The 72,089-nt window shown below is 36.8% G+C and overlaps 2 protein-coding genes and 1 long non-coding RNA gene across 3 annotated transcripts; all 3 read left to right on the top strand.

The window, feature by feature from the left end:
* The first annotated feature begins 28,257 nt into the window (after positions 1 to 28,257).
* Positions 28,258 to 30,544, top strand: LOC104224310 (uncharacterized). Its single transcript, XR_710322.2, has 3 exons — positions 28,258 to 28,386; positions 30,289 to 30,405; positions 30,507 to 30,544. It is a non-coding gene; the product is annotated as an uncharacterized lncRNA (long non-coding RNA).
* Positions 30,545 to 35,772: 5,228 nt separating this feature from the next.
* On the top strand, positions 35,773 to 40,712 carry LOC104224302 (ATP-citrate synthase alpha chain protein 2). Its single transcript, XM_009775926.2, has 12 exons — positions 35,773 to 36,140; positions 36,723 to 36,899; positions 36,983 to 37,144; positions 37,253 to 37,333; positions 37,715 to 37,766; positions 38,074 to 38,188; positions 38,340 to 38,421; positions 39,038 to 39,133; positions 39,270 to 39,371; positions 39,468 to 39,584; positions 39,677 to 39,793; positions 40,484 to 40,712. Exons 1-12 carry the CDS (start codon positions 36,042 to 36,044, stop codon positions 40,553 to 40,555), a joined length of 1,272 nt encoding a protein of 423 aa, XP_009774228.1. The 5' UTR covers positions 35,773 to 36,041; the 3' UTR covers positions 40,556 to 40,712.
* A 26,278-nt stretch (positions 40,713 to 66,990) lies between these two features.
* Positions 66,991 to 68,328, top strand: LOC104245145 (peroxidase 5-like). The gene is made up of 2 exons (XM_009800712.1): positions 66,991 to 67,346; positions 67,455 to 68,328. The coding sequence occupies exons 1-2, from the start codon at positions 67,119 to 67,121 to the stop codon at positions 68,229 to 68,231; spliced, it is 1,005 nt and encodes a 334-aa protein (XP_009799014.1). The 5' UTR covers positions 66,991 to 67,118; the 3' UTR covers positions 68,232 to 68,328.
* Positions 68,329 to 72,089: the final 3,761 nt, after the last annotated feature.

Genomic DNA, 72,089 nt, shown 5'->3' with positions numbered 1-72,089 from the left:
AATATGGTTTTTTTTTGACATTTTTATACTACTCTTTATTCAACTAACAACATCTAACCTTAATCCACAACCAAACAATCGAAATACACTAACCATGCATTTTCTTGACATTTCAGAATACTCTATACCTGACTAACAATGTCATAGGACTTAACTAATAGCCAACTTCATGCCATGTTCCCTATATTAACAATTCAATCATAACTATACTTTAATGAAAATTTAGAATGGAAAACATTATTACAAAGTTTTATATGAATTTCAAATAAAGACAATTAACTCATAACTATCAAATTGAATTCACTACTAGTTAACTAACATGAAACAAAAAAATGAAATTTAAACTAATGAACTTGGACAAATGAAAAATAGAATTTTGCAATTCAAGCTTCATTGATTTGTCATGCTGAATCTTTTTTCCAACATAGAATTTAAGAGATAAGTACCTGGAAATGAAGGTAGAAGAAGTAAGTTTTCAGCAGTTGCAGCAGTAACAAAATCAGCAGAATAGCAGTATTTAGCAAGTCTGAACCAGACCCGTTAACCCAGATGAACAGTGACAGTAACTTGAGGGAAAATTTCAGATTTCAAACTGAACAATATCCACAAACAAACAACGGACAGATTCTAGAACAACATTTTTTTTTAGATTTTTCAGTTTCTTTCCTATTTCAAATTCAGCTTCCTGATTTTCTGTTTCTGTATTTGTATCCGTGTCAGATTGTGTGTGTGTGTGTGTGAGTGTTCTCTTTTGGTTTCTTTTCTGTTTCTTTTTCCTCTTCAAAATCTAAATTTGTCTCTCCTCACACTCTCTTTTTTCTTCCCTTAAAATATGATCTAAATCTGATTTTTCCTTTGAACTCCTGATTTTCTCTCTTTCCTTTCTTTTCTGTCTGAAAAAGGCTCTCCTCTTCAAATCTGATTTTTTCTCTCTCAAATCTCCTGAAGTCTCTCTTTAAATCAGTCCAGCTCCCTGTATTTATACAGGGCTGGTCCTATACTCTTTTAGTGCTTCTAGGACCCTTTTCTCCTTTTAAAATCAAAAAGTTTCCATTAAAACTACTTTTGAATACTTTAAATCCTATTGAGTGCTATTATCCTGTTTTTCAGCAGCCCATTACCCTTTGTTTCCCACTATCCTATTAAATTAAAACCATTAACAAACCACTTTCAGCCCACTATTATGTCACATTACCCTTACTGTTTTATCCCAGAAAATGTCCCAGATTTCCTACTGTAATTACTGTTATTACTGCCTTAAATTCAGAATCTAACAATACAGATTTTAAAATCTGTTTAAGCAGCTATAACCAATCCTAAAGTTTTGGACTGAATCCTAACTAAGAATGTAACCTTCTAACACAATTACATCTAATCAACATTTGTAAAATTACACTGAATTCAGAACTAACATCATAACAACATATCAATGAAATCATTATAACAATTCAGACTGGACTTAAACATTGAATCAAGATCAAACATACACAGGAGCATTGTCAATATACTGACAATGCCCTGTTCAGAAAACAATATATACACACCATTGACAAACTTTCTGAATTATTAAACGAGAATCAATTAATTGGGAAGAACTAATTGACTGAGTTCAATGACAATAAACAATTCCAAACAGATAAACAGGGTATTACAAACAGCATTAATGGCAATAAGAATTTACAAAACAACTAATCGACGAACTTAATCGAGTCGATTACACATATTATGAACATTCATAAACAACAGAAACAATAGTATAATTCTGATCAAATAGACGAGTATGAGACAGTATAACAGAATTGACTAGAAAATCATGAAAAATTAAACAGACTAATGAAACAAACATAGAATACATGTAGAATACACATAAGAAACAGAAAAAATACCTTTGAATCCTTCAATTTTATTCCGACTCGGACTCAACTTGGATTCGGACTTTGTTTGAAATCAAACAGACCTTAGTCGAAGTATTTTCCACTGAAAATACTTCGACTAAGGTCGATTAAACCTCAATCTTTATCTAATTTGGGCAAAAATCCAAAAGTCTGGTATTTCTAGGGTTTTTGAAGGTTCGATTTGGGACTTAACCATTTTTTGTCAGATTGGGGGGGGGGGGGGACCAAATACAAAACACGGGTGAGGGTAGCCTAGGGGTCATTTGGTGTCAGTTTAGAACAGATCTGAGTTTGTTCTTGTTTGGTCCGAATCTTCAAAAGAAGATTCGAGAAGCTCGGAACTGATTCGAGCCAAACAAACTTCAGATCCATAACGAGGCATGCTAGGGGGTACTATGGTGTTATTTTGGAAGCCATTGGAAAGGTTTGAGTTTTCAGACCCACCTTCGATTTAGTATTCGAAGAGTTGGGGTCTGATTCGAAGGAAACTAAGGTCAGATTTGTGTAGAGGATGTTCAGGGGGTTCTAGGGTGTTATTTTGGTGATCAGCGGCGTTGATGCCGCCGGGTTTCAGGTGGTGGGATTCTAGGGCGGCTAGGGTTAGGGGTGGGGTTTAGGGACGATGATGAACAGTGAGAGGAGGGGGGGTGTTTAGTTAGGGGCCGGGGTAGGGGCTTGAGCCTTATATAGTGGTGGGGTGGATTGATCTCATCCGTTGGATCAATTAAGATGCACGGTTGAGATCAATCCACTTATCCAAACGACATCGTTTGATTTAAGTTGGGGAAAGGGGTCAACCCGGGGTTGAAATGGATCGGGTTTGGGTGAATTTTTAAGACCGTGGGATCAAGATGGATGAACGGTTCAGATCTAGTTGCCCTTAAACGTCGTCGTTTCATTTATGCAGAAGCTGAACTGGACCGTTTGATTGCAATGAATCAACGACTCAGATTTGAGGTATCTCATGCGGCGTCGTTTAGGCTTGTTCGAATTGGACCGGACAGGGGGATGTTGGATTGGGCTGTAGGGGGGTAATTTGATTTGGGCCTGAATTTTAATCCAGGTCCAATTTTTATTTTACAACTTATATATTCTTTTTTTTATTCTATTTTATTATTTATCATTAAAAAATCCTAACAAAAATTATAAAATAATTTTTAACCTTACACAAAAATATTAATCACTTCATAACAACTATTCAACATACAGATAAAACATTAATCACACAGTGGAATATAAAAAAAAATAGAACGAAATGCATATTTTGGTGATTTTATTTAAATTATCTTTCAAATACATAATTAAATCCTATATGCATGCAACATGTATTTTATTTTAATTTTCATTTTATTATGACAAAGTAAACATTTACGGACATAACACAAATATTTAACACCACGCAAATTCAAGAATTACACAGTAAAAGAAATTTATTTTATTTTTTGATTTATTTTGGAGTAGTTTTCGTAAGGCAAAAATCACGTGCTCACAGCTGCCCCTCTTTGTGCGGAAACTCGAAGAGTTTTCGTGCAAAGATAAAGTGAGCGGATACGAGCGATTTTTGCCCGTTCAAATACTCCGTGGGAAGCATTTTTTGAAAGATTTGACCGAACCTCTGCTTCAAAGGTTTCCTACATATCCTTGGCTATAAAGGAATCAGGTCAATGTAGTTCGGGAAGTTTTGGGTAGCTGGGACTACCTTGGGGCTGTGATGTTATTGCTGCTTCGTGCTGTTTTTACTGCTTGCTGGCCTCCTTATTACACCTTACTTCAAAGGAAATACAAAAAAAACTAAACTAGACTATGGTACATGAATGATAAAAATCTTATCTAGATCATGCCCTTGCGTTTCTTGTTGTCTTGGTGACTCTTGGGCATTTGGCTTATTCCGTATTCCTTTTCATTGTGTCTCGTATTTTCTTTTGGGACTTTTGTTGTTTCTTGCTGGGGATTTTGTTGGACTTCTCTACTTTATTGATTCTAAATGTGCTCCTTTATCATATGAGCGGGCTTTTGATTTCAAAACTTCAATTGCATTCCCTCGTTCTCCAGGTGGGTGCCTTGACTGCTTCTTTTCTTTCTTCATCCTCGTTCTCCAGGTGGACGCCTGACTTCTTTTTAAATTCTTTATCCTCATTCTCCAGGTGGACGCCTGACTTCTTCTTTAATTCTTCATCCTCATTCTCCAGGTGGACGCCTGACTTCTTTAATTCTTATCCTCATACTCCAGGTGGACGCCTGACTTCTTTAATTCTTATCCTCATTCTCCAGGTGGACGCCTGACTTCTTCTTTTCTCATCCTCATTCTCCAGGTGGACGCTTGACTTCTTTAATTCTCATCCTCATTCTCCAGGTGGACGCCTGACTTCTTTAATTCTCATCCTTATTCTGCAGGTGGATGCCTGATTTCTTCAATTCTTCATCCTCATTCTCCAGGTGGACGCCTGACTTCTTTAATTCTTCATCCTCATTCTCTAGGTGGACGCCTGACTTCTTTAATTCTTATCCTCATTCTCCAGGTGGACGCCTGACTTATTCTTTTCTTCATCCTCATTCTCCAGGTGGACGCCTGACTTCTTTAATTCTTCATCCTCATTCTCCAGGTGGACGCCTGACTTCTTTAATTCTTATCCCCATTCTCCAGGTGGACGCCTGACTTCTTCAATTCTTCATCCTCATTCTCCAGGTGGACGCCTGACTTCTTCTTTTCTTCATCCTCATTCTTCAGGTGGACGCCTGACTTCTTCTTTTCTCATCCTCATTCTCCAGGTGGACGCCTGACTTCTTTAATTCTCATCCTTATTCTCCAGGTGGACGCCTGATTTCTTTAATTCTTCATCCTCATCCTCCAGGTGGACGCCTGACTTCTTCTTTTCTCATCCTCATTCTCCAGGTGGACGCCTGACTTCTTCAATTCTTCATCCTCATTCTCCAGGTGGACGCCTGACTTCTTTAATTCTTCATCCTCATTCTCCAGGTGGACGCCTGACTTCTTCTTTTCTTATCCTCATTCTCCAGGTGGACGCCTGACTTCTTTAATTCTTCATCCTCATTCTCCAGGTGGACGCCTGACTTCTTTAATTCTTATCCTCATTCTCCAGGTGGACGCCTGACTTCTTTAATTCTTATCCTCATTCTCCAGGTGGACGCCTGATTTCTTTAATTCTTCATCCTCATTCTCCAGGTGGACGCCTGACTTCTTCTTTTCTCATCCTCATTCTCCAGGTGGACGCCTGACTTCTTCAATTCTTCATCCTCATTCTCCAGGTGGACGCCTGACTTCTTTAATTCTTATCCTCATTCTCCAGGTGGACGCCTGACTTCTTTAATTCTTCATCCTCATTCTCCAGGTGGACGCCTGACTTCTTCTTTTCTCATCCTCATTCTCCAGGTGGACGCCTGATTTCTTCAATTCTTCATCCTCATTCTCCAGGTGGACGCCTGACTTCTTTAATTCTTCATCCTCATTCTCCAGGTGGACGCCTGACTTCTTTAATTCTTATCCTTCATTCTCCAGGTGGACGCCTGACTTCTTTAATTCTTATCCTCATTCTCCAGGTGGACGCCTGACTTCTTCTTTTCTTCATCCTCATTCTCCAGGTGGACGCCTGACTTCTTCTTTTCTCATCCTCATTCTCCAGGTGGACGTCTGACTTCTTTAATTCTCATCCTCGTTCTCCAGGTGGACGCCTGATTTCTTTATTTCTTCATCCTCATTCTCCAGGTAGACGCCTGACTTCTTCTTTTCTCCTATCCTCTACCAAGTGTTTCCTGGCACCAATGTTGTTTTTGCCCCTGTTTTAAATCAAAGAAAACTTCGTTAGTTTAAAGCAGGGTGGTTAACTGGGGTATTCCTGCCGATGGTGGGGCTTCTTCTTCGTCTTGTTTTATTGCCTTGAATGGTTGAAAAAGACTGTTTTGTCTTTGTGATTGATCCTTGACTATAGGATTCCCCTCTGTATGTTTTCCTTCAAACCCTTTTAGCTGTAATCATATGTCCCTCCTGACATTGCTGGATCCACTTTTGATTTCACTTTTCTTACACCCATATCCTATTATTTTATCTCCCGCCTTTCATGGCCGTATTATGTATCATGTAACCTTGAATCTTGGTAGTATACTTTGACATTCCTTCTTATTTGTTTGGAATAAAACTTATCTCAAAGCTTTAGAAAAGTAAGATTATTAGTGACGAAACACGCTGATTTCGACAATTATAGAATGAAAAGAAAAATCTGAATTTGGATGACTGTTTGGAAAAGGAATAAACTTATCTGATTGGAGTCACTGGCGCCAATGATCAGGGTATGCATTTTGGATTAATCAACCTAGTCTTTTAATCAATCTCCTTTCAATTGCCTCATTTTTTTGGTTTTCCCCAAAATTTCCGTAATTCTGAGTCCTTTATTTTTCATTTTGCAGACCTGTTGGACTTGCAGTATCTCAAAGAGTTTTCACCGATAAACCCTCCTTATTTGTTCATTTCTTACTTCTTTTTCGCCTTATGGTGCCTGCGAAGGTTTTCACCAATAAGACTCTCTCATTTTACTTTTCTCTCAACTTCCGTCGCCTTATGGTGCCCGTGTGGGTTTTCACCTATAAGACTCTCTCATTTTTACTTTCTTTTCTTGTTTGTACCAGAGTGTTATGAACCATCTTCATTTGCTTGTCTCAGCATTTTTCTAAGATTGATCGAAAGGTCTTTTTGGTATGGGGTTAGAAATGGAAAAGGTATTAAAAGCTAAATAGCTTTGGTATGGGTTTAAAATTACAACTCTTGGAATCTTTTCTTATTTCCAATACAATTCCTGCCCCAGTTTCTTGATTGGGGTCTCTTAATGTTTCTTTTCGTGCACATTGTGTATGTTGTGCACCCTATGACCGAGCCGTGAGGCGCCTACGTATATCCTTCTTTGAGGAATCAGGTCAAACGTAGTTCACTAAATAATAGTGATTTTTTTTTCATTGATTCCAAGAGAGGGTAGGAAAGAAACAAGTATGGCTCAAAGGGGAAACAAAGGGTATAGTGTTTGGATAGCAGAATAAATTGCCTTTGTCATTCCAATCTTTGAAATAACGCTAAATACAAACATTCAAAAAGTTATGCGTAATATCTCTTTACCGCGTCAGAATTGATCGCCATGTCTATGCATTCGCCTTAAATATTTGTTAAGCATAGTGCACCATTCGACAATACTCTGGTCACAATGAATGGTCCTTGCCAATTCGGGGCAAATTTGCCTTTCGCCTCAACCTGATGTGGAAGAGTACGTTTCAGCACATGCTGACCCACTTCAAACTTCCGTGGACGCACATTTTTGTTGTATGCTCTTTCTATTCTTCTTTGATATAATTGACCATGACATACTGCGGCCAATCATTTTTCATCAATCAAGTTTAACTGTTCCAGACGGGTTTTGACCCATTCATCATCATCAATCTTTGCTTCGGCGATGATCCGAAGGGAAGGAATCTCAACTTCTGCAGGAATTACTGCTTCAGTGCCATATACCAACAAATAAGGAGTTGCTCCTACTGAAGTGCGAACAGTAGTGCGGTATCCCAATAATGCAAATGGTAATTTTTCATGCCATTGTTTTGAACCTTCTACCATTTTCCGAAGTATCTTCTTTATGTTTTTGTTGGCTGCCTCTACTGCTCCATTCGCCTTGGGCCGATATGGGGTAGAGTTGCGATGTGTAATCTGAAATTGTTGACATACTTCCTTCATTAAGTTGCTGTTAAGATTAGCACCGTTATCTGTGATGATCACCTTTGGGACTCCGAATCGACATATGATATTTGAGTGGACAAAATCGACCACAGCTTTCTTGGTCACTAATTTAAATGTTTTGGCCTCAACCCATTTGGTAAAATAATCAATGGCTACCAGAATGAACCTGTGCCCATTGGATGTTGCCGGCTCAATTGGTCCAATCACATTCATGCCCCAAGCAACGAAGGGCCATGGTGCCGACATTGTGTGCAATTCAGATGGTGGAGAATGAATCAAATTTCCGTGTATTTGGCATTGATGACACTTGCGCATAAGACTGATACAATCTCGCTCCATGGTAAGCCAATAGTAACCAGCACAGAGGATCTTCTTTACTAATACATATCCACTCATGTGGGGTCCGCAAACTCCCGAATGTATTTCAGACATGACAACTGTAGCTTGTCTGGCATCTATGCATCTTAATAATCCAAGATCTGGTGTTCTTTTATACAAAATTCCTCCGCTTAAGAAGAATCCATTTGTCAATCATCTAATGGTCCTCTTTTGGTCTCCTGTGGCTTGTGCGGGATATATCCCCATCCTGATATACTCCTTGATGTCGTGGAACCATGGTTCACCATCAAATTCTTCTTCGACCATATTGCAATAAGCGTGCTGATCGTGGACTTGAATATGTATCGGATCTACATAAACTTTATCCGGATGATGCAACATTGATGCCAGGGTAGCTAATGCATCGGCAACCTCATTATGGATTCTTGGAATATGTTGGAACTCCACTGATTGAAACCGCTGACAAAGATCATGTAGACATTGTCGGTATGGTATGAGCTTCAAGTCTCGAGTTTCCCATTCTCCTTGAATTTGATGTACCAAAAGATCCGAATCTCCCATGACTAAGATTTCTCGGATACCCATGTCTGCGGCTAGCCTTAACCCCAAAATGCAAGCTTCATATTCAGCCATATTATTGGTGCAATAAAATCGCAATTGAGCCGTAACAGGATAGTGATGCCCTGTTTCAGAAATGATTACGGCTCCTATCCCGACTCCTTTCATGTTAGCGGCTCCATCAAAGAAAAGTTTCCAGCCAGGTTTTTCAATTCGCTCCACCTCGTCGATATGCATTGTTTCTTCATCAGGAAAATAGGTTTTCAACGGCTCGTATTCCTCATCGACCGGGTTTTCGGCTAAATGATCGGCCAGTGCTTGAGCCTTCATTGCAGTTCGAGTCACATAGATGATGTCAAATTCTGTGAGCAATATCTGCCACTTTGCAAGTCTTCCCGTTGGCATAGGCTTTTGAAAAATGTATTTCAATGGATCCAACCGAGAAATGAGGTAAGTAGTGTAGGATGACAAATAGTGTTTCAATTTTTGAGCTACCCATGTTAGGGCGCAACATGTCTTTTCCAGATGAGTATACTTAACCTCATAAGCTGTGAACTTCTTGCTAAGGTAGTAGATGGCCTGTTCTTTTCTGCCAGTGAGGTCATGCTGCCCCAATACACAACCAAATGAATTTTCCAAAACCGTCAAGTAAAGAATCAAAGGTCTTCCTAGCTCTGGCGTGACCAACACAGGTGGGTTCGACAAATACCCTTTTATTTTATCGAACGCTTCTTGACACTCATCGTTCCATTTGACCGCAACATCCTTTTTCAACAATTTGAAAATTGGCTCACAAGTTGTTGTGAGCTGAGCAATAAACCTGCTGATATAATTTAACCTTCCCAACAAACTCATTACTTCAGTTTTGTTCCTGGGAGGTGGCAATTCTTGGATGGCTTTGATTTTTGATGGGTCTAGCTCGATGCCTCGTCGACTGACTATGAATCCTAGCAACTTTCCAGATGGAACTCCAAATGCACATTTGGCAGGGTTAAGCTTGAGGTTGTACCTGCGAAGTCTTAAGAAGAACTTCCTCAAATCCCCAACGTGGTCGGCCTGATGCTTTGATTTTATGATCACATCGTCCACGTATACCTCAATCTCCTTGTGTATCATATCATGAAACACTGTGGTCATTGCTCTCATATAGGTTGCTCCGGCGTTCTTTAAACCGAATGGCATTACCCGGTAGCAATAAGTTCCCCATGGTGTGATGAATGCCGTCTTTTCTGCGTCCTCTTCATCCATTAGAATTTGATGATACCCGACATAACAATCCACGAAAGATCATATATCATGCTTGGCACAATTGTCGATCAAAATATGGATATTGGGTAATGGGAAATTATCCTTCGGACTTGCTTTGTTGAGATTGCGGTAGTCGACGCATACTCTAATTTTGCCGTCTTTCTTTGGTACAGGAACGATATTAGCTAACCAAACAGGATATCGAGTGACTCGAATGACCTTTGCTTCCAACTGTTTGGTGATTTCTTCCTTAATTCTCACACTCATATCAGGCTTGAATTTTCTCAGCCTCTGCTTGACAGGAGGCACCGTTGGATCGGTGGGCAATTTGTGAACCACTAAATCAGTGCTCAGGCCCGGCATGTCGTCATATGACCATGCAAAAACATCTTTGAATTCTATGAGTGCTTTAATTAACTCTTCTCGGATCTTTGGTTCGAGATGGACACTTATTTTGGTTTCCCGGACATTACTCGTGTCCCCTATATTGATGTCTTCGGTATCACTCAAGTTAGGTTTGATTTTTTCCTCAAAGTGAATTAACTCTTTACTAATCTCTTCAAAAACCTCATCTTCATCATATTCTGATTCATAATCACAATATATTTCTTGAATTATTACTTCGGAACCAGATTGATTTTTAAGACTGGGCTGAGGATTCCTCATGCATGCCATATCACTAGAGCCAGCGTAAAAAGAACTGTACAGAAAAAAAAACTATCAGGAATGATAATAAAAAGGAAACTGCTTTTTATTGGATGATGAAAGATAACAAGGTTTGCACACTTCAAACAAACTGTAAGATAAGCTTTGGGATTACAACCCTGAAGTAACCCAAACAAACTTGAAAGAAAATCAAAATAAACTACCAAGACTCCTTTCGAATGGGGAGAGGAGTGGCTTTCCAATTATTAAGCTTTGTTTCTGGCCCAACGAATTGAACTTCTGCGTCGCTACACCCTTCTCCATTTTCCAACATATTCACATCATCAAACAATTTCTCGAATCTTTCAATTAATTCTTCCTCAGGATTGACCCAGGATTTAGGAATTGTTGTTATCGGGCGGTTTTTAACACCGGTCCTGACAAAAGACTTTGACAGACGTGGGACTGGTTTTGGAAGAACCCATGCTTGGTGTTTCAACTTCCTGGCCTTTATTACGTCATTTACAGTGGGTGTGAACCCCAAACCGAATGTTCCCCAGTTCTCGGGGAGAGATACTGGTTGTATAATTCCTTGCAAAGATAAGCCCAGACCTTTGCCGGGTATAAAGTCATTCTTTAACATTTCATAAGCTACCATGACTGATGCAGATGATATCTTTGGATTCAGAAGGTATTTCCCCTCTGGAATTTTCTCTACCGACACTGTGTCGGACACTTGGTATACCCATGGTCCCTGGTCATTTTCTGTTCCCTCGACTGGTACAATGGTACTGCTGCGAGCATTTAAACTTTCTTCCCCACGCACAACTATTTCTTGATGATCCCATTCAAACTTGACAGCCTGATGTAGTGTTGACGGGACTGCTTTAGCAGCATGTCGCCAGAGCTGTCACACCTCCTTTTTACCGCGCCCGCGTGGGGAGTTTTCTCCAATTAAAGGACAGTCGAAACGAGATTTATTTAATTATTTAAGAGTCGCCACCTGGGAATTTTAAGGCGTCCCAAGTCACCAATTTCAATCCCTGAATCGAGGAAAATATGACTCTGTTTATTATTCTGCGAACCAGAAATCCTGAGTAAGGAATTCTGTTAATCCGGAAGAAGGTGTTAGGCATTTCCGAATTCCGTGGTTCTAGCACGGTCGCTTAACTATTTTTATTATTGGCTTAATTATCTTGATTTTATTAAATATATTGATGTTACATGATTTTACTACCGCTTATACTTATTGTGATTGAGGACCCTTCTTTGAATCGAATTACGCGTACGTATATTCGTGTTATAAATTTAAAAATGCGGAATTGTGTCACGCGTACGTGTACACGATAACTTTTGGTAATATATTTATTAAACAATCATTTTTCGAAATTGTCGAATCAAGAATATTTGTTTTTCTTAAATAGCGAACCATACATCTCGGGTTTTTATGAAATTGATTTAACGCATTTGGAAAAATCCTTTTATTAAATATTCGCTCGAAATTGCGCGTACGCATAATCCGAATTTTTTGCTTTTAAAAAGTATAATCAGGGTACGCGAACGTATCCCTTATTGCGCAAAATATTTGTAATGGTATTAGGGATTTTTCTACAAATTGTTTATTATATTATGAGAAATCTTCATTTAAGATACCCTTTAATTCTGGAAAAAGAATTCACAATTTATTAAATGTTGCCCGTGGATTATAATTTCCGAGTATTAATTATGTTCATCCCAAGACTATTCAAACTCTCAGTGAAAGGATAAAAATATGATTAATGCTATTTTTGACAATTATAAAAACATATATATACCAAAGAATGAATTATATATAAAACTGAAAATAAATTATAAAGGAAAGAATATTTTCAAGAATTTTTATTATTATTAATTAGTGCAAGTTCTATCCTAATTACCATTGATATAAAGTTTTGCAATTTGTATCTTACTCTTATATACTTGTTTTGATCCAATAGGCGAAATTAACTTAATTAATTATGCCTATGATTGAGTTATATATGTAATCAAACCCATTTGATTCTAAATCTATGTGAATTATTACAACCATTAACTTTCGCATCGTGTAAGTTCCTAAACCCTTCTATTATTAAGAAAGAGAACAAGTCTAACTGACTTAATAAAATGATATTGCATACAATATTATTTACCATATTTGACATCATAAACATAACGGATTATACTAACTCGTCTTCCAACTATAGATTATGAGCACAACCAATGTTATGCCAAAAGATAGCTAATTGCAACCAATCATCATCTAGCTTTAAACAACAATTAATTAACTAACAAAATAAACTGATAGCATATTTTCCTTGATATTTCCATATTATGCTATACCTATCTAACAATACCGCAAAAATGTAAATAAAGCCAACTTTCTGCCATGCTCCCTATTTACACAACTCATAGATAACTAAACTAATGAAATGTGACATGGATAACATTATTACAAAGTTTTATATGAATTTAAAAAATAATACAATTAACTTGTAGCCATCGATTCGAACTCACTACCAACATGAAACCAAAGCTGAAATTTTTAACTAAAGAACTCAAATGAATAGAAGACAGTATTACAATTCAAACTTTGTTTATTTGTCATGTTGAATCTCTTTCCAACATAGAATTTAAAAGGATATATACCTGAAAATGAAGGTAGAAGGAGTAAATTTCAGCAGTAGCAGCAGTAACAAAATCAATGGAATAGCAGTCTTTCCACAGGTTTGAGCAATAATAAGACCCGAAGAACCCAGATGCACAGTGACAGTACTTTTAGGAAGTTTCAGATTTTTAACTGAACAACGATATTGAACAAATCCGGACAGATTTAATGAAGAGAATAATATTTCTGATTCTGAGACTTGGAACAAAACAGAAAAAAAAATTCAATTTAAACACAGAATCAACTTCAATACTGACTTCCGATGTGGAATTCTGTTTTAATGTTTCTGTTTTCCTTTCTTTCTATCTTCCTTTTCAGATTTTTGTTTATGCTTGATTTTTTCTCTTTCAATCTCCTAAAATCTGCCCTCTAAAGTCTGTCCAGCTCCCTGTATTTATACAGGGCTAGTCCTATACCATTTAGTGCTGGATGGACCCTCTTCTCCTTTAAAAATCAGAAAGTTTTTCCATTAAAACTACTTTTGAATATTTTAAAACTAAGTGCTATTTATCCTGTTTTTCAGCAGCCCCATTATCCCTTGTTCCCCTTTATTACTTAAATTATAGCCACTATCATATTATTGAAAGCACACTATCACATTACCCTACTGTTTCATTCTAAAATAGAACTGAAATCCTTATGTAATTACAGCCCTCAAGGAAATCAGAATCTGATAAAAACAGATTTTAAAAATTGTTCAGAATCGATTATCCTTCTGAATTAAACAGCTATAACCAATCCTATCAAGTTCTAGACTGAATCTTGATTGAGAATGCACTTTTCTAATACAATGGTATCTAACCAACATTTGTGAAATTGAAATTAAACCTAATATCATAACAATATTATACTGAATTCAGCCTAATAATTCAACTGAACTCAGCTTTTGAACTAAGATCAAACAAACAGGAGCATTGTCAATATTGACAATGTTCTGAACTTAAATGTTCAGAAAACAACACACATATAACGTCCATTTTATGGATTTATTAAACAAGAACCAACTGATTAACAATAACTAATTAATTGATTATAGCAAAATAATCCATCCAAAACAGGTTATTTTAGTCAACATTTTCAGAAATGAAGATTCGTAATATAACTAATCGACGAACTTAATCGAGTCGATTACACACATTGTAATTAGTTACAACCAACAGAAACAATTCACATTCGGATCAAGTAGATAGGTAGGAGACAGAAATGACAGAATTAATCAAAACAAAATATGAAAAATCAACAAGTTATTAAACAAACGAAAATACATACAGAATATCACAAACAGAAATAGAAAAGTACCTCTGAATTTTAATCAGACTCGAACTCAACTCGGCTTCGGATTTTTGTTTGAAATCAAACAGACCTTAGTCGAAGTATTTTCCACTGAAAATACTTTCGACTAAGGTCGATTAAACCTCAATCTTTACTCAATCTGAACGGAATCCGAAAGTTTGGTATTTTTAGGGTTCTTGAAAGTTCGATTTGGGATTTAACCATTTCTGGTCAGATTCGAGGGAAACCAAAGATGTTCTAGGCACGAGGGAGGTCAGGGGGTAACTGGTGTGAGTTTGAAGTAGGTTGGGATAAGGTCAGGTTGTACTCGAATCTTCAAATGAAGATTCGAGTAGTTCCAGTATGATTCGAACCATGCAACTAACAGATCCGTGATGAGGGTATCTAGGGGAAGTTGTGGTGTTATTTTGGAAGCCATCGGAGACAGTTGGTTCTTCAGGCCAACCTTCGATTTAAGATTTGAAGAGTTGGGGCCTGATTCGAAGGAAACTAAGGTCAGATTCGTGCAGAGGATGTTCAGGGGGTTCTAGGGTGTTATTTTGGTGACCGGCGGCGTTGATGCCGCCGGGTTTCAGGCGGTGGGATCCTAGGGCGGCTAGGGTTAAGGGGGGGGGGTCTGAGGAAGATGATGAACAGTGAGAGGAGGGAGGGTGTTCAGTTAGGGGCCGGGGTAAGGGCTTGGGACTTATATAGGGGTGGGGTGGATTGATATTGTCCGTCCGATCAAGCAAGATGAAAGGCCAAGATCAATTCACTTATTAAAACGACATCGTTTGATTTAAGTTGGGGAAAGGGTCAACCCGGGGTTGAAATGGATCGGGTTTGAGTGAGTTTTTTAAGACCGTGGGATCAAAATGGATGAACAGTTCAGATTTAGTTGCCCTAAACGTCGTCGTTTTATTTATGCAAGGGCTGAACTGGACCGTTTGATTGCAATGAATCAACGACTCAGATTTGGAGTACCTCATGCGACGTCGTTTAGTCTTGTTCGAATTGGACCGGACAGGGGCTGTTTTAGATTGGGCTGTGGGGGTTAAAAATGTTTTGGGCCTGGATTTTAATCCAGGTCCGATTTTGTATATATATATATATATATTTCATTTTTCTAATTTAAATTTCTAATTTTAAATTGTAAAACAATTTTAACTTCAAAAATATATTAATTACTCTATAACAATTATTTAACACATAGACAAGACATCAATCACACAGTGGAATATTTAAAATAGAACTATTGCATATTTTTTGTAATTTTATTTAAATTATCTTTTAAATGCATAATTAAATCCTATATGCATGCAACATGTATTTTATTTTATTTTTTCATTTATTATGACAAAGTAAACACCTACGGATATAACACAAGTATTTAGCATCACGCTATTTCTTGATGATCCCATTCAAACTTGACAGCCTGATGTAGTGTTGACGGGACTGCTTTAGCAGCATGGATCCATGGTCGACCCAACAACAAGTTGTAAGAAACAGTTATGTCCAACACTTGAAATTCCATTGTGAATTCAACTGGCCCTATAGTTAGTTCCAACACTATGTCGCCAAATGAATCTCTGCTTCCACCGTCAAACCCCCGTACGCAGATACTATTCTTCTGGATCCTCTCCTCTTTAATTTTTAATTTGCTTAAAGTGGAGAGAGGGCATATGTTTGCACTTGACCCATTGTCAACCAATACCCGGGTTACTACGGAGTTTTCACATTTCACGGTGAGGTAAAGAGCTCTGTTATGCTCGGTACCTTCCACAGGTAATTCATCATCAGCAAATGTAATTCTGTTTGTCTCAAAGATTCTGTTGGCTATTCTTCCCAAATGATTTACAGAGATCTTTTCAGGAACATGAGCCCTCATTCAGGATTTTCATTAAAGCCAGACGGTGCTCCTCTGAATGGATCAGTAATGACAACAATGAAATTTGAGCGGGCGTCTTCTTTAATTGATCCACAACAGAATAATCATGGAGTTTTATTTTTCTTAAAAACTCTTCCGCCTCTTCTTCCGTCACAGCTCTCTTTGTTGGTGTTGGATTATTTTTAGTTTTTCTTAACTCTTCGGGAGTAAAACATCTTCCCGAACGAGTCAAGCCTTGTACCTCACACACTTCTTCCTTGACTTCTTTTCCCTTGTACATTACAGTCACCCGTTCATAGTTCCATGGGATGGCTTTGTTGTTGATGACCGACATCTGGATTACAGGTGCGATAATAACCCGATCTGTACGGGCTCCTTCCACGAATACAATGGGTTTGTTAGCAACCCCTCGTACTATCACTTTCGGCCTTTCTTGTTTTGGAGCAACTTTGCTCGATGATCCCTCCTTGTCTACCACAGATGATTCATCGCCATTTCTACTCTGTTTAGGTACCGGTTTCTCCTTTGTTAACTGCTTATCTGGTTTGGCTTCATGAGACTTGATCATCATGACAGTTTGTGACGGCTTCTTTGTCTCCCCATCAGCTTGTATGATTTCTATCATATTGGCCTCTTGATGGGCTGGCATTGGATTTCTATTGATATTTGGAGTTTCTGGGGTTTGAACCTCGATTTTATTAGTATCAATCAGTTCTTGTATTGCATTTTTCAAATGCCAGCATTTCTCTGTATCATGGCCTGGTGCACCGGAGCAATATTCACAGCTAATGGTGTAATCCAGATTCTTTGGAGGAGGATTGGGTAGCTTGGATTGTATTGGTCTCAGCATGTCTAGCTGTCTCAGCCTGTGGAACAGACTAGTGTAAGACTCTCCCAATGGAGTGTAAGTTTTCTTTTTCTGTTCTCTTTCCCCCCTGAACGCTGGCCTCGGCCTGAAACCTGGTCCGGGATAGGCTCGTGGGTAAGTACTTGGTATGACAGGAGCACGCCAATTGGCGTGAACAGGTGGCTGATTGTATGCTTGAGCATGGTTAATGGAGAAATGAGACTCCGAAGGGTGATAGTAGTGTTGGGATAAATCATGGTGGTAAGTTGATTGGCGAGGTCGTTGTTGATTATAGTAAGGCGGTGAACCTCTTGGTCCTGACCAAATTCGTGAATCAACTACTGCTGCCTCTTCCCTCTTCTTTCTTCCGATTCTTCCTACCCCGCCTTGAATAGCTTGAGTAGTTGCCTTAATTGCTGAATAGCTCATGATTTTATTTGTCTTGAGGCCTTCTTCCACCATACCTCCCATCTTCACTACTTCGTTGAATGATTTCCCAACCGCTGAAACCAAGTGGGCATAGTAAGTTGGTTCCAAGGCTTGGAGGAAGTAGTCTACCATTTCGCTCTCCTTCATAGGAGGATCCACTCTTGCTGCCTGTTCTCTCCACCGAAAACCATACTCTCTGAAACTTTCATTGTGTTTCTTCTCAAATTTTGTCAAAGATAATCGATCTGGGATGATTTCCAGATTGTATTGGAAATGGTATGCGAATGCCTGTGCCAGGTCATCCCAGGTGTACCATCTCCCATGGTCCTGGCGTGTATACCACTCCAAAGCTGATCCGCTTAAACTTTGACTGAAGTAAGCCATCAATAATTCATCCTTTCCCCCAGCTCCTCGCATCTTGCTACAGAAACCCCTTAAGTGGGCTACTGGGTCGCCGTGCCCATTGTATAGGTCAAATTTGGGCATCTTGAAGCCAACTGGTAATTGTACATTGGGGAATAAGCACAAATCTTTGTATGCTACACTGACTTGCCCACCTAATCCTCGCATGTCTCTGAACGATTGTTCCAAACTCTTGACCTTCCTGAACATCTCTTCTTCCTCAGCATTTTTGGCTGGCTTGTCAATTTCGGTTGGGAGATCAAAACGAGGAGCAGTTGAATTAATTTCGGAGGCTTTGAGGTTAGGCTCCGGGGGGTAATATTGGTTGTCCTGGGCCTGGAATGTAGGCTCACTAGGAGATTTGTGAAATGTAGCAGGGGGAGGTGCTACGAAAACAGGAGTCATAGGTGGAGGAAAGTATGGAACTGGTTTCGGAGGTGGAGACTGTGGTGTCTGAGAGGTGGTGCCTCGGTAATGCTGGTAAATGGGGAAGTTTGGGGATAATTCAGTGGTAATATTATCCTGAGTTTGGGTCATTGATGGAGCAGGGTTATTTGGGTAAGATGGGGGTAACTGTCCTGTAGACCAGGCTTGGTACATCTCAGCCATTTGCTGCTTGAGTTTAAACATCTCTTCTTTCATTTTCCCGACATCCATCTCCTCTAGCTCCATACCTGTGTCAACATCTGGGATAGACATACTTTCGGGTATTGGTCCTTTTGATCTTGTGTGATAGTGATAATATGCCAGTATACTCTTTAGAGAAACTAACTGCTTGAATTCTGAAAATGAACAAACTTGTTAGTTTTGAGAGTTTAACACATATATAATCACACGTTGAGATGCAATGCTCCTAGACAAATAATCCCTTTCTATTATGCATTTGCTCGGCTGCTTGTGTTGTCCCAGCTTTCTTGAAATTTTTATTGTTATTCACTTTTATTTATTATATATGTCTTTTATCGTGGTGGTCGAATCTTATAGAGATTTCCTACGTATCATGCCCCCGCATGAATCAGACCTTGCGTAGTTCGGACTAAAGACAATCACTTTTATTCATTATACAAAGATGAAATTACATTTGAAAACTTTTAAGAAAATGGTTTGAAACACACACACTTAAATCAAAATAAAAGATACAATTCTTAACATCTCACAACATGCCCCACTTTCCACTTTTGTTGTCAAATATTGGATTATCTGCTCAATGTGGGGCTTGACCTGGATGGCCTCCCAGCGTACGATACATCCTTTCCAACTCCATTGCTAGATGACGAGCAAAAGTGGGCGCATGCTCTGTAAACCTTTCATAATCCATTCCTTGGCAGTTTACATAACTTTGAGATGTGAAGACTGCCAGGTCGTGGATTTGTGCCCTGAAACCTTGGAGACGTTGGTCTTGGTCTTGCAATTGCTGCTGACGAGTGGTGGCTATATCTCTGACACGGTTTTCATGATCTAGAGCTGATTCTAACAGAGCTCGGAGTCTGGCCTGCTCTAATCTTGCTTGCGCTCTTTCTCTGTCGAGGTCCGCTTGTTAATGTTCTCTGTTGCATCTTCTTGCCTCTTCTAGCTGCGCACGAAGCTGGTCTTCTGATTGCATCCAATGGTCTTTTTCCTTCTTGAATTGTGCCCTGTCTTTTTCGGATTGCCTATCTTGGCGTTCCTTATTAGATCTGGCTTCTTCGTTTAATTGCTGGATCCTTTCTTTTGCTTTGCTCAATGCCCTTTCGTTTTCTGCAAGAATAGAATCATAATCTTGCATTCTTTCAAAAAGATTGGCGATGGTTTTTTGATCCTTCCAGCTCCTCTTTGGTGTCTCAGAAACTCTTTTCATTCTTTGGAATCGAGCATGAAGATTTTCATTCTCACAAGCTAGACTCTTCTTCTCGCCTTCGGCTTCTTGTGCTTGCAAATCTTTCTCCAAACTGAGGCTTCTCAGATTTTCTTTTAGGGCATGGATAGTTGCTTTGTACCCTTTTTCCTTTTCTCCCCAGATCAACCGCTCTTGGATTTTATCATTGAAGTTTTGAACATGGGGTCTTTTTGTTGGCCTTCTTAGCTCAGGCTCTGGTACATCATCCACGCGAGACCGTTTTTCAAACCACCTTGCATATCCAGGATTTATCTCACCCTTTGTAGTGTCTGGGACTTGAGTATCACTTTTTAAGTATCGACATCCATTCCACATCTGCTGAAGTAGAGCCTCGGGAATAGTGGCTTCTGGGTGTAATTCGATTACTTGCATACTCAAATCTTCATCATCAGGAACTACTTGATATCTCCCTAGTTGCCTTAAGACTCTTAGTGGCGCATACGGCTGAATGCTTCTCAATCCCAATAGTAGTAGATAACTATTTGAGGTTGACATGTGTATTACTTCCCTCATCGGGAGCCATCCCAAAGTCCATTCAATTTGATTTGCCGTTAAAGCCCTTAGATGAGATACCCATGCTTCTATTCCTTCTGGAGCCTGATAATTTTTTATTATTTCCTCATAACTCTCAATGTAATTATCATTGTTTGGCCCGTACTGTATGATCTTGGGCTGTTGTTGGAGATGTTCAATCACCCACATTTGCAACAAAATTTTGCATCCTTCGAAGACTTTTGCTCCTGATTTACATAAAGTCAAAGCCCGATAAATATCTGATAGAATGATGGGGATAAGGGTGTGATTTTCTTTGGTGGTGAGGATTTGCACAACTTTCGCGGTGCGAATATCAATTGTTCGCTCTTTGTTTGGGAAGACCATGACTCCTAGAAAAGCCACCATGAAGGCAAAGCGACGGTGAATCTGCCAAGTGTCTTTGTTTTGCTTGTTAGTAAGGCCTTTCTCATGAATTTCGAACCCATCTGACTTTCCGAACCTTGAATACAAAAAGTTGAAGGAACAACATCCATTGATGACATTGCTTTTCCTGATTTGACTGCTGATGTTCAGAAGACCGAAGAATCGATGTACCGAAGGAGCCTTTGTGAATATCAGGCTTTGATTTCTTAGACTTCCGTCAAAACCAGCATATCCAGCTATCTCCTCTAATGTAGGAGTAAGCTCGAAGTCAGAGAAACGAAAGACATTGTGAACAGGGTCCCAAAAAGTTACTAACGCCGCAATCAGATCATCACGGGGTTTAACTTTCATAATGTCCGTGAGATTTCCCAAATGCTTGACGACCCATTTTTGACCATCTTCGCCTAAATCATACCACCACATTTGAAGCTGAAATAGAAATTCTTCTGTACTCGTGGATGAGGGGCTTTGTGTGGTGCTCATTTTGTATCTGAAATTTAATTTTAATAATGTCAAAATTCATTTTGAAAATTCATACTAAAAAATCATTTTCGAAATTTTTTTATTTATTAAATACCTTTATTTCAAGATTTAAAACTATTTTTCTTTTTTTGAAATTTTTAAAACAACCCATTTTATTCCTCTCTTCTCACCATGATTTCATTTAAGCTGGTCAACAAGCATGTTCGAGGCAAATGAATGCACAAGTAGCAAGTAGGATGCATCATGATGGTCTTTTTATTTCGGGTTCACCTGTCCTAGACAGACCCAACCCCTGTGTTGAGTCTCCAAGGCCAAATGTACATGATGCAAATATACGTTCCTACTAGGGATCCGGTACATGGCTGAGTTATTCTAAGTGAAAAACCTGAGGTTGATTGTTCTAAACCTGGCTTACCCAAACGGACAGTTTGAGCCGAAGCGGGGGCAACGTACCGGGAGCACGAAAGTCTACCCGGCCTAGTTACTTGTCCCAACTCCGTCTTATTTGGTATGACTTTAACAGAAAGGTGGGTCACGCGCACGTGTACACCATAAATTCAGAAGACTCAGAAAGAAGGGGGTTTCGTAGCAGTTGTATATATTCACAATTCAAATAATATTAAAGCGGTAAAAAGCAACATTTAGCATATTAGCATATAAACAGTTGAAAATCATATAGTAAATAAAGCCAATTAACACAGATATTTTAAGCTCGAATTCTTTAAACCCTGAACCAATGGTTCTGGGTTACAGTTTACACTTTTTGTCCCCAGCAGAGTCGCCAGAGCTGTCGCACCTCCTTTTTACCGCGCCCGCGGGGCGCGTGGGGGAGTTTTCTCCAATTGAAGGACAGTCGAAACGGGATTTATTTAATTATTTCAGAGTCGCCACCTGGGAATTTTAAGGCGTCCCAAGTCACCAATTTTAATCCCTGAATCGAGGAGAATATGACTCTGTTTATTATTCTGCGAACCAGAAATCCTGAGTAAGGAATTCTGTTAATCCGGAAGAAGGTGTTAGGCATTTCCGAATTCCGTGGTTCTAGCACGGTCGCTTAACTGTTTTTATTATTGGCTTAATTATCTTGATTTTACGAAATACGTTTTTATTGCATGATTTTACTACCGCTTTTTACTTATTGTTTACAATTATATGGACGAATTACGCGTACGTATATTCGTATTATATACTTTTTATAATTATCGGGGATCATGCCACGCGTACGTGTACACAATAAAATTGTCCATGTTATAGTTTTTATAAAAAATATATGTTCGAAATTTAAAATAAAATCAGGAACATCATCACCCTTTTTATTTAAATAATGAACTGCACACCTCGGGTTATATGAAATTATTTTAACATCCTTGGAAAAATCCTTTTCTTAAATATTCGCTCGAAATTGCGCGTATGCATAATCCGATTTTTTTTTAAATATAATCAGGGTGCGTGAACGCATCCCTAATTGCGCAAAATCTTTGTAATAATATTATGGATTTTTCACAAATTGTTTATTATATCTACACATTTTATATGAAAATCCTGAGAAATTCACATTTAAGGGAGCTTTGAATTCTTTTAAAAGAATTCACAATTTATTAAATATAGACCGTCGATTATAATTTCCGGATATAAATTATATTCAGCCCAACTATTCAAGTTCAAAGAAAAGAATAAAAATATGATTCAAACAAATACAACATATATATGCCAAAGGATGAATTGTATATGAAACTAACAAACATGATTTATGAAGGGAAGAAGTATTTTTGAACAATTTTTCATTATTTAATTAGTGCAAATCCTATTTCTAATTGTCATTGATATAAAGTGTTGCAATTTGTATATCTCATCTTATTCTCATATACTTGCTTTTAATCTAATAGGCCTAATTATTTATTTAAGATGGTAAATAGGCATCAAATTGATAAGAAAGGGAATTATAAATCGATTAATAATATTGCCTTACATGCAACATAGTTTGTATGTCTAAAACATTCATAGCATTTTAACATCATAATGAGATACATCAACTCATCATCCCTTAATGGTTATATATATACCTATTATCACGCCATATATGAACGTATAACTCACATCATTCAATCCATAACTAAATCAGGTAAAACTAGCAATATGGTTTTTTTTTGACATTTTTATACTACTCTTTATTCAACTAACAACATCTAACCTTAATCCACAACCAAACAATCGAAATACACTAACCATGCATTTTCTTGACATTTCAGAATACTCTATACCTGACTAACAATGTCATAGGACTTAACTAATAGCCAACTTCATGTCATGTTCCCTATATTAACAATTCAATCATAACTATACTTTAATGAAAATTTAGAATGGAAAACATTATTACAAAGTTTTATATGAATTTCAAATAAAGACAATTAACTCATAACTATCAAATTGAATTCACTACTAGTTAACTAACATGAAACAAAAAAATGAAATTTAAACTAATGAACTTGGACAAAATGAAAAATAGAAGTTTGCAATTCAAGCTTCATTGATTTGTCATGCTGAATCTTTTTTCCAACATAGAATTTAAGAGATAAGTACCTGGAAATGAAGGTAGAAGAAGTAAGTTTTCAGCAGTTGCAACATTAACAAAATCAGCAGAATAGCAGTATTTAGCAAGTCTGAACCAGACCCGTTAACCCAGATGAACAGTGACAGTAACTTGAGGGAAAATTTCAGATTTCAAACTGAACAATATCCACAAACAAACAACGGACAGATTCTAGAACAACATTTTTTTTTAGATTTTTCAGTTTCTTTCCTATTTCAAATTCAGCTTCCTGATTTTCTGTTTCTGTATTTGTATCTGTGTCAGATTGTGTGTGTGTGTGAGTGTTCTCTTTTGGTTTCTTTTCTGTTTCTTTTTCCTCTTCAAAATCTAAATTTGTCTCTCCTCGCACTCTCTTTTTTCTTCCCTTAAAATCTGATCTAAATCTGATTTTTCCTTTGAACTCCTGATTTTCTCTCTTTCCTTTCTTTTCTGTCTGAAAAAGGCTCTCCTCTTCAAATATGATTTTTTCTCTCTCAAATCTCCTGAAGTCTCTCGTTAAATCAGTCCAGCTCCCTGTATTTATACAGGGCTGGTCCTATACTCTTTTAGTGCTTCTTGGACCCTTTTCTCCTTTTAAAATCAAAAAGTTTCCATTAAAACTACTTTTGAATACTTTAAATCCTATTGAGTGCTATTATCCTGTTTTTCAGCAGCCCATTACCCTTTGTTTCCCACTATCCTATTAAATTAAAACCATTAACAAACCACTTTCAGCCCACTATTATGTCACATTACCCTTACTGTTTTATCCCAGAAAATGTCCCAGATTTCCTACTGTAATTACTGTTATTACTGCCTTAAATTCAGAATCTAACAATACAGATTTTAAAATCTGTTTAAGCAGCTATAACCAATCCTAAAGTTTTGGACTGAATCCTAACTAAGAATGTAACCTTCTAACACAATTACATCTAATCAACATTTGTAAAATTACACTGAATTCAGAACTAACATCATAACAACATATCAATGAAATCATTATAACAATTCAGACTGGACTTAAACATTGAATCAAGATCAAACATACACAGGAGCATTGTCAATATACTGACAATGCCCTGTTCAGAAAACAATATATACACACCATTGACAAACTTTCTGAATTATTAAACGAGAATCAATTAATTGGGAAGAACTAATTGACTGAGTTCAATGACAATAAACAATTCCAAACAGATAAACAGGGTATTACAAACAGCATTAATGGCAATAAGAATTTACAAAACAACTAATCGACGAACTTAATCGAGTCGATTACACATATTATGAACATTCATAAACAACAGAAACAATAGTATAATTCTGATCAAATAGACGAGTATGAGACAGTATAACAGAATTGACTAGAAAATCATGAAAAATTAAACAGACTAATGAAACAAACATAGAATACATGTAGAATACACATAAGAAACAGAAAAAATACCTTTGAATCCTTCAATTTTATTCCGACTCGGACTCAACTTGGATTCGGACTTTGTTTGAAATCAAACAGACCTTAGTCGAAGTATTTTCCACTGAAAATACTTCGACTAAGGTCGATTAAACCTCAATCTTTATCTAATTTGGGCAAAATTCCAAAAGTCTGGTATTTCTAGGTTTTTTGAAGGTTCGATTTGGGACTTAACCATTTTTGGTCAGATTCGGGGGGGGGGGACCAAATATAAAACACGGGTGAGGGTAGCCTAGGGGTCATTTGGTGTCAGTTTAGAACGGATCTGAGTTTGTTCTTGTTTGGTCCGAATCTTCAAAAGAAGATTCGAGAAGCTCGGAACTGATTCGAGCCAAACAAACTTCAGATCCATAACGAGGCATGCTAGGGGGTACTATGGTGTTATTTTGGAAGCCATTGGAAAGGTTTGAGTTTTCAGACCCACCTTCGATTTAGTATTCGAAGAGTTGGGGTCTGATTCGAAGGAAACTAAGGTCAGATTTGTGTAGAGGATGTTCAGGGGGTTCTAGGGTGTTATTTTGGTGACCGGCGGCGTTGATGCCGTCGGGTTTCAGGCGGTGGGATTCTAGGGCGGCTAGGGTTAGGGGTGGGGTTTGGGGATGATGATGAACAGTGAGAGGAGGGGGGTGTTCAGTTAGGGGCCGGGGTAGGGGCTTGAGCCTTATATAGGGGTGGGGTGGATTGATCTCATCCGTTGGATCAATTAAGATGCACGGTTGAGATCAATCCACTTATCCAAACGACATCGTTTGATTTAAGTTGGGGAAAGGGGTCAACCCGGGGTTGAAATGGATCGGGTTTGGGTGAATTTTTAAGACCGTGGGATCAAGATGGATGAACGGTTCAGATCTAGTTGCCCTTAAACGTCGTCGTTTCATTTATGCAGAAGCTGAACTGGACCGTTTGATTGCAATGAATCAACGGCTCAGATTTGAGGTATCTCATGCGGCGTCGTTTAGGCTTGTTCGAATTGGACCGGACAGGGGGATGTTGGATTGGGCTGTGGGGGGGGGGGGTAATTTGATTTGGGCCTGAATTTTAATCCAGGTCCAATTTTTATTTTACAACTTATATATTCTTTTTTTTATTCTATTTTATTATTTATCATTAAAAAATCCTAACAAAAATTATAAAACAATTTTTAACCTTACACAAAAATATTAATCACTTCATAACAACTATTCAACATACAGATAAAACATTAATCACACAGTGGAATATAAAAAATAAATAGAACGAAATGCATATTTTGGTGATTTTATTTAAATTATCTTTCAAATACATAATTAAATCCTATATGCATGCAACATGTATTTTATTTTAATTTTCATTTTATTATGACAAAGTAAACATTTACGGACATAACACAAATATTTAACACCACGCAAATTCAAGAATTACACAGTAAAAGAAATTTATTTTATTTTTTGATTTATTTTGGAGTAGTTTTCGTAAGGCAAAAATCACGTGCTCACAATACGTAAGAAAAATAACTATTAAAACAAGACTAACAGTTAAAACAAAACTATTTTTGGGTATTTTTCAAGATTAAAAAATGACTACAAAATATCAATGAAACTATTTTTTTTTGTAATTTTCATTTTCTTGTAATATAATAAAGTAAAAGAGTAAAAATTAGTTGAAATAGCTATATTAGGCCTAAATTAAGTATTTACGTGCTAAAATAAGAAAAATTTTGGGGAGGGTAAAAAATTACATGTCTACAGGTACTAGTCCATAAATATCGGGTATTTTAGCTCGGGCCGTATTTTATCCCAAAATATTTAACTTTGATGAAAATTCTTTTTCTCCAATTTACTTACCCTCTCACCTTCACGAATTTCCTCATCACTTGTTTGAAATAGCAGAATGCTTATAATATCCAAATAATCTTGTCCTTGAACTAAGGTCAATTATCTTACGACAATTTCACGTATAATAATAAATGATGTAACATCATCGTAATATAATACTGCGGAGCGTAACATCATCGTAATGTAATACTGTAGAGCATAACATCGATATAATACTGCGGGGTGTAACATCATCGTAATATATTACTGCGGGGTATAACATCATCGGAATATAATACTGCGAGGTATAACAACATGTTACTTGGTCTTTATCCAGAAGATCCGAAGATTCCATAACCATCTTCATTTTCCTTCTTTCCACGTTGATGTCAAGAGAAGGAATCATCCAAATCGTATAATAATTGGGTGGTAGATTCCTTCTTATTACATTCATTGACATCCTCTACATTTATTACATATTTATGTTACCACATTTACTAGTATTCATTGAATAAACGTGCTATTTAACTCTATCAAACGTTGTTCACCACATCGATTCCTTAACACATTTGATCCTAAATTTATTATTCTTAACTAAGATTCATCCTATATCTCATCATTAATTAGTTTAACTAAAATGTTTAACACCTTTTTGGTCAAATAATATTTTCTCACAGTAAATACTAATGATGGTATACAAGGATTGGGATTCTCTTCAACATTTATATTTTCTTAGTCAAAATCGCCCTATAAAAAAAAAGTCATTATTGTTTATTCTAGCAAAACCCTTATCATAGCCATCCGTAGTCATTGATCTTTAAAGCGTATTAACACTACTTGAAAACGAATTTATTGGAATGACTTTTGGGCAATGATTTTGTAACTGTTACAATAGATCATATTTTGGAACGGTTTCAACCGTCTCAATAGAGTCAAAAAGCTTTTGTCATACTTCTGAACAATAACCGTTCCAATAGCGTATTAACTGTCACCATAAGTATAGATGTGGAGACGGTTTTGATATGCGATACAATAAAGTTATTCGTGGGAACTGTTTTGTGAAATAAAAAGCTATCGGGATGGTTTAATTTTTCCTCCTTACTTTTCCTCCCAGGTATTTATTAAAAAACAAAATAATGGACCCCACTAATATTTTAATAACTCTAAAACACAAAACTAACCTAGAAGACATCGACTTCACTCTCAGACAACGATTCTCCTAAAATCTCAAACACCCCTCTCTCTGTTCATCAACCTAGAACACACCGACGAACTTTGTTGACCACTCCGGTGAAGGACGATCATTATTGGCTAACATACCACAATCTCCGAGGTAGGCTTTCGGGTTTTTACCTGTTCGATGTTTGCTGTTACTGTTCGATTTTGCTTTCTTCTTCCCTAGTCTGAAAAATTATTTCATTGCTCCTTCTATTTTCTTTTTTTGATAATATTTCTGATAAACCCATTATTTTGCTTCTGTTTTGCTTGTATTATGCGATATATTTTATGATTTTTAGTTTGCGAAATTGGGGGATTTATTTGTTAGGTTTTGATTTTGTGTTAGAAACCATGAGATTTGATGTTTGCTATCAATGTTCGATGTTCGTTGTCTTGTTCGTTATTCTGAAAATCGTTATTCTGTATTATACGTGGGAATGCATGGAGTAAAGTTTATCGAAAAATGCTATTCATGAAAGCGAATACTTGAAGATATTAGAGGAGTTGATGGGGTTCCCTCGAGCATCTTCAAAATTGGAAATAATACGTGAACCCCCAAAACACATCGAGAGAGTGCTCTACTGAGATGGCCGGACCGCTTTCTCACCCTTTTATCATCGACTTGCCTCATGTCTGTAATTAGAGACTAGCATAGAAGGTCCTAGGTTATTTATCTTGAACTACGTGTTATCTTGGATATTTGTATGTTTGGTTCCTCATCCAGAAAATATAGTTTTTGCTCACGGTATTTGACTAACATCATTCGATGATCAATTAATTAAATATGCTCCTTTGCTAATCTTTTCTATGCTAAGAGGGGAAGTTCATGTATTCTTTTACTCCCAACTTTAAGTTAAGAATTGGTTATTTTTCATTTAATTTTTGTAAGATAATCACTTGATTAGTTTCAAGTTGTGACTGATTAAATGAGGCACAAACTCTTAGTAATTTCTATTTAATAGAAGAGTCATCCCATGGTCGACCAAGGTTATAATTGAAATCTAGTCCAGTCTATTTCCTATTTGATATATTGCACAAATGCTCTAAAAATCCTTAATTTGATTGTTGACACTAACGTCATTACTGCACATCCCATGATACTACGAGTCACTTATTTGTACTGCCCGAGTAAAGAAAGGTCTTATGTCTGTAGTAGCACGAGCTCTTTTAATTATGAGTTATCTCGTTGGACTCATGTTTTACTACTTCTTTTAGCTCTGTTACAATCCTTAGTTGTCAAATAGGGTTTTACTATTTTGGCACCATTGGCTAACACATTCAAATTATGTTATTGTGATACCACTACGTTATTATATGTTCCAATTATGTGGAGTGTTGTATTTCGTAAAACTGGAAGTACGTATCTAACATTTCACTACCTGGTGAAAATGATGTGCTTGAGCTAGGCCAATTTCCAGTCAGCTATAGAAATTCAACTAAGTCAATATTTTTCTTTTCTATCAATAAAACTATGAATCTCGACACTAAGATATACATAGGATGAACTACTGGAAGAAGTCTTATTCAGTTAATACATAGCCATAGACAGCTTGGAGATAGAAACTTCGGTTGAGAAACTACAATTACAGTGTTTGAGATGTGGAAAATTTGGGATAATTAGCTCTTGCAGAAGCTGTTTCTATGCTAGAAAACAATGTTTTAGCTCATGATTTGTGTATCACAGAGTCCATTTAAAGTGTAACACATCTGCTATCTCACCTTTGCTTGTTTCCTTTAATGTTCACTGGCCATTCTCTCATTTGCATTAGGTGTCATTTGTATCTCGTTTGATATCAATATGTATTACCATCATTTAGAACCTTGGGTGTTTCCTTGTAACAGCAGTTTGGATCTTAATACTTGCCAACTCAACTTTACTTGTTGGGAAATCTAAGCTCATAGTTGTTTTGAGTATTCATGTCTTATTCGTTAACTGTTCGTTCATTTAGATAATGAGCATGTGTATATGTATATGTGGTAGATCACCAGGAATGCTAACTTACTTTCATGTAACTAGGAAAATGATAAGGAAACTTTGGATCCTTTATCAGCAAAGGAAGTCTTTGTAGCTACAAGAAAAAGAAAAGATGGGCGATCATACAAGTGCTCGGATGAAGATACAACTAGTAAAATTGTGCGAATTATACTTAACTGAAGTTATATCGAGATCAATTATTTGTTTTTATTAGTTTACTTTTTATTTACTTGTTCTGATTGTTTGAATTTTCTTTGAAGGCTGCAATAGAGGAAATTGAAGCATATCAAAACGAAAATGGCAATGAGTCCGTATATGCATTTGTATCTGTCATGGGACCTGAACATCCGGGACGTCTGAGATTGTATGGACGAGGGGCTATAAGAACTTCTTTGAGAGAGAAAGTAGGATGTTTTGAATCATCTTCAAATACTACAAATTATCTACAAAAAATGGAGGAGAAGATACAAAGAATGGAGGAAAAAATTGAGGAACAAAAGACAATTATCCGTCAAGAAGATGTTGTAGATGTCCTTGCACGACCTCAACATTCAGGAATTGATATTGATGCTAACATTATTCTAGCGACATTGGGTGATAATTCTCCAGGGGAAGCTTCTTCTGCACAACAACCAACTTTGCAACCAATCCGTTGTCCATCTACCGATAGCAACAAATAAGGCCAACTCATTCCAGGTATTAATATTGCTTATTTAAAATGAAAAAGTACTGATTTAATATTGCATGAAATAAAATCCCTAAAGTTGATAAAACAAATTAGGGTCTTGATCCATATATATATATATATATATATATATATATATGCGAATGTTGGTGGTCATCTGATGTTTGTGATGTGGTTGAATTTGTCAACTGCCTTGAACATAGTTGATTCACCGTTCTTCTAAACTTGTATAAATCCTTATTGGGGAGTCTTCTTTTTGGTTTTGCAGGGCCTTATGTTATGTCACCAAAACCATTGTCTCTTTGCTTTCCTCTTCTCTTTTATAAATACTGATTTTGTGAATTCATTCCTGTTACATGAGATCGTGAAGTAATTGAGTGGCTTTAACGATTTTCAAAAGGACATGTTTAGAAAATATTGGTTAGGTGATTGCTACATAGATTTTGAGTTGGCTAGTAAAGGTGGGGTTGTTCTTTTGCTAAGAAATAAAACGAGTAAGAAAATTAAGAGAGAAAGCGAAAGTTGAGAGACTTTGCTTGTTCCTAAGCCATAGTATGTTCAGTTGTTGGGTATAATGTTGTTTTTCGTAATAGCATATTCTGCTGTTGTTTTGGTTCAATAGTTGTCAAACATAATATTGTTTAGGTGATGTTGTTTTGGTTCAGTAGTTGTCAGTCGTAGTAGGTTCTGCATAGTTGTATTTACAAATGATGTTTTGAGCGGGTTGAAAATTTTGCGATAGTCATATTTACAAAGGAAACTTTGCCGAAAAATTTAAGAATTTAGAGAGTGAAAATTTTCGAGTTATCAAATTGGTCATTCAATTACTTTGTGATTCAATTATTAGCAGTCATATTGTTAAGCATTAATGGTGAAATGCCAAGATTGACACCCATGCTAGTAAAGGCATCTGAATATGTGGTTGCATTAATCCTAGAGTAGACAGTACTGGAGGCATCATCATTTGAGATTCTATGTTTCTTGCATTGCTTATCAACTGAATTTGTGCTTGAAGCTGCTTTAAGTATTTTATGACTCAATTATCCTAAATATTTTTTTAAAATTATTTCTCATTGTCTTTTGTAAGTGCAGCAATTCCGGATGAAAGCAATGACAAAGATCTTACTTGAGTGTTGTTGATCGTTGTTAGACTTTCTATTATTATGTTTAAGGATATTTTAGTTTAGAACTTTTTGCATGCAAACTTGTCTATTTTGACTTTTGAATTGTTGACCAAACAATGTATCCACATTTTGTTTTGTACATGGATAATGCTAGTTGAATATGGTGGTGTAAACAATTTTATAGAATAGGAAAATATTTCTTATTTTGCTTCCATAAATATCAGAAATTATAATTTGTTGCAATAGAGAATATAACCGTTCCAATAGACCTAGCAAATAATAAGAACAACCCCAATAACCTTTCCTATATGTCACAATATTCGTTGCAATAGGGTACTGATAATTGTTCCAATATATCATAAAAATCGTTGCAATATATCATGCAAAACCGTTGCAATAGACTTAAAAAATCAGTTGTATTATTTTACCAGGACGGTTTATAACCGTCCCAACAGAAAAGAAAAACTGTTCCTATAGAGAGAACAATGGTAGCAGTCCAAACCGTTACAATATCTCTATCTATGAAGACGATTTTCAAACCTTTGCAAATAACCGTTCCAATAGACCTATTGTAACGCTGAATCCCGGAACGCGTCCAAATCGGTCCCAATAGCCCTATAGGGGCGGTTAGCATATCTATTGTGATGGTTTTCGAAGGGTTGTCATAATTGTAATTTCTAGTAGTGATATAAAGTGAATATTGCAAGATATAAAGTGTGAATGTGATATGTGTCTCAACTAAGGGTGGCAAACATGCAGGTCGGATCGGATATGAGCGGGTCAAAATAGGTAATTTTGAAGATAAAAATCCGGATAAATTATTTGATCTGACCCATATCTGAGACGGATAAAAAACGAGTTTTCCGGCGAATAATATGGATATCCATATTATCCACGGCTTGTTGAATATGATCACTTTTGGGAGAATTTCTAGTCTCCCAAACTTGAATAACCCCAAATTTGAGACTTTACAAATGTAAAAGTTAAACACATTAGTTATCCATTTAATTAACTATTTTTAAGTGAATAATATAATTCTTATCCATATTTGACCCGTTTTTAAAAAATTCATTATCTAATCCATTTATTAATAGATTATATGAGTAGATAATATTTTCTTTTAACCATTTTGGCAGTGAGACATTAGCCTTCTAACACTTAATTGTCTCTCCGTGAGTCGACTCCCTGTTTCATCTTCTCATTTTAAAACATTGCTTTTAAACTGAGATGGCCGAGAAGTAGCAGAAGTTATAAGCAAAACAAAATATCTTTAAGAATTGAATGATATCAACTTATTAGTAGGATGAAAATTGAAAACTCATTCTTATCACATTGTAGCATTAGTTGTGCTCTTTATGATAATTGTTAAAGCACTTAAACCTCATGAAGGTCTGGGTGGTCACCCACATCATATAATATCACGCTGACTAAGAGAGAAAATCCACGTCATATTTTGTCCTTTTGGAACCAATTTTTCGATTAATTTCTTCAGATCAAGGATTAGGTTGGTTATGCTTTTGTCTGACATGCTTTGATCTAATTAATTTGGTTCTCATTCGTGAAAAAAGAAAATTAATTCACTCCAAATTTAATTTTTTTTAAGAATAAATCTAATCAGAAACTTAAAGTAAAATCACTTTCAATATGATCCATCTCTCATCTAACTCTAAGTAAATGAATCGGTAGACAAACCAACTTATATGAGATCCATATTGATTGTGAATCTTGACACATGAGATTGTGGTTCATTTCTGTTTCGTTTAGTGTTAGGTGCAAAAGATTTTGATTCTCTCTTTGAGTAATTAGGAATCATTGAACTCCGAAAGTTTTTGATAGTAAAAATAATTTAATTATTAATTTATCCAGAAACAGGATTGTGATTTCAAATAATGTCTGTAACGTCCATGTATTTCAGGAACCATTATATCATATGATAAATTTATTCATTTGGCGTGTTTACGTCGAATTAAATTACTTTACATAATTAGTGATAAAATTGAGGTAAGAAGATACAATAATCAACTATAGTTAAGTGATAATTGTTTAGGTAAAGACACAACATGTCGTAAAAGTACTGAATTGTTTAATCCCCCCCCCCCCCCCCGTCCGTGAATTGTGACGTCAAAAAAAGGTAGGAAGGCGTTGCGCAATAAGCCAGAAGCTCATACCCAATAAAGGTAAATATTTATTTATGGATAGTATTTACAAATCAATAAATAATATATAGTATTATTATTATGCATTCTTATCACTTAATTCCTTCGGTCCACAATAAGTGACCAATTTTTTTTTTTTATTTTGACCCAAAATAAGTGTCCATTTATATAATCAAGAAAAAATTCAATTTATTTTCCAAAATTACCCTTTATGTACATATCCCTAAAAAACTTTTTACACTCTGTTTGGATCATTGTTCCCCATCGTTTTATAATGTATTATATTGTACTGTATCGTATTGTATCATATCGTTTTATGAATACAATGTGTTGGATAGATTGTATTATTTGTTATTGTTAAATAACATTCTGCTGTTTGGTTTGACTGTATCGTACTGTACTGTAACTGATAAGTTTACTAAAATACCCTTAATTGTTTAAATATTAAATTTATCAAAAATTATGCATAAAAATAATTTAAAGAAACAAAACAAAAGAAGGCAAAACACCTTAAGAAAACAGAGGAGTGAGACAGAAGAAGGCAAAATAAAGGAGCACAACTAATTAGAATTGAGCTAAAAGTAAATTAGGAGAAAAATAAAAACAGAAGGCACCAAAACATCTTTAACGTTTGCGGCATAAGTTCTGAAAAAAAAGAGTAGGTTATAGGCTGAAGATTTGGAGTTAAAATAGAAAAAAGGTAAAGGGTAAAATAGAATTGTGGAGTAACAAGTTAGGGCATAGTTGGAAAGAAAAATAGGAAACAATCCCACCTCACCAAATCGGTTGTTTCAAAAAAGGGACTTTTCATTGTTCTGAAACAATGGATTTAACAATACAATACAACCAATTTTAATAAAACAATCAAAACAAACATTATTTTGGGATAACAATACAATACGATACAATGGGAAACAACCATCCAAACAAGTTGTTACTCCTCACATTAAATTATGCCGTAATATTTAACTAAGGGTAGTTTAATCACATTAACTATTTTTTTCTAGATTTTAGTATTTCCTTAATGGGTGTGCCCAAAGCAAATTGGTCACTTATTGTGGACTAATAGTGACTAAATAAAAATATCACGTGCTGGTAACTACTCCCTCCGGTCCAAAATAAGTGATTTTTTGTTTTTTTTTGTGGTCCAAAATAAGTGATTTTTTCAAATTTCAAGAATGAATTAATTATTTTTTTCCTACATTGCCCTTGGAGTAAATAATGTTGGAATATGTGTTAGGAGTATTTATGTGAAGAGATAGTAAAGGTTAATATGGTCAATTTTATTACTAATTAATATTAAAAGTTAATTTTTTTAATTTGTGTGAAAATAACTAAAAAATCATTTATTTTGGACCGGACGGAGTATGTTGAAGTCTTACCGATGCTCCTTGCCAAAGATCTTTTTTACACTTTGGCTAGTGAAGTTAAACATAATGTTTAAATGAGATAATGCAGGATTCAACAAATTAAAGGACACATGTAGAAATAAACAAAGTTGCGGGGGGCAACAAGAACATTATCAGGAATCATATCATAGAATTAAGCAGCATTATTGTTCATTGTTAAACACGCCCAACTACCTACTCATTAGTCCCCACACCTCATTTCATTCTTCTCCTCTCTCTCTCTCTCTCTCTCTCTCTGCTTAAGCCTTCACTCACCAGTTGTTGTTAGTTTGGTGAAACACACCCAATTCATTCTTGTCCCTTAAGCTAATTTATTTCAGATCCTTTTATTTTTCCACTCAGTTATATACCCACCAGGTGTTTGTATTTTTTCTAGAGCTATCTATTGTAATCCTACGTTTGAATTGTAAAGAAAGGGAACATGGCAAGGAAGAAGATCAGAGAGTATGATTCCAAGAGGCTTCTCAAGGAGCATTTGAAACGCCTTGCTGGCATCGATCTTCAGATCTGCTCTGCTCAAGTAACTCTCTTTTTCTTTTTTACTATTCCTATACTATGTTATTGATCTTCTTACTGTCGAATTGTAATGTAAATTTCGGTGATTAGTTTCTTTATTGGTTTTTGCAAATGGGGTTTGATCTGTGCGTCTTTTCTTTTTCTTGTTGTATGATCAGTTAAGCTCGAATCTGCTTTCCGACCGTTAAAAGTTTAATTATTTACTCGTCGTTATGATCAACAGATTGTGTTTGTGAAGTTCTCTTCTGGGTCATTGTCCTTTGCCACTATCCAACAAAACATTTTTCTTCATAATGAAATAGCTCTTTATCTTGCAAAGTACATCTGATACAGCTGCAGAAGTTGAAAGTTCATTACTGTAGAAGATAATATACTATGTGAATTGGATTTTGCAATTTTCATTTGTATCAATCATCTTCCCAACAACAGAAATTTTTAGATTCGTGATGAATCCCTTTGCGTTCTAGATGTACAACGCTTCTTTCTTTTTTTTTCTTTTTTTTTTTTTTTAATTTTTTTTTAACATCATATCCCAGATCATTTTCCTAGCTAGAGTTCTCATGCAGAATTATTTGGTTTTTGATAGGTGACAGAATCTACAGATTTTACTGAGTTAACAAACAAAGAACCATGGCTCTCATCGACAAAGTTGGTTGTAAAACCAGACATGCTGTTTGGGAAGCGTGGAAAGAGTGGCTTGGTCGCATTAAATCTGGATCTAGCAGCAGTTGCCGAGTTTGTCAAAGCACGACTTGGGGTGGAGGTGAGCTGAGGTTTTAAGTGTTTTAAAATCTGTTACTGCTTCTTATTGTGTTATAGTCATCTCACACGTTAATTCATTTCTAGGTTGAAATGGGTGGCTGCAAGGCACCTATAACAACATTTATTGTTGAACCATTTGTTCCCCATGACCAAGAATATTACCTTTCCATAGTCTCTGAAAGGTTGGGGTGCACTATTAGCTTTTCAGAATGTGGAGGCATTGAGATTGAAGAGAACTGGGACAAGGTTAGTTGATACCGAAAGTTTACTCTTTTTGCTCGTCTAACAACTACTATTTGTTAGTTTTTTAAAAAAATGTAACGACCAGATTTTATTTATTTCTATAATATACAGGTCAAGACAATATTCCTTCCAACAGAAAAACCTATGACCCTAGAGGCGTGTGCTCCACTGATTGCTACTCTGCCCTTGGAGGTGATCTAAAATTTTAATTGACTTTTGTTTTATCTTCCTTTTAGAATTAGTCACTGGTCTCGATTAAGCCAACATGAGTCTGGTTGTAATAGGGAGAAAGGTTTTCTAAAACGCAAGGTCGTCGATAACAACCCTTAGAAAGCTTGCTATTGTATTGTGCATTGATGGTAATTCTTGAGGATAGTTATTATAGGTTATATTATTGTGTATCTATCATTTCCAATATTCATTCTGTGAGGGAATTGTTTATATATTGGTCTACTTATTGCTGGACTATCACTTCTGTACTAATAAGTATTTTGACTTCAAAGATTAAAGCATTTGACTACTAACATATCATCTACCTTCATGATACTTGAGCTAAGTTTCTGGCTGACTCAGGTACGGGGAACGATTGGCAATTTCCTAATGGGTGTTTTTAATGTGTTTCAAGGTATGCCATGCTTTACGATGATTAGATGTTTCTTACATGCATTTGTGTTCTACTTTTCTCTTTCTTTTATCTTTTGGTGCTATGTTTTAGATAAGTGCCACTGACTTTATGAGGAAAACATAAGTTTGTTTATTGTTATAAGCAGATGAAGAGGAAATTAAAGTTCCTTTTGGTTTATGTTAAACTAGACCTGTTCTTGATAGCTAGTTTTCTCATTATATTGAAATAGTTTTTTTTGACATCATTATTCTCTAATTTTATCTCATTGATTATACAACATTGTTTCTTTGTCATTGATATTCCCCAGATCTCGATTTTAGTTTCATAGAGATGAACCCTTTTACGCTTGTAAATGGGGATCCATACCCATTGGATATGAGGGGAGAGTTGGACGACACAGCGGCCTTCAAAAATTTTAAGAAGTATGTGTTTTCACTAGCTTTCCGCATGTTGAAGTGCCTATTCCTGTATTACTTTTTCCCCCTCTTAGGAAGGTGTCTAGAAGAAGAAAAATGGTAATCTTTGTAATTCCAGATTTATATAACAGTGTCTCATCTCTCTATGACTTTTCAGGTGGGGAAGTATTGAGTTTCCTCTGCCCTTTGGACGAGTTTTGAGCCCTACTGAAAGCTTCATTCACTCTTTGGATGAGAAAGTAAGTTCAATTATTCGTCTTCATCCAATGGTGTTCTGAGGCCAGAGTTATCAGATTGACTTGTATATTCTTGTCCAAATGATTTTGTTAGAGAAAAACATTATCTCGGATTTACTGTCGTGAACCTATTCTGGACACTGAACTACTGGAGCAAGACTCCATTATAATCCAAGAAAGTTGTGTCCTTAGCGATGTTGGATGGTTTATATGTGATACTTTTCCGTTATTCAACATTTATTCTGTGCTGAGGGCATGGCACTATATGGACTTGCGTGCTGGGGGTGGGTAGGGTTCTGATTTTATGAGATCCTGTTTTAAAATTTTCTGTCTTGAATGTTTATGAAGGTAGAAAAGATCTATTCTTAAACCTTGGCGGCAGTCTATCATCCCTGCCCGCCTGTAAATTTGTTAATATGTGGACATTGACTGTACAAGCTATTAAAAAACATTAGATATGGTTTGATCCCCATTGTTATACAGTATTTGAACTACTTGACTATCATGCTTTTTGGTAAATTTAAGCTTTCTGCCTTTCTAATGATACTTGCTCTTATGGAATTGGAGCATAATATCTGCTGTCTTTCCGTTAGTTATGTTTTATCTTGACATCTTGCAGACTAGTGCCTCCTTAAAATTCACAGTTTTGAACCCAAAAGGCCGTATCTGGACAATGGTGGCTGGAGGTGGTGCAAGCGTTATATATGCTGATACAGTAAGTATATTCAGAACTTATGGTGCAACACCTTGATGCGAGGAAGCATTATCTCTCTTGTCATTATTCCTCTTGCATGCAATGTCAATTCTGATAGTTCTCTGTTTATATACTCTGTTTTTGATATCTTAATCAGGTAGGGGATTTAGGCTATGCCTCTGAGCTTGGTAACTATGCCGAGTATAGTGGGGCTCCAAATGAAGAGGAGGTTCTGCAATATGCTCGAGTGGTTCTAGATGTATGAACTTGACTGCTCTCTCTCTCCTGGTCAACATGCCCATGTGGTGTTCATCCTATTTTAACTTAACCAGTGTCCACTTTGATGCTTTTGTAGTGTGCTACTGCAAATCCTGATGGCCGTAAGAGAGCTCTCATTGTTGGAGGTGGTATTGCTAACTTCACCGACGTTGCTGCTACTTTCAATGGGATTATTCGGGCTCTCAGGGAGAAGGTTGGCTGTGCATTACCATTTAGACTGCAGGTTGTTTAGTTTTCCTATAGATAAAAGGCAGTAAAACTATATTTTCCTTTTAAACTGAACAGGAAGCCAAGCTAAAGGCAGCTAGAATGCACATCTATGTACGAAGAGGTGGTCCAAATTATCAGACTGGACTAGCCAAAATGCGTGCCCTGGGAGAGGAACTTGGAGTTCCCCTTGAGGTATAAAATCAGTCTTTGTTGGCCAAAATATTTTTTCCCTCCTTTATTATAGGGTTACTACAACAGTCCCTGAATTTAGATTATAGCACATAATCCTTTTAACAAATTTTAATGCGCCTCACAAAAATTTGTCATCTACCGGAAAACTAACAATGGAACACTGCAACATTAAGGTGGAAGTTCGAGATAAAATCTTGTGCTTGTAATAAAAATTAAATGACTAAAGAATCAAGTCTTTGGCGCTTGTTGCTCATTATTTCGACCCATCAGAAGGTCCTGAAAATGGATGTTCGAGAAATTTTTTTGTGTCACTGAAATTTGAGGATTAAAGCTCATTAACCTTATTAGACAAAAGAAAGGGATATAAATCTGCATCTGTGCTGTCATCTGAATTTGCCTTTATTTGATTCTAGGGATTCTATTTTCCTTATAGAATCTTCCCAACCACTCACTCATTTTTTCTGAAGTTTGGGGTTGGACATCTAGACTACAACAGGTTTCCAGTTTGAATATAGGAATGTCAACTAATTGCGCTGATAATGGTATAGGATCTGTGATCCGTATAATTTATGAACGTGCACAGGTGCCTTTACCTGTACTGTAAATGCAGTATGTGCCTACTTCAAATTTTCAGATAGGATAGGAGGAAAGTAAGAGATGAGTATAATTGGTGTTGATTTCGAATTGCAGGTTTATGGACCAGAGGCTACAATGACTGGCATTTGCAAACGGGCAATTGATTGCATTATGTCTGAAGCTTAGATGATGTTTACTTTTGATTCATTCATTCAACAATTCCAAGCACAATATGAATTTGTGAACTCTTCATAAGTGCCCAAGTCATGATCCCCAAATTAGAATACTTTTGTTGCATTCTTGTAATTTCCTGCAATTAAAAAAAAACTTTTTTGGATTTTCATTGGCCTGTGATTATGGGTCCTGCAGTTTCGGACTATTTGGAGCATTGACCCGCCCCAAATAGTTTGGATAAAGAAAGCTTGTTGATATATTAGTAGTTATATCCTTCTCACGCAGTGAAGTGCTTCCCTTTGATTTTTAGTCAAACAAAAGTCAAAAGTTGATTTTTTTTTTTTCGGTTTCTTGGAACTATAATGTCATATACAACACAAACCAAGTAGCTCGTGAAATAACAAGACGCTTCATGTTGAAAAAAATATTACTTAAACAATAGTAGTAAGCTATTGACGCACATTAAATGTGAATAGGAAACTTTGATTTTTCTGAAAAAATCAAAACACCAGAGGACTCGATGGACAATGGCAAATCTAGGATTACTGCAACCAAATTCAATATAGAACCTCTGCTATTGCGGCAGTAGATACTCAGCACGGCAAACGTGTTTTGTACGAAATTTTCCCAAAATTCAAAACCCGATGGTTCAGCATTTTAGTCTCTAGATTTTTCATAGTGAATCTGGTTATACATATATACTTAGCTAGCGTTTGGCCATAGATTCCTAAATTTATTTTGAAGAATTTGATTTGGGTGAAGTTTGGTTTGAAGATAAAAATGTGTTTGGACATACGTTTTCAAAATATATTTTCCAAATTTATTTTGGAAAAACATGTATATTATTAGTGTTTGTAAAGATTTTGGCCCAAAATCAGCTATTGAGCTGGTTTTGGGATTTGGGATTTTGCCAAAATATAGGCAAAATCTATGGTCAAACATGTGTTTGCCAAATAAAACCCAAGTTTATTTTGGCAAAATGTATGGTCAAACGGGTCCTTAGAGTCCGTTTGGCCAGCCAAAAAATGCTTATTCAAAAGTACTTTTGCAAAATAGCAGTTTATGTTTGGCTAATTTGTTTGAGTAGTGCTATTGCAAGCTTATTGTGTTTGGCCAATCTTTTAAAAAAACACTTTTACGAATCAAATTATGAAAAAGGACAATAAAGGTTCAATTTGCGATTAGTTTAGAAAAGAAAGATAAATTTAAACATTTATTATAAACAATTTAATTAAAATATAAAAGGTAAAGTAAAAATATAAATTAAAAATTCCAATCAATATAAAATATGGTTATTCCAAAGCAATAACATTGAGTGTTTGGTATTACTTATTATTTACATGATAATTTAAATATATCAAAATACATCATTCAGTATAAATTTAAAATCTACTCGTAGGAATAAGAGAAAGAGAATAAAAATATGACTAAAATAAAAACTGAAGAAATGTATAGTAGAAATAAAAAGAAAAAGGAAAAGGAAAAGAAAAATATTAAATTAATGAGGGATAATTTAAAAAATATAAATTTATTGTAAGGTTATTTTTGTCTTGAATAAATTAATTTTCTGCTTCTGCTTCTTGGAAGAAGCTAGAAATTCTAGCTTCTCCGCAAAAGCAGAAAAACTACTTCTGCTTCATTTGGCCAAACACCTTAAATGTTTAAAAAAAATACTTTTTTTAATAAAAAAAGTACATTTAACCTCCTAAAAACTTGGTTAAACAGGCTCTTATATAGGTAAAAATTGTACGGGCTTCTCTATTTGGTCGCGCTCATTTAACCTATACCCACTTTTATAAAAGTTTTAACTTGTACCAACTTTTTAAACAACTTCAGGTCTCTTTCTCCTCTTTCGTTTTCTGAATGATGAAGCTTGAGATATTGTTATGCGTTCTAGCCTGATGATTCAGATATATATCTGCTTGTCCCATTATGTTTAGTTTGGTCTTATTCACAATAATTTAACCTCTTAGATATTTTAGCTTTACAAGCACATTGGTGAGAAGTATTTTGAAGCTGAGACATTGAGAATATACAAATGGGCTTATGAATAGCCTTGGGTTAGATATAGGCTCAGGTATCTCGTTTTGGTTCTAATTTATTTGTAGTAACTTGTTTTTATGTCGAAAATATTTTTCATTCTTTAATCTTTGAAATGAACAGCATCAATCGCTGCTAATCATGATCTATTCTGGAGAAAGATTATCTTCCTCATTTCCGTGTGTAGACTTAGAACTTCAGCTCTAAGAATGCTGAAATTCAACAAATATAAACAAAAAGTTCAGCTCCTAGAATGCTGAAGTTCAGCAAATATAAAACAAACTTTCAGCCCTAAAATGCTGAAGTTCAATAATTATAAAATAATCTTCAGCTCCTAGAATGCTAAAGTTTAGCAATTACAAAACAAACTTCAACTCCTAAAATGCTGAAGTTCAACAATTACAAAATAGAAACTTTAGCCAAAACATGTTGTAGTTTTATTGGACTGAAGTTTGCCATTGTACTATGAACTGAAGTTTGAGTGATTGCCTTTGTAAGTCAGGCCAAACTTCAGGCAAAAATATCTGAAGTTTTGCTTTGATAAGACTACACTTCAGGCAAAACATTCTGAATTTCAAACTTCAGACATAAATTTTTGCTACTTTAGGCCCGTATGTCTGAAACAATGGTAAAAGTCGATGCAAATTAGGTATAGATGCAAATGCCCCCTTATATAGAGATGAAGCTGCACGAAAGCCAAAACAATGGTAAAAGTCGAAATTGAAGCAAAAACTTACAAGAAACTTACACAAATGTCCCAAATAAGTATCAACTTACCAACCTCTAGCCATTATCTATAGGCTTACCAAAACTAGCCAAGCATATATAAAAATTAAAAAATCAAATAAATAAGGTTCTTTCTCTCAAAGAATCACATGCAAAAATCCATATTTTTAAGCGTGATATGAAATACAAAAACAAAATATACAATATTCCAAAAATCTAAGCAAAAGAGGAACTTTTCAATGGGTGTAGTTAAAATTCATTGAAAACATATAGATAAGTCAATATACAAAATTTGAGGAAGATTGGAGGTGATTTGGACTCGTTTTCTATCAAAATTCATAATTAAATCGAGTTCAAAAAATTCTTTTGCGACACATGTATCAAATATGTATCTCACACACATGTATGCATGTGATACACAATTGATACAAATATGATACATATGCGATACACATATCATTTTTTTTTCATGTTCAGTTTTTACTTCGAATTTTCAATTCAGAACACCTCAAAACTTCACCAAATCATCCCAAAACTGAGATTCAAGCTCCTAAAGATATATCCAATCAATTCTAATAATACCCACTCAAAAAAAAAAAAAAAATTAACCTTTTGTTTTGCTACAAATAGCTAATTGGCTAATATTAGTAATGTTTGACTAATATTAGTAATATTTTAAGAATTGACCAATTTTTATAATGAGCTACTTATAAATGGACATAGGTGGTAGTTTCCGCTCTGGTTGCACCAAATCATATGTATGTTTGCATATAAAATGTATTTTCACTTTAATTTGTAGTATGTATGCAATATGCCTATTCAAGCACACATATTCCTTAAGTTAGCAAGTGCGGATTGTCTTCATGTTCTTAACCTTTTTTTAGTAATAAAGTAAGTATATTTTGGAACATTCATACAAGTGATATAAATTGATTTTTATAGTTAAGATTATTTAAATTATATTTGAAAAACAATCAAAGTAACCCATGCGATTCTTAAATTGTTATTAATATTTAATGCCGTTTTGTTTTGGTGGATGGTTGGAGTTTAAATAAAAGCAAACCTAATAATAAACTATAAAGCATTTCGTATATGGAAAAAAAGTCTCACTCCTTGTGCTTATACTGGGAAAAAACTGAGTCTGAATATGGAAGATGACGTGTCATGACACGTGGATTGGTCAAAAGGTCAAAACGCAATGAATAGTCAAGAGACACGGGAGACAACAAATAGGGGGAAAAGAAAGCAACATAGGTGTGGACCGTTACTAAAATAGGTACGAGTCTCGTACCTATTCGAGTCGTTTAAAGATTAAAGATCAGAAGAAGTTGAAGATACGAATCTAATGACGTAAAAGAATCCTAATACAGCATTAAATGTCAAATACGTTAGAGAATCTGAATTAAATAGAAATGATTATGTAACGTTTCTTTTAAATATCATTTATTGCTCATAATTGCCTCATTAAGACAAAGACATTATATCTTCTCCTAGAATCAATTATAAAAGGGGAAAGACTCAACATCTGTAAGGACACGAAATACGATTGAGATCTTACTGAAATACAAAACTATTTACTGCTTTACCATCATTCTCAAAAATATTTTATTTTCGTCTCCTGATTATCAGTAACCCGAATTTCTTTCTAGCTTTGACCAAAGACTCAGATTTTTGGTTAAACAAATTGGTTCCGTTACCGGGAATCTGATAATCTTTTCTTTTAAGCTACATCTTGTCCATTGTTATCACCATGTCAAACAACAACACCAACAATAATAATGAAAACATTTTGGGAAACCCTGAAAATCAAATCCATCAAAATCAAGGAGATTTACATAACATTGAAGTGGTTCCCTCCCCTCAAAATTCACCACGTCAATCTCGTGAAGGCACTCCTGAATCTCGTGCTGATCAACAAGAACAATCTGAACACTTTGAAGGTGGTACAAATGAAGTTTTACAAAAGCTAATTGATGCACAGGTCGGCAAAGCTCTTCAGGCTCTAGTTAGTCGATTGCCTGTTGCACCACCCACACCAACTCCTAATAATAATACATTGGAGAATCCCCGTTCTGGTCTTGTTAATTCTAGAAATGGAGGAACCACCAGTGAACCACAGAAAGGGGAACCAGGTAATTCAAATAATTCCTATTTGCAAAATTTAGTACTAACCTTGCAGAAACAGATTAAGGAACAAAATGAACGTATTGAGCAAATCCCCGGAGTTCCGCCTGTAATAAAAGGAGTTGACATGGACAAATACTCGCAACAACCTTGGAAGCCAAGTGTTGCTCCCCTTCCAATTTCGAAAAAGTTCAAAATGCCTGACATCCCGAAATATGATGGTACTACAGACCCACGTGACCACGTGACTGCATTTACAACAGGCGTAAAAGGCAACGACTTGACCAAACAAGAAATTGAATCAGTACTGGTCAAGAAATTTGGAGAAACACTCACCAAGGGTGCATTAACCTGGTATTCTCTTTTATCTGAAAATTCTATAAATTCTTTTGCTGAGCTTGCAGATTCTTTTATTAAAGCACATTCGGGAGCACAAAAGGTTGAGAAAAGAATGGAAGATATTTTCAAAATCAAACAAGGAGATTCAGAGTTGCTCAGAGATTTTGTTGATAGATCCAGCGTGAAAGAATGACTCTACCCCGTGTGCCTGACAACTGGGCTGCAATAGCTTTTGCAAGTAATTTAAATGACAAAAGTTCTGAAGCCACGAGAAGACTCAAAGAAAGCCTTCGAGAATTCCCTGCAACCACGTGGAATGATGTTTACAACAGGTATAGTACGAAGCTGCGAATTGAAGAAGATACCGTACCTAAGTTTCATCATGAAGAAAGGGGTGGTTCCAGAAGATCAGAAACCGAAAAAAGATCAGGTAAAAACATATACGATCCATATACGGGACCTGTAGGAAAAGACCCACGGTCAAAACAAGATAGCCAGCAATATGATCAAAAATCGAGGAATAGGGACTCTGGTTCTTCATCGAAATTCATAAATGATCGGAACAAACAAGAGTCACGAGATGATGACAGAAGTTTAAAGGCACGGTTCGGCGGATATAACTTTAATGTCACTACCTCCAAGCTCGTGGCTGTTTTGAGAAGTTTGAGAGATAAGGTGCGGTGGCCAAAAGAGATGCGTTCAAATCCAAATAGACGCAATCCAGATCATTGGTGCGAATTCCACAATGATCACGAGCACAAAACTTCAGAATGTAGATTCTTGCAGAGTGAAGTGGACCATCTATTGAAGCAAGGGTACCTCACTGAGTTATTTAGTGAAAAAGGTAAACAGGCCTATATGAAAAATAGGCAAGAGACACCAAAGCCTCATTCACCCAAGAGAACAGTGAATGTGATAAGCGGGGGAGAAGATATTCACGGCATAACCTATACAGCCTCCAACAAGGTTTCTAAAGTAACAATTACACACATGAAACGGGTACGGCAGGTTTTAGAAAATGAAAGTATTTCATTCGATGATGCAGATACCGAAGGAGTGATAACTCCAAATAATGACGCACTGGTAATATCTTTACTTGTACATGATACTAATGTAAAACGAGTTTTGATTGATCCAGGGAGTTCCGTAAATATTATACTACTAAGGGTATTACGTGAAATGCAAGCTGAAGACAAAATGATACACAAGGCGCATACCTTGTCAGGCTTCGACAATTCAAGTGTGGTAACAAAAGGAGAGGTAATTCTAACAACCTTTGCTACAGGTGTTGTTAAAGAAACTAAATTTCAGGTGGTAGATATGGAAATGGCTTACAATATGATCATGGGGAGACCGTGGATACATGATATGGATGCTATCCCATCAACTCCACATCAAGTTATTAAATTCCCATCACCATGGGGAATTTGCCAAATTCGTGGGGATCAACAAATATCTAGGAGTATCAACGCTGTAACAGGTACGGGCACTGTAAATAAAGAAAAATAGCAATTACAGGAAACAGTTGAAGGATTCAAGGATCAAACCTCAGTTGAACAAGAAAAGACAGATTTAGACTCGAGAACTGATACAATTCAAGAACCTGAAGAGAATGAAAATATCAAAACAACAATTGAAGAACTCGAAGCTGTGATATTATTCGAATGGCCTGAACGGAAGGTTTACATTGGAGCCAATTTAACCTCAGATATGCGAGGTATGCGAGCCAATTTAAACGAAGATCCATCCTTTACACCAATAAAGCAAAAGAAAAGAAAGCAAGGGGCTTTCAAAAACCAGGTGATTCAAGATGAGGTCCAAAAGCTATTAAAAATTAGGTCAATCCGCGAGGTAAAGTACCCTAATTGGTTAGCCAACACAGTTGTTGTACCTAAGAAAAATGGCAAGTGGCGAGTCTGTGTAGATTATACAGATTTTAATAAAGCTTGTCCAAAAGATTCTTTTCCTTTACCACATATAGATCAGTTAATCGATGCAACTGCAGGACATGAACTTCTAAGTTTTTTAGATGCATATTCAGGGTACAACCAAATTAAAATGGACCCTAGTGATGAAGAAAAAACTTCTTTCATTACAGACAGGGGGACTTACTGTTATAAAGTAATGCCTTTTGGTCTCAAAAATGCTGGGACAACCTATCAAAGGTTGGTTACCAAAATGTTCCAAGAATATTTAGGAAAAACAATGGAGGTATATATAGACGATATGCTCGTCAAAACCCAGCAGTCTCATGATCATATTTCTCATCTATCTGTTACATTTGAAATTTTGCGAAAATTTAATATGAAACTCAACCCAGAAAAATGTGCATTTGGAGTTGCATCAGGTAAGTTTTTGGGTTTTCTTGTTTCTAACCGTGGTATTGAGGTAAATCCTTCTCAGATCAAAGCAATAGAAGAAATCCCTGATATCCTTACTAATAAAAAGGAAGTCCAAAGATTAACGGGAAGAATTGCAGCTTTGGGGAGATTTATTTCCAAATCCTCAGAAAAGTGTTTTAAGTTTTTCTCTGCACTCAAAAAGCAAGATCATTTTGAATGGAATGAAGATTGTCAACAAGCCCTTAGAAATTTGAAAGCTTATTTGTCAAAACCACCATTATTGGCAAAACCAAAGGTGGGAGAAAAGCTTCTCATCTATCTGGCTGTATCTGAAGTTGCGGTAAGTGCTGTTTTAGGCCGTGAGGACCAAGGTAAACAATCTCCTATTTATTATGTAAGTAAGTCCTTATTAGATGCTGAGACACGATACCCACAACTAGAAAAGTTAGCATTAACTTTGATCATGACATCTAGAAAATTAAGACCTTATTTTCAATGTCATCCCATTATTGTAGTTACTGCTTTTCCGCTTCGAAATATTTTGCATAAACATGAACTGTCAGGAAGATTAGCAGAATGGGCTATAGAACTAAGTGAATACGAAATCATTTATCAACTCAGGACCGCTATAAAATCTCAAGTACTAGCTGATTTCGTGGCTGATTTTAGTCAGGGGATGCATTTAGAAGCAGAAAAAGAATTACAAGTTTTTAATGGTGCAAACCCGGGGACTTGGGTTTTATTCACTGATGGTTCATCTAATATAAAAGGAGCAGGTCTGGGTATAGTTCTCATACCACCTACGGGTGAAATTATTAGGTAAGCTATAAAATGTCATTCTATAACTAACAATGAAGCAGAGTATGAAGCTGTAATTGCAGGTTTGGAATTGGCAAGAGAACTCGGCATAACACAAATTATAATCAAGAGTTATTCTCAACTCGTGGTCAATCAAATGCTGGGGACTTATACAGCCAGGGAAACTCGAATGCAAGAATATCTCGAAAAGGTACGGGAACTAATTAAGCAATTCCAAACTTGGAAGTTAATGCAGATCCCAAGAGATGAGAATGTGGAGGCAGATGCTTTAGCTAATCTCGCATCTGCAGCTGACGTAGCAAACAATGTAAATGCTTCAGTCATACATTTATTTCATTCCGTTCTCGAACCTGATAAGAATGAGGTAAATTTTAATCATCTAACATGGGATTGGAGAAGCGAAATTATTGCTTTTTTACAGCACGGAACCGTGCCTATTGACAAAGGGAAGGCTCACGTGCTTTGTAAAACTCGATATTGTTTGTATCAAGGAAATCTTTATCGAAAGATGTTCGGTGGACCACTAGCACGGTGTCTCGGACCCTCTCAAACAGAATATGTGATGAGGGAAGTGCACGAAGGACATTGTGGAAATCACGCAGGGGGAAGGTCGCTGGTAAGAACATTGATTTGAGCAGGATAATATTGGCCTAAGATGGAAGACGAGGCAAACAGTTTCGTGTCCAAATGTGATAAATGTCAAAGATACGACAATAATATGTACAGACCAACTGAGTTACTATACCCTGTTATAGCCCCGTGACCCTTTATGAAATGGGGAGTGGATATCGTAGGTCCACTTCCACAAGCAAAAGGTCAGATAAAGTTTCTACTTGTACTCACAGATTATTTCACTAAATGGGTAGAAACAGGAGCATTTAAACAGGTATGAGAGAAGGAAGTTAAAGACTTCATATGGCGAAATATAATATGCCGTTTTGGAGCACCAAAGGAGATCGTGTGTGACAATGGACCACAATTCATAGGAGCTCAAATCACAGAATTTCTTCAAAGTTGGCAGATTAAAAGGATAACGTCTACGCCATACCATCCAGTGGGTAATGGACAAGCGGAATCCATTAACAAAGTCATTATCAACAACTTGAAGAAGAGGTTACATGATTCAAAAGGTAATTGGCCTGAGGTATTACCTGGAGTATTATGGGCTTATCGTACAACGACAAAAACAAGCACTGGAGAAACACCATTTTCAATGGTTTATGGTGCGGAAGCCTTAATTCCAGTTGAAATAGGTGAACCAAGCAAACGGTACGTTTGGGCAACGGAGGAATCTAATGATGAAGAGATGCGGGTCAACCTTGATTTGCTTGAAGGAAGTAGAGAAGCTGCATTGATAAGAATGGCAGCACAAAAGCAAGTAATTGAACGATATTACAATAGTAAAACACACCTCAGATTTTTCAAAATTGGGGACTTCGTGCTTAAAAAGGTGTTCCAATCTGCAAAGGCTGCTAATTCAGGAAAGCTAAGTCCAACGTAGGAAGGACCATACGAGTTGGAGACAATGGACGACAAAGTTTTACCCTCACATTGGAATGCCGTCCATTTAAAGAGATATTACTTCTGAGAAAGTACCCACGGTCAGGTATCGCCATGTTAAAATTTTTCTTTTGCATTATTAAAGTTTTACTAACAATTTTATATGCTAGGCAAAAACCCTAACTCGTGCCAAATGATGAGTCACGACCTGCAAGGCAAAATGGAGTATTCAAAAATTCCCAGCCCAGGGTTACAATTAATCTAATGGAAATACACACGAGTTAGGCAGTCTTCATCTATAATCGCACCTCTGAGTCCCGTATATTTTTCTGTTTCAGGAAAAGGACCAAATTAAAAGAAATAAACAAGTGCTCGAGGCTTCATACTTCACCGCTCAAACACTTGGGGGACTACATATTATACACAGATATGTGTAGAAAAACAGATACGAATATCGAACAAAAGTCGGCCACAAAGAGGCAAGTGTTGAGAAAAAGTTACGAAGTCTTCAGCATTCATCATCGTGTTCAACAAACACAAGACATTTATCATAATATTTTTCCCATAAGAACAACAGAGTCATCTCTCAAACTCATAAATGAAGTCACCTCTCAAACTCTTCATATAAAGATAGGGTCATGACTATGTACTGAAACAGGTTATGAAGAAAAACCTTATTTATTTTATATTATGTAAAAATCTGTTACAAGAAAAACAGTTACGAGGAAGTTATAGATGTATTTTAATACATGTAATAGTCAAAAAACTTGTTAAAATTCATGAATAAAAACTTGTCAAAGTTGTTTCATACAAAACATGTGTATTCCTATTTCTTTCATCGTATTATAACACCATTGTGAAGTTGAGACATCTTCTTCATTAAGTGTCGATAAAATAAAAGGGCCCTCTTTTATAAACCTCATGTTAATAAGTCATGAGAAGAATCATAAAGCATTTTCAAAGGATAAAAATGCTAAACTATTATATAAGTCCTAAATAAGTAAGGAAAAGGCAAGAATAGAACACATTGAAGTACTAACAAAATTTCTTAATATAATTAAAAAGACTAAGTAGAAACTTAGTCAATAAAAGTTTATACAAGTACCCCATTATGATAACTGGGGACTTTCACCAAAAAATCTCTTAAAAACTAAGGGATAAAACCATCATCCAATTGAAGGGGTTAGCACATCAGAAGTTGCAATATTAATTTCACTTTCAGCCACAGGCATGGTGGCAACTTCTGAAGAAGCAGCAATAGGAACGGTTTCAGCTGAGCTTGAGATGTTAGGATCAATGAGGGAAGCAAGAGTCACGGAAGCTTCAACTTCCACAGACTGAGTCATAGAAGTTTCACCCTCTGAAGCTGGAATTGCAACATTTTCAACTTCAACTGCCATAGCAACGACTTCTTCATTTAAAGGTTCTTCAGCCATGGGAGCTTCAATTGACGGAGAGGGAAAGTCAAGTGGTTGTTGGGTTCTCTCAATGGTCTCTAAAACTTTGGCCAACTCTGAGTTTAAATCAAAGTTTTATTGACTGGCCTCTATTAAAGCATCACGACGAGAGTTTAGAAAAGCACAACTCACCTCTATGTTAAAATTCTCCTCAAGAAGTTCATACTCCCTTTCCCACATAGCAAGATCATTCTTTAACACTTGATTTTCAGCTAAAGAGGATTCAAAGGATGCTTCAAGGGAGGCATGAGAACTCTCTAAGTTGTTCTGAAAATGAACACTCAAGGCGCTCCTTATCTTTCTCAAATTGGCTTGAAGAAGCCTTGGCAACTGCTAGCTCAGAAGTCAGACCTCGCTTTTGTTGCTCCAGGAGATTTCTACTCTCTAGCAATTCTTCTATAGTTCCTTGAGCATTCCCAAACTGCTTCCAATTGGCTGCTTCTAGCTGTGCTCCCCTGGCTATTTCCTCAGCCTCGTGGATAGACTTTTCAGACTCACGGGCTTTCATTTCTAGAAGGGAAATTCTTCCCATCAATTCTGTACCAATGAGGTTAGCCTGCAGTGACAATTTATAGAAATAAGATTTTTTTTTTTAAAAAAACTTGTTAGTAAGTAAAGGAAGAATACATTCAAAGTAGAATGAACAATGTCATTCATCAAAGTTAAGCACCTATGGCTGTCCATCTTCTTCTTCTCAATATCTCCAATCAAAGGCCTAAGCCAGTCATCTGCTCCACCAGACTTCCTTAAAAGGCTGTTGTTAGCAGGAACTTCAAGCGTAACGCTCCTCATAGCCAAACTTCTGCTACTAGAACCCTCCTCTGCATATCGAACAAAGGAAGAGGGAGCTATAGAAGGAAGAGTGGTAGAAGAAGTGAAAATAACAGGAGTCATAGGACTCGAAGCAGGTAAGGGAACAGAAGTAGGTAAAGAAGCAGGAAAAGAAGGAATTGGAACAGAGGAAGAAAGAGGAACTTCATCTAAAACTGGACCTAGTTCTCCACTTTCAAAACCACCAACGAAGAGACGATGTATAGATTCGTTGGTATCCCTCGGAGTGGTTTCATCTTCAGAGGGAATGTGAACAGGTTCAGTAAGAGAGGCATAGACGGGGGTAACTTCAACTTCATTCTCGGAAACTATGTGTCTCCTGGCTCTTGGTCTAGCTATCAAAGAGGTGTCTTCGTCTTCATCGTCCTCAGAATCTTCTTCTACAACTTTCCTCTTTGACAACCTAGCTTGAGTTCTCTCCACAGAAAGAGAAGTACCAGAAGAGGCTCGAAGGGCAGTAGCCACTTCGGTTGTCATTCCTCGAATAGCAAATCCTGACAAAAAGAAGGATTTTAAAAAAAAGTTAGAAAAAAATAAAAATAAAGGACTTGTCATACGAAAAATGATAAAGAGATGCATACCGTGAGTTTTCACTTTCCAACCATGTAAATTGGAAATGGATTTCCACGTTTTTGCCTCCATAGGCACGACTCTCATGATTAAATCTACCTAACCACCGAAATTAGGAACGGGTTCCACATCTCCCATGGTTGCTATAGAAGAGCAAAAAAGGATGAAATTAGAAAAGAAGTTGAAATTCTTAAGAGGTAAGAACGGTAAGTAAAAAAAACTTACGTGCAAAGTTCCACTTCTCAGGGAAAGGGATATTTGTTTCACCCACCAAATCAACTGTGCATACCGCAACATAACGAGTGTTCCACCCGCGGTCCTTATCATCTTCAGGTCTTACTAAGACCCTTTTACTTCTTGCAGTTAGAGTAAAAACTCCATTGCGAAATAACTTGGGGTGGTAAAGATGAATAAGGCGGGGAAAGGAAAAATCAACACCGACTTTAACAGATAAATACCTCAAACAAGCCACTGTTCTCCATACAAGGGGACCAATTTGTCCCAAACAAATTTTGAAAAAACGACAGAAATCAAGTATGACTGGGTCAATAGCAGGAATAAATCCCAAAGTGAAGGGGTAAGTATAAACAAAAGAAAATCCAATCCTAAAAGAAGATATTCTTTGATTTGGATTAGGGATTACTATACGAAAATCACTTCTCCAGTTGCAATCTTTTCGAACAATAGAAACCAAAGGTTCAGTGATTAAAGAAGGAAAAGTGTCAGCTTTCTCTAAATTGACAACTTGCTCACGAAGAGATTTCCTATCATTCTCAAAAGATAGGTCGTTGGGTACTATTTCCTCAACTAAAGGCTCTTGAAGAGGCTCAGGAAGTTCTTTACCTTTAGAGGAAGATTTCTTAGTGATAGAACTTCTGGAAATAGTACCAGAGCTAGAAGAAGGCATGACAGAACCAGAGGCACCACCACGAACGGATCCTAGGCTACGAAGCCTGCCTCCTCTTCCTCTTCTATGTCTACAGGGGCATTGGGAAAGCTATCAAGAATTGCGATTCTTTTAGGGTTAGGATTCGGAGATGCCATTGCAGAGAAAAGGATGAACTCAAGGAGAAAGGAGTAGAAATAAAGAGTAAATGATCTGTTAAGGGTTTATGAAGAAAAAGACAAAGGGAAAAAGGATATATATGTATATAATAGCAACCGTCAAGCAAAGAAGTGTAATGATGGAAAGCCTATAATAAAGGCAACTATCGCTTCGTGAATATAAGGGATGAACAAACCTTGGAAAAAGGCTGCAGAATTACAAAACCAATTGGAAGGTGACACGTGTGCAGAGCATTAAATAGAAAAGACAACTGGGGCTCAGTACTGTCATAGCATTGATTACAACAAAAAATTCCCTTTTTGTGAAGGTCCACTTCCCAAATATTTAATGGATAAATAAATGAAAAGTGGGGGGACTATCTGTATTGGGAAAAAACTGAGTCTGAATATTGAAGATGACGTGTCATGACACGTGGACTAGTCAAAAGGTCAAAATGCAATGAATAGCCAAGAGGCACGGGAGACAACAGATAGGGGGAAAAGAAAGCAACATAGGTGTGGACCGTTACTAAAATAGGTACGAGTCTCGTACCTATTCGAGTCGTTTAAAGATTAAAGATCAGAAGAAGTTGAAGATACGAATCTGATGACGTAAAAGAATCCAAATACAGCATTAAATGTCAAATACGTTAGAGAATCTGAATTAAATAGAAATGATTGTGTAACGTTTCTTTTAAATATCATTTATTGCTCATAATTGCCTCATTAAGACAGAGACATTATATCTTCTCCTAGAATCAACTATAAAAGGGGAAAGACTCAACATCTGTAAGGACACGAAATACGATTGAGATCTTACTGAAATACAAAACTATTTACTGCTTTACCATCATTCTCAAAAATATTTTATTTTCGTCTCCTAATTATCAGTAACCCAAATTTCTTTCTAGCTTTGACCAAAGACTTAGATTTTTGGTTAAACAGTGCTGTTATGGTGTAATTTATTATTTTTGGAAACTATTTAAGTTTATGTATATTGGAAATACTTTTTTTTTTTTACATTATTAGTACGCGTAACAATTTAGCATATTACTAATATACTCTTTATTTCCATGATATATATATCAGCTGCGAAACCAACAAAGGCTTGTGGTATATTACCATATTAGTACTAATTATTTTAGTTTTGCAAGTCTAATATAACCGCAAGGAAACGAGAACGCAACAAGCGAAAGCGTAATATTACACATAATGTCTATGCATTGGCAGTCTGAAAAATATTTTCCTTAAAAGTAAGTGCAAGTAATTTTCTATACAAACATTAATTTGTAACCTTAAGAAAAAGGAAAATAATTTTTTTTCTATAATAAACGGAAGTATAATTTTTTTACACGATATCTCTATAACCTATTGTTGTGTTCCTCTATAAATACGAATTCGAGTCCCAAGTAATAAAGTATTTACTTTCTTCGTAGCAAGCTTGTGCAATAAACAATGGCTACGGTCCTATTAGTTCCCTCTTCTCTTCTCACAATATTACTTGTAATCATATTAGTACTAACTTCGCCTTCCACCACCCTCTCTAACCTATTAGATGCTCCTCCAAAAACACAAATATTAACCCCAAATATTATTATTACCACGTTATTAGCTCCTTCAACTAATTATTCCCATGATGTTAATGAAGATCGAAAACATGATCAGCTGCTTAAAGATTTCCAATTACCTCGTAAGTTGAAGCTTGACGGCGTTAATGCTCCGCCTCTTAATGATAATAAGAGTGATAATCATAAAAGCATAATCTTCAAGCTTATGTTTTGGGTTGGCGTTGTTGCTGCCGCTCTAGTTTTGGCCTTCATTCTGCTACTATGGTATTGGGGGTTTGGGATAGAATATGAATGTTTGCGATGTTGTATTTAGTATGAGAACTAAATTATGATTAAGTTACTTAATTACCTTACTTGAGCATTAATTTATTAATACCTTTTCAAGCAATAAGCACATTACTTAAATTAGCAAGTACTATCAGTAATTGTGTTCAATTTACTTATGCATGCTTGCATTCTCCTTTATTTTATCTTTTTTATTTCTTTCACGCATTCTTTTGGATGGGACTAAGTATGCCGTCATACTACAATATTTTTGAAATCCTTCGCATGCAGTGAAGTGCTTCCCTTTTTTTTCAGTCATAAGTCAAACTATAGAATTTTTTGTGTTTCGTTTGGAAGTATAATGTCATATCACATAAATTAAGCAGCTTATGATATATAATATCATAATATAAACTAAAAGTAGCTCATGAGTCATGTATGGAATAACATTACGCTTCATGTTGAGAAAATATTAAGCAATTGCAAACTATTGATGTATGTCTGAAAAAACTATCGAAGTGTAAATTATTTGATTCTTCAATTAAATTCACATACACACCATAGTGTATATATATATATGCCAACTGTTTTGGGATGGCTGAAGTGTAAATTATAAAAGCAAGCCTAACTAATCAACTATAATTAACGAAGTGAAAGAAAGCATTTCTTATATGGAAAAAAAAGTCCCACTCCCTCGTGCCGTTAATGCTGTTATGGTGTAATTTATTCATCTTGGAAGATATTTAGGTTTATGTATATTGGAAATATTTTTTTGTGTTATTATTCGTATATATGTATCTAACAAATTTAGCGAATCACTAATTAAATTGTTATTACTTGTTGGAATATATATACTCAACCATGAAAAATATTTTTGCAATCATGATAACCAGAGAAATTGTATGACTTAGTGCCTAAACTTGGAAACTTAGAAAAAAACTTGAAAACGTTAGAATTTGTTAAAACAGACGATTCTGCAAGGCCAAGAATGGGAAGAAAAGATAAAGAAAGATCAATATAGAGAAGAATCTTGAGGTCGCCTGATAATTCAGCGACCCACTTTAAATACAGTTTTTATTTGAAATTCCAGCAGGTCGACTTTAAAACGAGAGCTGATGAACTGCATGCACAGGCAGATCTAGGATTTTTCAAAACATGAGTGTACCAATAAAAAATAAAAAAAGATTAGTTATCTCCTATAGCAAAGGTTAATATCTTATTTATTTTAAATAAATACCCTTTTAAAAAATTATATTCCATAGCTACATTTTGATTTTTTATAGCCAAATATCTATTTATGGTCATCTCCTACCCTTAAGCCATAAAATAAGCTTTGTATTATTTCTCTCTCTCATATCCCCTCAAATTTCTCCTATCCCCTACCCCATATCTATTCTCCCTCTCTTTCTACTTCCCGATCTCATATCCTCTTTTCTTCTTTCTTGTACAATTTCAACAATTGTACAACAACAGTTACCTCCTCTTTTCTCCGTTGTCGCCGGCGGTGAAGGCCATTTCTGGTGTCGCCGGATTATAGGTAACTAATCCTACAAAAGGATTATAAGCCTTTGTCGCCGGCAGATTCTGGACAAAAGTTTCCCTTTTGTAGGATTACTACTTCTAGAATTCCCAAATTCAAAAATGGGGAAAAACGATTTCTTTAACCCCAAAGGCAATTGCGAATCGAATCAAAGCTAAGGGATTACAAAAGCTACGATGGTACTGCCAGATGTGTCAGAAGCAATGTACAGGATGCGTGGGAACAGTGAGATTCATGGTTTTTGCTTGACGGTGGATTCGTCGAAAATTAGGTTTGTTCTTAAATAAAGGCGACGGATTTTTGGGCTGAGTAACTTGATTTCTGTTAATATATTTCAATGTATTTTCAACGTATCATGCTGTATTTTCATGTATTTCATTGTATTTATTGTCTTTTTTTTTCATTGTAATTCAATATATCTCGTTGTATTTAATGTATTTCATTGTATTTCAATATATCTCGCTGTATTCTATGTATTTCACTGTATTCATTGTCTCGCTATATGCCATGAATGTATTCATATGTTTTTTTAATTAATATAATTTATGTATTCAGATGTATTATATAATTTCTCTGAAGATTGGTATGTTTTTGGGGTATTTTTCGGTTGAGAATCTTTTTTATAACTGAAAATACAAAATTTATGTATTATAATTGAGTTTGTTGAGTTATATTAGGAGTCTATTATGTTAATTGATTCACATTCCGTTTTAAAAACAACGTAATCCCCCATTTCACGTCGTGAATGTAGTTGAATACAATAATCTATCCAACTGTAATCCCATGTTTCACTCCATGAATACAGTCAAATACACTCGAATACAATAACTGATTAGCTGGACTTCCCTGATTCACGCCTATTTTTGCTATTGTATTCATGAATACAATAGCTTAAATACATCAAATACATCTTATAACCACAGAAAAGGTATCTATAATCCGTAATATAGCAAATGGTATCTATAGATGGCAAATTACTAATAAAAGATAGTGTTTTATGAAAATTTCTCAATAAAAAAAACTATTAAGTAGTGCGAATTGATCCATGTTCGTATAGGTAAATAACCCTTTATTCAATTAAGTGCACCATTCAATTGATTTGAAGCATGAGTGCCAACACATAATACTAGACCAATTTTAAATATTATGTACATAAAATATTGAGTTTGATGAATATTCACGTGCCCCATGATTTAGGTTATAAATCCGCCACTGTGCATGCATATGGTAGGTAATTATTCTGTTTGATTTAACATATATTAGTGTATGGGTCAAAATCTGTCCATACGGGGATTAGCACTAAAAGGAATGGTAAGGAGTCGACGAAGCCGTGGTTGTACCCGCAAGGCGTAATAACAACAAGTATCTTGGCCACTGCCGAGATCGAGCAGTCAAAAAGCTTGTATGACAAAGTATATGTCGTGATACTTGAGGGAGGCGACATGAAGTACAATCAAGGGGTGAAGGCGTTATAGTTAAGGACCGTTGGATAAAAGAGAATACTGATAATATATATATATATATATATATATATATATATATATATATATATATATATATATATATATGTATATGAGGCCTAAGAAGACAAGAAAAGGGGGGCCTTCTCTCCTGGAGAGAGAAGAAGTGAAGAAAACCAAGAAAAGGTTTAGATAATGAATACCAATCTCTGTAATCATGATTAATTGAATCGACAAAGATAGATCTCCTCAATGTCGATGTCATCCCATCTTTTCCGTCTTTATCACTACATCATGGGATAATGTGGCAAGAATGTAAGCCGATCATTTATATTTGATACATGTGATCCCAGAAAGTTTATAAACTTGATTATATCTTATTCTCTTATTCAATGTACTTAGATCTAGAGTTAATTATCTTTGGCTAAGATTTGTCCTCTATTTTCTTCATTAATTAGTTTAACAAAAGGATTGATACTTTTTGGTCACACAATTTGGCGCCATCTGTAGGGATTTCTTAGTTAAATTTGTAGTTTCCTTTAGATCTAAAACCAACCAAGTATCACTTCCAGGCTATCACATCCTCACCATCTCGGTATAAACACCAACTCGAAAAAGTGATAGATAAGCTTTTGAGATAACCGAACCAATCTAGGAGAGATCTCTACATGAAATCGAAATTATATCTGATGTCTATGAAAAACCCATGCCTCATCTGTATCGATGGATTTGGCACGTCATATGCATGTTTAAAGTAGGATCACGATCACTACTCACTTAGCATGATCGCAATCATGTTTGGTGTATTCACCTTATATACCAGCCTGTACTCCTACCTCTTAGGAAGGAACGATAGCCTACTGTGTGACTCTTTTAAATAACGGGCGTATTCTGCCTTATTTTCGTACCCACACGCACTGTGATTTATGAACAAAGTATAACATGTTTCCCTTACTGTTTGCGCATATCGGACGGGATCGGATTAGGACTCGGTTTCAATATCCCAACGGGCAAGGTAAGTCCAACCCATGAGAAGCCTAGACGCGACTAATGATGAAGCCAAACACGGCTGTCAAATCTGAAACCGCCATTCGAGCACGGGGCGAAGTGAATGATCCTACAACGCCTTTCCCCGATTTACCAGGCCAAGGTAACAGGCAATTTCGTTTGGATTTAACTTATCACACTCTCTTTTTGGTTCTGAACAGGAACATATGCATTCTCACATGTACGCGAACAAGGAACGAATGCCACCAAACACACCAGGAAAATATTCTCTACCATACCATCTCGCAAGCAATGACCGAGCAAAGCCCCCCAAGCCCTACCGTACTAAAAATAACAGAAACAACTCAGAACATGTCGACATTACTAAGAAACAATCTCCAGAATTGGGGATTGAGCGATGGGCCCATGAAACGCACAATACTCTCCAATGAAAGCAAAGTTAAAAAAATCGGGACTCATCCCGACGCACAATACTCTCCAACGAAAGCAAAGTTAAACAAACCGGGACTCATCCTGACACACAATACTCTCTAATGAAAGCAAAGTTAAACAAATCGGGACTCATCCCAATGCACGGTACTCTCCAATGAAAGCAAAATTAAGCAAACCGGGACTCACCCCGATGCATGCATAAACAATACGACGATGGGTAATGTTCTCCAATAAATGTAATGCAGCGGGTTACGAATCGATCTCGCTCGAATTAACACCTTACGGCCATCAGCCATCGCCAAATGAAAGGAAAGTTCGACCTCGCTCGAATTTAGAACGGGTTATAATTTTGACCTTGCTCGAATTAACACCCTACGACCATCGACCATCGCCAAACGAAAGGAAAGTTTGACCTCGCTCGAATATACAACGGGTTACAATTTCGATCTCGCTCAAATTAACACCCTTACGGCCATCGGCCATCGGCAAATAAAAGGAAAGTTCGACCTCGCATGAATATATAACGGGTTACAATTTTGACCTTGCTTGAATTAACACCCTTACAGCCCTCGACCATCGCCAAGTGGAAGTAAAAATTCGCCCACCCAAATCAACAAATCAAAGCTTGACCCCGTCAAACTCATAACGGGTCATAGTTCGGTCTCACACGAGCTCGCCCCTGCCATCGCTAAACTCGCCATAAAAAATTAACTCCGCCCAAGTTGGCAACTCTAAATTCGACCTCGTTCGAATATATAAGTCAAGAATGACTTCGCCCAAGTTGGCAACTCTAAGTTTGACCTTGTTCGAATATATAAGTCAATAATGACTTCGCCCAAGTTGGCAACTCTAAGTTTGACCTTGTTCGAATATATAAGTCAAGATTGACTTCGCCCAAGTTGGCAACTCTAAGTTCGACCTCGTTCGAATATATAAGTCAAGATTGACTTCGCCCAAGTTGGCAACTCTAAGTTCGACCTTGTTCGAATATACAAGTCAAGATTGACTTCACCCAAGTTGGCAACTCCAAGTTCGACCTCGTTCGAATATATAAGTCAAGATTGACTTCGCCCAAGTTGGCAACTCCAATTTCGACCTCGCTCGAATATACAAATCAAAACTAGCTTCGCCCAAGTTGGCAAGTCTAAATTCGACCTCGTTCGAATATACAAATTAGGGTTGATTCCGCCCAAGTTATCAAATCAAAAGTCAACCTCGCCCGAACTTGCAGATCCGAAGTGACTTCATTCAAACTCACGTAATAAGATCCGACCTCGCTTGGATCAACAAACTAAATCCGCTCTCATTCGAATTCCCAATTAAAAGATCAGGGACTCATCATGGAGAAATCCGAAGATCTCCTCCCTAAGAAAGAAAAAACAAAAAAATGGGAGAGAAGGAGAAGAAAGTCAAAAGATAAATAAGCAAAGGTGAAGCAACTATTTTATTCAAATGTACGTGCACAATAGTCGTTCCTTACAAAAGGCCAAAACAGGACCTAAAGAAAAAGATGAAAACAAACAACAAAAGAATAAAAAAGACTAAGTACAAAGTTGCAACAAAGTTTCACTCGGCGTCATCTCCAACGCCGTTCTCCCCAGCATCATCATCATCAGAAGGAGGCCCATCCTCAATATCAATGCCCTCACCAGCCTCCGATGTCGCAAGGTCGTAACCGCAGGCAATACGAGCCTCACATGCCTTCGCCTGAGCATCTTCAAAGGCGGCCTCAGGAACACTCCTCGCCTCCCACAAACCCTTGTATTTGTCACATTGGGCCTCGACATGAACCCATAACTCATACAGGCGGTGGGGAATAGTAGCCGATGCAGACTCTTGAGGGGGAGCTTGAGCCAATAACTGTGCCTTCTCAGCTTTAAGAGTCGCAACTCGATCTCCCAAGCTCGAAGCATCCCGATCAAGTTTACCAATTCGCTCCTCGAGCCGTGCCTCCCTCAGCATGGCTATCGCCCTCTCAGATTCCTGCTCGAACTTGAGGACACAGATAATGTCTTCTAGTGCCACTGCCATCACTAAAGCCAACACTCGAGCACCCTCGGCTCTCTATAACTCGGCCACCTTCTTTGCCCATTCTGCACTAAGAGCGTCGACTCCAGCAGCATTTTGCTCAAGCTAAGCTCGTAAAGACAACACCTTCGCCTGAAGGTCCTCGCACTCTGCGGCAACCCCTTTTCCCATCTCAAGCTCCTCGTCTTTGGCGTAAAACAACTCCTCAAGCTCACTACATCTGCGGATAGACTGCATCAGTTCCTCATCTCTTGTCTCCAACTCCTCCCTAGCAGACTGGGTACTAGCACCCGTTCTAAGTTGCTCGCGCATCTCACGGCACCTGTTGCGATGGTACTTCTCGGCTATTTTCAGAAAAATCTCGGCCCGTGTTTCAGCCTACGAGCGCTCTCAATCTCCAGTATGTAAGTCTAAAAAAAAGGGGGGGGGGGATAGAGTCAGTAAAGACAAAGGTCCCAAAATAAAGAAAACAAAAGGGAACTCACCCTTAGGCCCATCGCAACCACACCGCATGACAACCCAGAGTCGCTAACCTCCTGAAGAGATCTGCTTTCAGCGGCAGAGCATTGAATATCGAACTGCGGCACCAAATCCACCGTGTTCGCAATAGGTTGAAATCCAACAAAATCTCGAGGATGCAGGAAATGCCTTCTGCTCTTACCTCAGCCCTGGTAAAGACCTCCTCGAACATCCTCATGTCCTCAGGGTCAATGTCGGAGTCGGATTCATAATCTTCAACCATGATGCCCTTCCCCCTCTCATTGACCGAAGAAAGGGCGCGATTCTGCCGAGATGTCGATGGGCCGTCTGAAATAGTAACGGCAGCCTCCGAACTTTGTCCTTCCGCCACTATAGCCCCTTGAACGCTCGCAACAGGTGTCGTCTCCACGTCTAGTCTTGCACCACCGCCGATTTTGGGTACCGTCGAAGCAAGATCTCCCCTCGAAGGCGTTTTGGCCAGAGAATCCCCTTCTAACACTAACCTTGGTCTCTTCGATTGGGCCTCTCCACTATTGACGCGAAAAGATTCGCCCGTTGAACGGACTGCGGGGATCGGAGTCTCAGGTTGAGGAGTAACTTCCAAGCGTACGACTTCAGCCATGGGCACGGTCCGAGGAGCAACCAGAATTCATACGCCCTTGCCTGCAGTAGCTCTTGGTGCAAGCCGCGCAGAGGGAACCGGTTGACGGAATACTATCGAAGGAGACCTCGTCCTTCTCACTCCTCTCCGACATATCAATAAGGAAGGATTTGATCATATAATGACAAGGTTAAAGAAATTGTGAAGCAGAGGACAAAGCAAAACCACAACAAGCCAACTCACCATTAAGAGGCTTGCGCCCAAACTTTTCATGGAAAGGTGCCCACTCACGAATCCCCATCATGTGGGGGAGAATTGCGCTCACCCACTCGCGGATATCGACAACTAGAGGGGGAGGAAGTCTCTCGGCTACAAAAACAAAAGCAAATCCTCAGTGAAGTCGTTAAAGAGAGGCGATCGATGGCCGTCTTAAGAAAAAATTGCACAAAGTAAATGGAAAGGAAAACTCACTAGCGAAATTCCACATCTTAGAAAACCCTGTTGGGTTCGACACGACGTGCTCTGTCCGGACATAGAAGTAGCTCTCCCAAAAATGGCGATTGGCCTTATCGTCCATCTCACCACCAAACTCTTGGTTCCTCGATGACGCATATGAATCATCGTACCTTGAAGAAAATGGGGGGCGAAGAGGTGGAGTATGTGCCCTAGAGAAATTCCTCGGCCGGCCAGCTCCGCATACTTGATGAGCATGAGGAAGAGATTATACGCATACAGAGAGAGTTGAGCCGAGCACACCTCATAGAAGTGGCAGAAATCCACCACCAAGGAAGGAAGGGGAAGCGTGTACCCAATGACAAAGGGATACGCATAAAATGCGCAGTAGCCCAGGCGGTGTAAGTGCACTATATCCTTATCCGCTGGCACCATTTCAATATGATCGAGGATCCCCTATTTGGCTTTGAACGCCATGATCGCCGCAACATCTATCGTGGAAGGAACGGGCTTCGATTCGTCTCTGGCAGGGCTGTTAAAATCGATCCTCACCTTCCTAGACGAGGAACCACCTCATCCACCATCGAAAATCCTTCGTCTTCCACCACTTCCACTTCCTCTTCGAGTAAGGATATGTCATTCTCCAGCACCGGAGCACCTACAGCTTTGTCAGAGTGGGAAGAAGTACTAGCCATTTGTTTTCTCTGATCAAAAGAAATGAAGATGATGAAGGAAAAAGACAATGGTCACAACGAATCCTAGTAGAAGCAGAAATATGAGAGATCAAAGAAGGAGGAGAAAATTTGTGAATTTCTCTCTTAAGCAATAGAAAAACGTAACATTCGAATGAGAGTCTTCCCCCTATTTATAGGGATATAAAAGCCCTGAACGGGAAAACCAATAGCCGCCAGTTAGAAAATGGAAAGGGCACAGGAAACAACACAATACCTAGGAAACGTGTGCCATAATGATGCACGGGGAACATTGATGACATCCTGAACCGACGTGACAGTCCAATTTTGAACTGACGTAATGGTCCGACGCAATTCTCAAAGCGTCACATCGCTACCTCGCGATGAGGTTCTCGCCCCTCTTATAAAGCGTTCAGATTTCTCCAAATTTTTGAATCAACAGAGTCCGCCCATCGAGCTCACCAAGAGGCGATCCCAACAGGCGGAGGGACTAACTGTATGGGTCAAAATATGTCCACACGGGGATTAGAACTAAAAGGAATGATAAGGGATTGACTAAGCCGTGGTCGTACCCGCAAGGTGTAATAGCAACAAGTATCTCGGCCACTACCGAGATCGAGCCGTCAAAAAGCTTGTACGATAAAGTATATGTCGTGATACTTAAGGGAGGTGACGTGAGGTACAATCAAGGGGTGAATGCATTCTGGTTAAGGACCGTTGGATAAAAGGGAACACTGATAATATATATAGGAGGTAAGAAGACAAGAAAAGGGGGGCTTTCTCTCCTGGAGAGAGAAAACGTGAAGAAAACCAAGAAAAAGTTTAGATAGTGAATACCAATCTCTGTAATCGTGATTAATTGAATCGACAAAGATAGATCTCGTCAATGTCGATGACATCCTATCTTTTTTGTCTTTATCACTACATCATGGGATAATATGTCAAAGAATGTAAGCTATCATTTATATTTGATATCTTATATGATCCCAGGAAATTTATAAGCTTTATTATATCTTATTCTCTTATTTAATGTACTTAGATCTAGAGTTAATTATTTTTGGCTAAGATTTATCCTCTATTTTCTTCATTAATTAATTAACAAAAAGATTGATACTTTTTGATCAAACAATTACGTTTTTCTTTTTCCAGAAGTTGTGTTCTTGATGAGACTAATTCCATTTTGTGATTGTCACATATGCCAATAATTATTTGAGATTTCAAAAGCGCTGCACATGCTTTCTGCCCTATTTTCTAAATTTGTATTGATTCCAAAAAATTGTAGGCCCTTCGTAATAATCTTCTTTTATGTGATTTTAGGTTTGAGAAAAAATTAATGATCCGGAACTAGAGACTATTAATACTAATGTTGAAGATATATGATGATATCACATTTTAAGGGAATATATTCCTGAGTCTTATCAAGGTTTTAGTCCATTAATTGTTGCTTTAAAATTCTACACTAAATATAAAATAGTAATACTTTCACAACTACAACTAATTGTCAATTTCATTCTTGAAGATGAAGGTAAAAAAATTCACCTAAACTGGTTTCAAAATTTATATATCAATGATTTTTTTATTACTTATTTCACCGCGTAACCCAATTAGAAGCACTTCAAATTTTAGTATTAGACATCCATTTGTGTAAAATAGTAGCCCAAAACAGCCTGGATTACAGCATACAATGTTGTATTAAGGTCAAAATACAACTATATACGACCAATTTATTAGAAGTGGCCTTTCGTCCTTTCTATTTTTGCTGCGAGGAATATATGGTTGTACTATACTTTTAGCTATAAACATCAAGCCAAAATGGGTGATTTGGAAATGTTCTTATATATTTAAAGTCATTGTCAAAGCAGTTACTAATTAGGTGATGATTGAACATAATTAAGAGGAGGAAATTAAATTAAATTAAATTAAAGGAGAATATATTAAGCTGTGAAATAAAGACCATTTCAAGTTGGCACTCCCAGAAAAATTCAAATATAAGAGTTATACTCCATCTATTTTCTAATTATTAAGAAGCAGTCGCTGTTAAAACAACGCGTTAGTTTACAGAGTAAAACCTTATTGCTTTCCTGTATAAATACTGTATCCATTTTCCTTTTTCCCTCCATTCCCGGCTTTAATTCCATTTACTAAAAATCAGCTGAAATAACACCATTCCTACTTTAATTTTGTTTTAGTTTCTTGAACTCCTAGTCTTCTTCTTTTATCCTTTTGTGTTAATTCTGATCATTAATCTCAAACTACCATGAGGAGTGATATGGCTAAATGGTCAAGTTTCTTGACCTTTTTTTTAGTAGTTTTTTCCAGCTTTACTTTCACTGTTTCATTGGCATCCTTAAAGGTTGGTTTCTACCAATCAAATTGTCCAAATGCAGAAGCCATTGTGAGAAAAACAGTGAATAAAGCTGTGTCTCGCAACCCTGGACTTGGTGCTGGCATTATCAGGATGCATTTTCATGATTGCTTTGTTAGGGTACGTAACTATATATATATACTATTCTTTTAATTTAGCTATCTCCATTAATTTCTAACCAAACAAAATATAGGGTTTTCATGTTGTATATGTTTTTATATTATACAGGGTTGTGATGCTTCTATCCTTTTGGACTCAACTCCTGGAAATCCAACAGAAAAAGAACATCCAGCAAACAATCCAAGCTTACGAGGCTACGAAGTAATCGACGCAGCAAAAGCAGCGCTAGAATCTGTATGCCCACAAACAGTATCCTGTTCAGATATAATTGCATTTGCTGCGAGAGACAGTGCCTATAAACTTGGAGGCATCAGATATTCAGTACCAGCAGGCCGTCGCGACGGGAGAGTATCCATTTTAGACGAACCAAACGAACATCTTCCACCATTTACCTTCAATGCTAAACAATTAGAAGAAAATTTTGCGAGAAAAGGACTTTCTTTAGATGAAATGGTGACCCTTTCTGGTGCACATTCTATTGGAAGAACTCATTGTTCTTCTTTTTCAAGCAGACTTTACTCATTCAATTCTACTCACACACAAGATCCTTCAATGGATCCAAGATTAGCCAAACAATTGAGAAAAAGATGTCCATCTCCTAATAATGATGGGACTGGAAATGATCCAACTGTTCCACTTGATGTTGTTACTCCAAATAGGTTGGACAATAAGTACTATGTTAATTTGAAGAATCATAGGGGATTGTTAACCTCGGACCAGACCCTATGGAACAGTCCTTTAACGGCTGGAATGGTGAGGAGTAATGCAATTCATGGTGTAAATTGGGCTCGTAAATATGCAGCTGCAATGGTGAAGATGGGATCCATTGAGGTTATGACTGGCAAGCAGGGAGAGATTAGGAAGAACTGCAGGGTTGTGAATTAGTGGGTGATTTTTTTTTTTTTTTTTTCAAATCTTTTAATCCTAAAGTGTAATCATTTTTTAATTTTTCAAAAGTGCATCTGAATTTTTCCAACTGTAATTTAGATTTTTTTGATTATTTTTATTGAAAAGAAAGGACGACCCAATGAATTTTTCCAGCTGGATTTTATTTGATTATTTTGGTTAGAACCTTATTTTAACTAATTAAATCTAAACTATTTGATTATAAAAATGACAAGTATCTCCCATCCAAGTAAAAACTTGGGGAAAATGGAGAGGAAGGAAATGAAGAGGAGTTCCATCCATGAAATTAGGAAGTCATTAGTGTTAGAGCAGAATTTGGAGTTTATGTGTTTAGGATTTTACCTTTTATTATGTATATATGTTTCAAATTAATAGTATGTACACATTTAATAGACTTCAAAAGACAAATATAAGATTTAAACTAAAGTTACTGGGTTCAGCCTAACCATAATATGTATTCTAACTCCCCTTGCCAATCATTATATTTTGGTACGATTTTTCACCAACGCAAGGTGACAAGTTTTTGAGATGATAAGAAAACTTTCTTCCATCTAAAAAAGCTAATCAAGACTCGTTCATCGATTCAATTTGACCTTTTCATATTACTACAAAAATCTATTTCAAAATTATAATTTATTTTATTCCATCTTAGTTTGAGATTCTATTTCTATAATCCTACATTTAGCCCTTCATAGTACATGCATATAGGACCAAATCAAACTCACACTGACAACTCGAATTTTCTTTCTTTCCTTAATTGGGTGTTAATTAAACACAAGGTGTTGTATGGTCTTCAGGCTTATTTAGAGTATGTTCTTCTGTTTAGTTATCCTAAAATATTATGTCAGTACTGCTTGTAATAACCAATAGCTAATTCTTGAATTTTTGTTGGCGTTCCTAACATAAACGATTATGCTTGGTAAGAGAAATTCAATCCAAAGATTATTATCGAAGTTGATGCCAAGTTTTTTATAGTATTAGAATTAATCAATCGCTCATGACGTGTATTGTTTCCTATATAACCAAGAATATTGACAAACTGAAAAACTAAATTATTTGGCCGTTATATATATTGAGTAATTCTTACTGTTGAATAAGTGAAAATCTGATTTACCGCTTATATGCGTGAAACTGCAGTTCAAGCAAACACATACTTTGAACTAGCAAGTTTAGTGTGCTCTTGTTTTAAAAGTAAATTCTGCGTTTCGAGGCCTTAAAAACCTCTTTTTGCCTCACGTCGATTTGCTTGCGCAGTCGGAGCACGTAGCCGGAAAGCCAATATGTAAAAATCTGTGAAAAATGATGAATTTTGACTTTAAAATGAATTAAGTTGACTTCGGTCAACATTTTGGGTAAACGGACCCGGACCCGTGATTTGACGGTCCCGGAGGGTCCGTCGAAAAATATGGGACTTGGGCGTAGGCCCGAAATCGAATTTCGAGGTCCCAAGCCCGAGAAATAATTTTTTTTAAAGAAAATTATTTTCTGGAATATTTATGAGTTTTTGAAAATGAAATGTGTTTAAAACTTGATGGTATCGGGCCCATATTTTGGTTTCAGAGTCCGGTACAGGTTTTATATGTGATTTAAGATGAGTCTGTGAAATTTGGTAAGAAACGGACTTGAAATGACGTGAATCGGATCGTATTTGAGAAAATTGGAAAATTTGAAGTTCTTAAGAAATTTCATGATTTTTATGCTAAATTCATAGTTGTTGATGTTATTTTAGTGATTTGAATGCACGAGCGAGTCCGTATGATGTTGTTAGGTTGGTGTGCATGTTTGGTTTGGAGCCCCGAGGGCTCGGGTGAGTTTTGGATAGGCCATGGGGTAGATTTTGGACTTGAGAAATTGCATGCTTCAGTTGTTTCATTTGCGAAGCCTGGCTCACAAATGCGAGGGCTGAGTCGCAAATGGGAAACAGCCCAGGCCAGCCCTTCATCGCAAAGGCGATGCTCCCCATTTGGGCCTGTTATCGCAAATGCGACTGTTTGTTCGCAATTCCGACTTCACAAATGCGAAAATTTCTTTGCAAATAAGAGCTTAGCAGAGCCTGGGTTCGCAATTGCGATACCTGCAACCTGTAAGTTCATAACATAGACGCATTTTCAACCATTTTTCACATCTTCTCAAAACATAAACTCTCTAGGGCGATTTTTCAAAGGCAAATTCTCTTCCTAATCGATTGTAAGTGATTTCTAACTAGTTTTCTTCAATACTTAACATCTTTTCATATGATTTCAACTCAAAATCAATGGTTTTCATGGGGGAAATTGGGTGTTTTGGGTAGAACCTAGGTTTTTCAAAAATTGAGGATTTGGACCTCAATTTGAGGTCCTTCAAAACAAATTATATATTTGAGTTCGTGGGGGAATGAGTAATCGAGTTTTGGTTCGAACCTCGGGTTTTTGACCATGTGGGCCCGGGGGCGATTTTTGACTTTTTGAGCAAAACTTTGGAAAACTCATTTTCATGCATTAGAATTGATTCATTTAGCATTTATTGACGTAATTATGTAATTTGTGGATAGATACGAGCGAATTGGTGGTGGAATCAAGAGGTAAAGCGATAGTTGAGACTTGAATTATGTTCGTTGCATCGAGGTAAGTGTTTGGTCTAACCATAGCTTGAGGGATTAGGAGTCGAGTCCTATTTGGTATGTGGTGTTTGTTGAGTACGACGTATAGGCATGGTGACAAGTATCTATACGTTGGTGTCAAGCATGTCCGTGAGTCTTATATTGTGATTATTATGACTCTGTTGTATTATTCATGCTTTGGTGATGATTTCTATTATTGGGCAAAGTTCGTGGAAGTAATTGTGAAATTTGAACATTGAGGAGCGTTGGCTCAAGTTGTATAATGAAATGTGAAAGTATAAGTGGTAATTGAACCTTTTAGAGCATTGGCTCAAGTTGTGAAGTGAATTGTGAAGTAAAAGTGAAAAAAGAAGAGAATTATTATGTGGCCTCCCTTGCCGGGATATTGTTGCTTTTAATGTTATCTCCCTTGCCAGGATGTTGATGTCTCTTTTGATGTTGTTCCCTTGCCGGGACTTGATTGTTGAACTATTGTTCCCTTGCCGGGATTCTTATTGTAATTTCATTTATTCCTTACCCTATTGTTTGTGATTGTTGGTTGGGTGAGGAAGAGTGTTAAAGCACGAAGGGTGATGCCGTGTATTGTTTTGGTGAGAGAGTGTTAAAGCACGAAGGGTGATGCCGTGCCGCACGATGTACAATTTCGTGCCGATTATATTGATTATATGGTGAGGACGAGAGTAAAAGCACGAAGGGTGATGCCGTGCACATTTTCATTACTTGATTGCTTGGTGAGGACGAGAGTAAAAGCACGAAGGGTGATGTCGTGCACTTATTGATTCCTGATTCTTTGTTGATATCTAAGATATGTTGTTCCTTTTAATTACCTATTGTCTTTCTATTTTTAAGTGATAGTTTCCCCGCAGCGTGCTTCCCCTGCCATACTTGACTGTATATTACTGTTCTTCTTTTCCGTTGTATAGAGTTAAATTGCACAAGTTTAATTGGTAGTCTGGTCCTAGCCTCGTCTCTACTTTGCCGAGGTTAGGCTAGGCACTTACCAGCACATGGGGTCGGTTGTGCTGATACTACACTCTGCACTGTGTGCAGATCCCGGAGCAGCAGTTTTTGGACCGTAGATCAGGTGGCTGCCTTCAGTCCACACGGAGATCCAAGGTAGTCCTGCAGGCGTCCACAGGCCCTGGCGTCTCCCTCTATCCCTTATTCCTGTTTCATCTACTTATTTCGGAAACAGTGTATCTTTTATCTTTCAGACTTTGTATGTAGTATTCTTAGAC

The sequence above is a fragment of the Nicotiana sylvestris genome, chromosome 1 (genome assembly GCF_000393655.2).
Source record: "Nicotiana sylvestris chromosome 1, ASM39365v2, whole genome shotgun sequence".
NCBI classification, from domain to species: domain Eukaryota; kingdom Viridiplantae; phylum Streptophyta; class Magnoliopsida; order Solanales; family Solanaceae; genus Nicotiana; species Nicotiana sylvestris.
Note: the sequence above shows the minus strand (reverse complement) of the source record. Positions and strands in the feature narration are given on the sequence as shown.

Excerpts from the sequence above, each read along its gene's own strand:
- LOC104245145 (XM_009800712.1), top strand. The coding sequence starts at position 67,119 with ATGAGGAGTGATATGGCTAAATGGTCAAGTTTCTTGACCTTTTTTTTA. Across the intron at positions 67,347-67,454 it reads TTCATGATTGCTTTGTTAGG|GGTTGTGATGCTTCTATCCT; the intron begins GTACGTAACTAT and ends TATATTATACAG.
- LOC104224302 (XM_009775926.2), top strand. The coding sequence starts at position 36,042 with ATGGCAAGGAAGAAGATCAGAGAGTATGATTCCAAGAGGCTTCTCAAG. Across the intron at positions 38,189-38,339 it reads GCCTTCAAAAATTTTAAGAA|GTGGGGAAGTATTGAGTTTC; the intron begins GTATGTGTTTTC and ends ATGACTTTTCAG. Across the intron at positions 38,422-39,037 it reads TTCACTCTTTGGATGAGAAA|ACTAGTGCCTCCTTAAAATT; the intron begins GTAAGTTCAATT and ends GACATCTTGCAG.